At 46.6% G+C, this 72,089-nt stretch overlaps 1 protein-coding gene across 3 annotated transcripts; it reads left to right on the top strand.

Annotated features, from left to right (window-relative positions):
- Window positions 1–15,268: 15,268 nt before the first annotated feature.
- Window positions 15,269–69,785, top strand: acsm3 (acyl-CoA synthetase medium chain family member 3). Of its 3 annotated transcripts, XM_086000565.1 has the most exons (14): window positions 15,534–16,116; window positions 18,922–19,132; window positions 25,266–25,473; window positions 26,535–26,603; window positions 34,060–34,203; window positions 40,653–40,809; window positions 44,660–44,739; window positions 45,510–45,633; window positions 55,769–55,849; window positions 58,789–58,890; window positions 63,831–63,958; window positions 65,710–65,809; window positions 66,201–66,320; window positions 69,632–69,785. In XM_086000565.1, the coding sequence occupies exons 1-14, from the start codon at window positions 15,859–15,861 to the stop codon at window positions 69,716–69,718; spliced, it is 1,869 nt and encodes a 622-aa protein (XP_085856691.1). In that variant the 5' UTR covers window positions 15,534–15,858; the 3' UTR covers window positions 69,719–69,785. The 3 variants fall into 3 exon arrangements, with proteins under 3 accessions (XP_085856693.1, XP_085856691.1, XP_085856692.1); XM_086000566.1 differs by lacking the exon at window positions 26,535–26,603 and having other exon boundaries at window positions 15,539–16,116; XM_086000567.1 differs by lacking the exons at window positions 65,710–65,809; window positions 69,632–69,785 and having other exon boundaries at window positions 15,269–16,116; window positions 66,201–66,289.
- The last annotated feature ends 2,304 nt before the right edge of the window (window positions 69,786–72,089 follow it).

Genomic DNA, 72,089 nt, shown 5'->3' with positions numbered 1-72,089 from the left:
CCGACCAAAAAGTAAATACAAGAGTCCCCTAATGATGAGCTTTCTTTTGATATAACATATGTGTAGGTACGCTCTAGAACTTTTGATTGTATAGCCAGACAGACAGACAGACAGAGAGACAGACAGACAGACAGACAGACAATGAGACACAGGCCTAGAAATTCACTTGGGCGCGGGCAGCTCGCTCGCGCCCAAAAGTTAGCGCTGGGCGGGGAGGCATTAGCGCACGCCGTATATTCGTCTTCTGCACCCCAATTCGGAAGCGGGCATTATACCAGGGTGTGCCCGCCTCCGTTTGGGGCGCTGCAACTGAATATCGGCGCGCTAGTTGCCGCAGCGCCACCCGATGCGGTGCGGCAGGCTGCGGTACTGCAGGCCTCCTCCTTCTCTTAAGGGGGAGGTGCCTGCAACGGCCGGAGCCCCGATCGCGAGTGCCGGCAAAAGAGCCCGGCACAACGGAGAAGTGCCGGGCTCCACGGAAACCAGCCGGCAATGCCGTGGGGGGGGTGGAGGAGGCCGGGGAAGGAGGTGCGGGCAGGCGGCCGCCGAAAAAGCGGCCGGCCGCACCTTCCGCTTTAAAGCACCCCACTATGGCAGCAGGACGGCCCCGTTTTCTGGTCGCTGTTTGCGCCCGCTTTGGAGGAGGCGGCCGCAAATAAATATGGGGATCGGCGCGGTTTCGGGGCGTTACGGGCCACCGCGCACACCGATGACGTCATCGGTCCCAGCGCAGCGCTAACGGCTACCGCCGCCAATACCGCTGCACTCAATTTCCGCGCTACCACCCCTCCGGCGCAAAAGACCTCTTTAGGCGCTAAGTGGGCGCAAGGCCCACTGAATTTCTAGGCCATACTGTTTTATATATATAGATAACAAATCAAAGTCTTTATTAAAAAATAACAAAAACACAAAAAAACAACAATCTTTATTCAGAAATACAAAATAAAAAGATTCAAACAGGTGTATCTCCCGCCACCTTAACATAATGCTCCTTCCAAGTCCTTTGGTTTTGGAATTCTAGTATTTTGCCTTTTCCCTTGCACTGAGTGCACACTAGGTACAATACTATTCCCAGCTGGCAAACCACGAGGATGTGGGAAGCCAGTCTAATCCACGAAGGGACCTCTATGTTTTCAAAAATGTCCCACCAGGGTGGAACTACAATGTCCAATATCTTGGCCCCTATCTCTACTGTCTTCTGCTCCAACGTGTAGAAATGTTTTTGTGAGACGATTACTGCTTTTAGCAACTTGGTCAGATGTTCTGGGAGAGGGGGGATTTCATAGCCGAAATGTGCTACATATTTTTGCAGATTGGTAACATTTTCTGTTACAGTGAGGTGAACAGTGGAGGGTTCAGGAATGGGGACAATCCGTTCCTGGGCCACTTGAACTTCCGCCTCGGGTTTAAAGCAGAAACTGCTGTCACTTACTGGACACCAGTTATGCTGTCCAAGCTGGTAGTGGGGCGCACTGGTGGTGACACAATATAGCCCACCTATATATGCTACCTGTGGGGGAACATGGTCTTATGCCATTACCTCCATGGTACAGTTTATAGGGCATGCGCCAGCAGCTTTAAACCTGCACTGTTGTTTATAATAGGCGTTCAAGTGCTGGGGACACAGTATTATGTGTGCTCCCCGGCTCCGGCACCCCGAGAGGTCAGTACCTGTCATAGCGTGCTCCCACTTTATGACATAAGGTGGGACCGCTGTGAAACGGATGTGTGCACCCCCTTGAATGATCCCAATGTTCTCCACCCTGTATACCGGTGCGGGTCGGGCTGTCCCACCCATGACCGGCATCCTCACTACTATCCCCATGATAGCGTGATTGGAACGTCCACAATCTACCGGGACAGGGTAGGCCTCAGAAGCTAACCGGAGTTGACACGGGCTTAATGCATTCTCAAATGGGTGGAGGGCTGCGAGGTGCTTGTTGCTGATCCAGGAGGGGACTAAACCCTGTTTTAAATCCTCCAGGTTACTGCGGCCCTTGCCCAGCAACCATGCCCCGTACAGTACGCACACCTCGTTCTGTGCAGCCTGATCTGAACCATTCCTGTCCTCTCTTATGAGGGCATTTACAGTTTTTGCGTGTCTTTCCAGCTCAGCAATGATCTCTTTTAAATGGACTGTCATAGCTTGGTCCTCGTGTAACTCTGAGCCTACTACTGTATTTTCATCCGTTAAGATTTTTCGTAATTGTGTTTTTAAACCGTTTATCTGTGTTTGCAATTCTATGTCATCCAGGCTGTTTATAACAGAGGATCCTGTGTTAAACGCTGTGAAAACATCATTCCAGGCTCCCCTTCTTTGTCTCCCCGCATTACCAAAATACTCATGGTGTGTAGTGTACAGTTCTGTCTTGTCTACATTGGCAAAATTGAACTCGTAGAATTTCCGAAACATTTCTTTTAACAGGGCCTGGTATAGCTGTTCTGTCTCTTTGGGGCACCACTCAGGTAAGTGTACCTTGGTAAGGTTCAGGATCACGGAAGCTACCGCATAGTGTACCCCCTGGTATAGCACCTTTTCCGTCGGCACTAGTACCAGCCCATTCCCTGGTCCCTTGGTGGTGGCAGGGCACCCCTCTCTGTGTGTTCTTGCTGCCTGAGTCGTGGGCAGGGGCTTTCGGGCGCGTGCCACTAGTTCAGTGGCTTTGACTGGGGCTGGGTAGCGTGGGACTATGCAAGTGTGTAGGTGGGAATCCCATTCCACCCCCTCCCCCTTATCCTGCCATGATGCGGAGAAGATGATGGATATGCCTGTGGGGCAGGTCCTTTGCGACCCCCACATGCAGACATAAATTCCCTGTTCCGACTCCCACCACTTATCCCAGCATACACTAGTTCCCCCTTGGGTCCCTGTGACCGTCCGGTAGGTGTCGTTCCCCATTCGTTCCCAGTCAGCTGTACGGTCCCCCATGTCTCTGCTCAGCTTTCTGAGCCACCACCACCTTCCCGGGGGAATCTGTCCTCTGCAGGTCAGGCACACGCGTTTCCCCTCAGTGACCCCGACCCGTGAGGCCACAACCTGTATGCTGGGACAGGGGAGGGAGGCCTCCCCGTAGGTGAACCTGGTCTGGCTGGAGTACCGGGTGGAGTTGGATCCCAGCCACCCTGGCCATCTTCCCTCATGGGAATAGATAGCGAGCTCCTCCACGCCTCGTTCGCCGCCCCCAGCAGTCACAACCGGTGCTCTCTCTCCTGAGCACCCATAGATGTGGGAGTCCTCCACGTCACCTCGCTTCCCAGTGCTCATTCCTATCAGGGCGAGTAGGAGTATGCCCCCCTTCATCTCGAAATCCCTTCTGTAAAGAGACACAAGAGCATATAGCCAGGTCCCGAGAAGATTCTCTGGCTTGGGTAAAGCATAGTCGAGTCTTGCGACCTCGACTCAATACAAACATTCTTTAACAATAATACTTAAACTACCAATCACCTTATTTAAAATTAAACTAAACACCCAAACTTAACAATAACTGAAATTACATTACAGAAATGATGTACATCCGCCGCCCGTCTCCAGGCGGCCAGCCTAATCCCTGTTCGGGCTGCAGCACACTACTCCCTTCGGTGTGGCTGCTGTGTCCTGTTCCTTTGGTCCCTCGCAGCCTGTGGCTGCTGGCTGGGAACCTCTGCCCTCAGATTGATCCCTGACTCAAGAGGCTGCCCTTTTAAACTGGGGAGCCGGTGACCACGGTTTCCTTGGCCGTGGCGTTCATGGGGACCTTCTAGGGACTTTGGCTGGTGGGGTTTTTCTGGCTGGTGGTTCTTTAACACGAGCCACTGCCCCCTCCGGTGCGGCCTGTGGGCTTTCCACTACCGCTGGCTGGTGATTTTCATCCTCAGGCTTTACCTCTCCTAAACCTGTGCTAGGGGCAGGTAAGTCTTCGCAGCCTGGTGCTGCAGGCTGAGGGTCCTTGCCCTCAAGTCCCACCTTGTCTAAATCTGGGTCGGGGCAGGGTCTTCGCCCCCACATCCCACCTCATCTAAACCTGGGTTAGGGGCAGGTAACTCTCTGCAGCCTAATGCTGCAGGCTGAGGGTCCTCGCCCCCAGGTCCTACCTCGTCTAAGTCCCAGATGAGTGGGGGAGTGTCCCAAACAGTGGGTGGGATGGCCCCTCCCTTAACACAAGCCACTGCACCTGCCTGTGCAGTCTGTGAACTTGCTCCTGCTGCAGACTGAGGATTTCTATCCTCAGACCTTGCCCCAACTGGCTGTTCCCTTTTCTCGGGCTTAAACAATTTGCATTGGTTAATGTAACTAGCAGCCTGCCTTAAAGTCTCGTCCGCTGCCCTGAACGGGCCTTCTATGGACTCCCCATTCTTTCTCCTTACCGGGACGGCCTTAAGGACGGGATCTTGGGCTTGGACCTGCTTTAGGTCCGGGGCTAAAGCTACCCCCTGTGTGCCTCCCTTGTCCCGGATTGCGGCCACCGAACCTGTCCGATAGGGGTCCCAAGACTCTCCTTCCCTAGCCCTCTGCTTGGCCACCTCGTTGGTCTTTTGGTTACCCTCCCACGTGGTATGGAGGGATCCTAAATCTATGGCCAAAGATTTGGACCTTTCCCCAGCCTGCTCGTTCCCTGTGAATCCCATTAGGCTAAATAGGACCTTGTTAGACCTGGGAGAATTGGTTGGGTCTTCCGAATGGACCACCGTGCTGGAAGCTCCAGTGTCCACCGAATATCTCCCCTGCACCGTCTTCACCCGCGTCTTAACACAGGGCCTGCTCCCCTCATCGTTTTCAAGGGGACACAGGTCGACAGGCTGCACTGGTTGTAGTCAGGGCTGTGGGTTGGATGGGGCGGATGGGGTCAGAGCACCGGTAGTGGCTGCTACCTTCCCTTGGCCAGACAATAGGGACCTCATTGCGTCCAAAAATGACTCAACCGTGGCGGGAAGGATTCCTGTCTCTGTCTTTTAGGCTGGGGCTGAGAAATTATTTCCCTTGATATCCTTCCAAGGATTTCTACACTCCTTCCTCCAGTGTCCATCCTTCCCACACCCGTAGCAGTTAAGCTTTGTGCTAGAAGGGTTATTCCCTTCCTGATGCCACTCTTTCCTACCCTGGCCGGGTTTTATTTCATGCACCTTCCCCTTAGGTGGGTGTGCATCGGTTCCCTTAACATTCCGGTAAGCTACGGTCAATTGTCTGATCACCGTCAGTTCGGTAGTCAGGGAATGCTTTGGGTCAAACCACATTTCTGCCTTGGCCCTGGCCTGTGGCAAGCTGTTTGCCACCAGGCAACGGAGCCAGTGGGCCAGCTGATCCTGGTCCAGGTTAGCCCGGTCAGGTGCCCCAGTATAGGCACTCCTATTCACCGGCCACAACCGGTCCGCGAAAGCCTGCGGGGTTTCCCCTGCGGGCTGCACTGTTTTCTCCACCCGGGAGAAAGGACTTCCCTGATTCATCCCCATGGCCTCAAGAACTTCCTCCTTGAGTTCCCCATACTCGCACTGTCCCTTCTTACACTGGTCAGAGAGGGACTGGAGGAGCTTACTTTCCAGGGAAAATAGCAGCATTTTGGCCTGTTCAGCGTCATCGCACTCGTTGATGCTGTCTGCCTGCTCCACTTCCCTGAAGTGGACCGAGGGGTCCCCTTTTTCTGTGAGCTTTGGTATGTGGCTTACCATAGCTCTAAGCTGTTGGGTGCCATAGGGAACTACGAACTGGTTTTGGAGGGATCCCTCTTCCCCATCACGAGCGGGTGGGCCCAACCTTCGCTGCCGGGCTGGGCACATCGGCCCCGGTTCCAGCCTCTCTTGCGGGGGTTGTTCCATCTCCGCTTCTACCCCTAACTCCACCCCCCCTTGCTGCCAGACCTCGCTAAAACCTGGCGCTACGGGTGGTGGTCGTGGGACCTCCTGTTCCTCAACCGGGTCGTCCCTTGGCACTACCACTGGTGTCTGAACCGTTCTCCCCTTGTTCCCTGTAAAATCTGCCTGGGCTGCCTTCGGGCTTATGAGGCACACCATGCCCTTTGCCTTCCTTAGGGCAAGGCTCAGATTCTCTATCTGTTCCTTGCAGGGGCCATGATCTGCATCTTCAAACCCTTGTTCGCTCGCTAACTTATAGGCTGCCTTTATGTCTTTTACTTTCTCCTCCTGCTCTCTTACTTGTCTCGCTAGGCGGGCATTCTTCTCCCGCAACCTCAGCTCATTGCTCTTGGCCTCGGTGACCTGGCACTGTAGATATTCCAGCCTGGCCGTACGCTCCCCTATTAACTGTACCCTTTCCTGGTTTAGGGCCTGCAATGCTACCAGTAACTTCTCCCCTGCTAGAGTCCTGTCTTGGACATCCAGGGCTGACTCCCGTATCTCGGCTGCCTGTGCTTCAACGAGCCTGTCCAGAAGCTGGATCTGTTTCTTGAAGCACATCAGCCAGACTGCCTTTTCTATGGATTTCCTATGACCCTTCCCTTCTGACCATTTAGCTGCAGCATCTACCGGACGCCCAACCTTTAACAGATTAGTGATCCACTTCTTAGTGATATTCACTTTACTGAATACATAATTAGAAATCGTCTCTTCCATTATGGTTTGCTCTTCCGAATCAGTGTCTACTGTATCGTACCCATGTTGCCGGTGTCCTGCTGCAGTCGCCATTTCTGTAGGGGGTGGCATGTGTGCAGTCAGCTTGCCTCTGACTGGGTTTCTGAGCGGTTCGAATTGCTCCCACACCCCTGGGTTCTATACACCGGACTTAGGTACAGGCGGCGATACAGAATTGGAGTAGACAACTGGTTTGGTGCAAGAAAACCATATTTTATTAAAAGGCACAATAAAATTACAACATTGAAAATTACTGGAACGGTTACAAGCTTACAAAAGTACACTCAATTAGGAATGGGGAACACACGGCACATCGAGGGGAAAAAATCACAGTATTAATCCCCCTACCCTTGTCCCACCCCCAATATCTAACTAATTGTGCTGTGAGGGGCCAGGGATTATGCTCACCAATAAGGGTTTCTGGACAGGTCGAATCCTGTCGATTAAGCCGGTTGCAGTTTTTGGGGTTTGCTCTTTGTGCCCTTTGGGGCCTGCCGTTGTCACGTGGTTCCAGGGCGCGGTGGTGGAGTCATCTGAGTAAAGTACCCTCTTTCCTCCGTTAGAGATAAGGAGTAAAGTCTTTGTTGGGTACTTTACCTTGTAGAGTGGAAAACTTCGGGTTTTGTTCTTCTGGTGGTGGTCTGGTCGTCGAAGTTTTGTTGCGGTTGGGGTTTGGTTGGCGGTCTTCGGTGTTAGCTCGGTCGCGGTGGCCTAGATCACTACCTGTGCAGTGGTAATGATCTGAAGGTATGATTTACCCGGCCCTTTGTTACTGCGGTGCTCGTGGCCGTTCCTCGTGTAAGGCTGCGGTTGCGGCCTAGTTGTCTTCGGTCGGGCCTGCCCCACCGTGTCTATCTGCTTCTTTGAGGTACGAGTGTGCGCCTGCTCGGCCCCAACGCTGCTCCACACTGCCCTTCTCTGCCTGCTTGCTGCACACGTCCGCTTGCCGTTTTTTTCAGTTACCAGTGGCCTACAGTTATATTATTTCGGAGGTTGTTATCTGCACGCCAAATAAGGGTTAGTTCTTTGTCAGATTTTTGGCGGGCTCGTTAAAGTGATTATAGTCGTTCACTTTAACTGCTTTTTGGGTGGTTGCCCCGTTGCTAAATGCTCTTTAATGTCTCTGTGTTTGTTATTCATAATGTGAATCGGAATCTTCCTGGCTCGGTAGCCAGTTTAAACTGGAAGCGATTATTTATGCAAAGGTTTAATGGGTGCAAGATTAAGTCTTTTCTGAGTTGATTGGTTTCAAAATGAAGAATGCGTATTCTGCATTATCTATTGTCTGGCTTCAGCGCTCACAGGCCCAGGCATGTCATTTGACCTGCCATTTTTGCAGGGCCCTGCTTTCCAATCTTGCAGGCCTCTGCCACGAGGTCCAGAAGCCATTTTCTTTAGGGTACCCTTATTAATAACTTTGTCCTTCAGGGTCCCTTTATTACTAACTTTGGGGAATGTGGGAATTTTGAGAACCCTACACCATGGAACTATTTATACTCAGTTTCGCGGGTTTTTTCAGAGGCCCAGTGTCAGGAGCAGCCAGTGAGTATTTATACTCAGCTTCGCTGGTTTTTTCAGAGGCTTACCAATCTCACAGACCGGCAGCGGCGTTCCAGAGCCACGTCACGATTCAAAAAGTGACGCGGGCAAGAGGAAGCAGCTGATTGGGTGAGTACGGCCAGGTGAGTATTTATACTACTCTATAGTTTGACAGTTAAGGTTAATAGTGTATAAGGTTTAGAAGGTCTTAATTTTGTGGTTTATATTTTCTAAGGTCTCTGTTGTGTAGCGGGGAGTGCTAGTAAACAAGGGCCCTTGAGTATATCATTTAATTGTAGTGTAATTAGTGGTATTGAATTGATTTAATTTAATTTGAATTAATTAAAGGGTAAGTCATGGTAGCTCGGCCCCATGGCATTCTCCTCCTGCACTATATGGGAAATCAAGGACACTTTCTGTGTCCCTGACGACCATGTATGCGGGAAGTGTATCCAGCTGTAGCTACTGGCAGACCACATTGCGGCACTGGAGCTGCGAATGGATACATACTGGAGCACTCACGATGCTGAGGACGTCATGGATAGCACATTTAGGGAGTTGGTAACACCGCAGGTAAAGGCTGCACAGGCAGGAAGGGAATGGGTGACCAGAGTAGTAGGTGCAGGCAGGTAGTGCAGGGGTCCCCTGTGGCCAACCCCCTCTCAAACAGATATACCGCTTTGGATATTGTTGGGGGAGATGGCTTATCGGAGGAAGGCAGCAACAGCCAACTTCCTGGCACCGTGGGTGGTTCTGCTGCACAGGATGGGAGGAAAAAGAGCGGGAGAGCTATAGTGATAGGGGATTCTATTGTAAGGGTAATAGATAGGCGTATCTGTGGCCGCAAACGAGGCTCCAGGATGGTATGTTGCCTCCCTGGTGCAAGGGTCAAGGATGTCTCGGAGCGGCTGTAGGGCATTCTGGAGGGGGAGGGTGAGCAGCCAGTTGTCATGGTGCATATAGGTACCAACGATATAGGTAAAAAATGGGATGAGATCCTAAAAGCTGAATATAGGGAGTTAGGAGGTAAATTAAAAAATAGGACCTCAAAGGTAATAATCTCAGGATTGCTACCAGTGCCACGTGCTAGTCAGAGTAGAAATATAAGGATATTTCAGATGAATACGTGGCTAGAGGAATGGTGCAAGGGGGAGGGATTCAAATTCATGGGACATTGGAACCACTTCTGGGGGAGGTGGAACCAGTACAAACTGGACGGTTTGCACCTGGGCAGGACCGGGACCAATGTCCTAGGGGGAGTGTTTGCTAGTGCTGTTGGGGAGGGTTTAAACTAAAATGGTAGGGGGTTGGGAACCTGTGCAGGGAGACAGAGGAAAGGGAAGCAAGGATAGAAGCAAAAGACAGGAAGGAGAAAAGCAAACGTGGAAGGCAGAGAAATCAAGGGTGTAAATCAAACAGGGCCACAGTAAATAATAATTCTAAAAGGACTAAGAGTGTTAAAAAAACAAGCCTGAAGGCTTTGTGCCTGAATGCGAGGAGCATTCGTAATAAGGTGGATGAATTAGCTGCGCAAATAGATGTAAACAGATATGATATAATTGGGATTACAGAGACATGGCTGGGAATTCAACATCCAGGGGTATTCAATATTCAGGAAGGACAGGCAAAAAGGAAAAGGAGGTGGGGTAGCATTGCTGGTTAAAAAGGACATTAACACAATAGTAAGGAAGGATATTAGCTCTGATGATGTGGAATCTGTATGGGTAGAGCTGAGAAATACCAAGGGGCAGAAAACATTAGTGGGAGTTGTATACAGACTCCCAAACAGTAATGCTGAGGTTGGGGATGGAATTAAATGGGAAATTAGAGACGCGTGCAATAAAGGCACAGCAGTTATCATGGGTGACTTTAATCTACATATAGATTGGGCTAACCAAATTACTAACAATACTGTGGAGGAGGAATTCCTAGAGTGTATACGGGATGGTTTCCTGGACCAATATGTCGAGGAACCAACTAGAGATCAGGCCATCTTAGATTGGGTATTATGTAATGAGAAAGGATTAATTAGCAATCTTGTTGTGCGAGGCCCCTTGGGGAGGAGCAATCATAATATGATAGAATTCTTCATTAAGATGGAGAGTGAAGTAGTTGACTCAGAGACTAGGGTCCCGAATTTAAATAAAGGAAACTACGATGGTATGAGGCGCAAGTTGGCTAGGATGGATTGGGGAACATTACTTAAAGGGTTGATGGTGGATAGGCAATGGCAAACATTTAAAGATTGCATAGATGAACTACAGAATTTGTTCATCACTGTCTAGCATAAAAACAGAACAAAAAAGGTGGCTCAACCGTGACTAACAAAGGAAATTAGGGATAGCATAAGATCCAAGCAGAGGACATATAAGTTGGCCACAAAAAGCAGCAAGCCTGAGGATTGGGAGCAGTTTAGGATTCAGCAAAGGAAGACAAAGGGATTAATTAAGAGGGGGAAAATAGAGTATGAGAGTAAGCTTACAAGGAACATAAAAACTGACTGTAAAAGCTTCTATAGATATGTGAAGAGAAAAAGATTGGGGAAGTCAAGCGTAGGTCCCTTGCAGTCAGAATCAGAGGAATTTATAATGGGGAACAAAGAAATGGAAAACCAATTAAATACATACTTTGATTCTGTCTTCACAAAGGAGGACACAAATAACCTCCCAGAGATGTCAGGGAACAGGGTCTAATGAGAGGGAGGAACTGAATGAAATCAGTATTTGTAGGGAAATGGTGTTAGGGAAATTGACGGGATTGAAGGCCGATAAATCCCTAGGGCCTGATAATCTACATCCTAGGGTACTTAAGGAAGTGGCCCTAGAAATAGTAGATGCATTGCTGGTCATCTTCCAAAATTCTACAGACTGTGGAACAGTTCCCATGGATTGGAGGGTAGTTAATGTAACCCCACTATTTAAAAAAGTTGGTAGAGAGAAAATGGGGAATTATAGACCGGTAAGCCTGACATCAGTAGTGGGGAAAATGCTAGAGTCCATTATAAAAGATGTAATAGCAGAGCACTTGGAAAACAGTGACAGGATCGGACAAAGTCAACATGGATTTACAAAAGGTAAATCATGCTTGACTAATCTACTGGAATTTTTTGAGGATGTAACTGGTAGAATAGATAAGGGAGAACCAGTATGTGTATTTGGACTTTCAGAAGGCTTTCGATAAGGTCCCGCTTAAGAGATTAGCATGCAAAGTTAAAGCACATGGGACTGGGGGTAAGGTACTGACTTGGATAGAGAACTGGCTGGCAGACAGGAAGCAAAGAGTTGGAATAAACTGTCTTTTTCCGAGTGGCAGGCAGTGACTAGTGGGGTACTGCAGGGATCGGTGCTAGGACACCAGCTATTCACAATATATATTAATGATCTAGACGAGGGAACTAGATGTAATATCTCCAAGTTTGCAGATGACACAAAGCTGGGTGGGCGTGTGTGCTGTGAGGAGGATGCAGAGAAACTCCAGTATGATTTGGACAGGTTGGGTGATTGGGCAGATGCATGGCAGATGCAGTATAATGTGGATAAGTGCAAGGTTATCCACTTGGGTGACAAAAAACAGGAAGGCAGATTATTATCTGAACGGCAATAGTGCACCAGTCGCTGAAGGTAAGCATGCAGGTGCAGCAGGTGGTTAAGAAGGCAAATGGTATGTGGCCTTCATAGCAAGAGGATTCACGTACAGGAGCAAGTATGTCTTGCTGCAGTTGTACAGGGCCTTGGTGAGACCACACCTTGAGTATTGTGTGCAGTTTTGGTCGCCTTATCTGAGGAAGGATGTTCTTGCCATGGAGGGAATGCAGCAAAGATTCACCAGACTGATACCTGGGATGGCAGGAATGACATATAAAGAGAGATTGGGTCGATTAGGCTTATATTCGCTAGAGTTTAGAAGAATGAAAGGGGATCTCATTGAAACTTATACAATTCTAACAGGACTAGACAGACTAGATGCTGGAAGGATGTTCCCGATGGCAGGGGAGTCCAGAACCAGGGGTCACAGTCTAAGGATAAGGGGTAAGCCATTTAGGACTGAGATGAGGAGGAATTTCTTCACCCAGAGAGTGGCGAACCTGTGGAATTCTCTACCACAGAAGGCAGTTGAGGCCAATTCATTAAATATATTCAAGAAGGAGTTAGATATATTTCTTAAGGCTAAAGTGACCAAGGGATAAGGGGAGAAAGCAGGGACAGGGTACTGAATTTGGATGATCAGCCATGATCTCGTAAATGGAGGCTCGAGGGGCCGAATGGCCTACTCCTCCTATCTTCTATGTTTCTAAGGATCCTCAGAGGCCTCATATTAAGTTTGCATGAATAGTCTCATTAATTTGCATTTATCTCAAACTGCTGATAATAGATTTTGGGGGTCTGATTAAGAGTTATCCAATCAGGCAACAGTGCTAAAACAGCCATTTCCAAATCTCCTGGTCTGCAAAATTCAAACAGGACAAACAAGTACCAGAAGAGCAAATAGAACTGAGTTGTTGGGTTTCGAGGCTTGAGTTACCAATGCATGGGAGCAGCATGTAGCCCTCGGGCTGCATGTTGGACATTCCTGTCCTTTTAGTTGGTACTTCATTGAAGAGCTTGAATTGAATGTCTTTTTATTTTTTAAATTTCAGAAAAGACAGCATTATCTTTAAAAACGGAGTGGATTTTTGTTCATTGTGGGGGATTTATAAACATCCTTGAAACTCCGCTACTGATTATAATTAAGTTTCTGCACGGACCAGAGAATGACATTATAAGGAGATATCTATAAAACTGAGGTTCCACTTTTATTAAATAATTTAACAATGACAGTATAGCACTTAAAGGGGCTTTGTCCACGTGGAAAATGTTTCCTTGGAAGGCAAAACTATGCATCGATTTTTCATGGTGATGTTACAAAAGTCACGCTTAAATCGGTTTCAACAAAATTTACATAATTGGGTTGTGTGTTCTGAAACAGAACAGGCTTGGCTGTGGTGTTTCTCCCCCCCACCAGCACCCCGCCACTGCAGTTGAATAGTCAGCTGACACTCAATCCGAATACCATAATAGCACACATTAGGTCCATTAAAGCAACAATCTTTTTAAAACTGAGAAACCAAGCTGAAGGATCGAAACACCACCTATATTGAAAATCAAATCAAATCAAATCAACTTTTATTGTCATTGTTAGTGCACAAGTGCAGTACAACGAAATGTAGGCTTGCGGCTCCCGAGAGTGTACATTTGGATTAAGACATTTAAACATTCAACATACATTTGGCTTGTAGTATATTAACATAAATATAACCATAATAAAGTGCATTGGCAGATGTGCAGGCTTTAGAGTTTATTTGTGGAGTTCAGTAGGATGACAGCCCTGGGAAAGAAGCTGTTCCTAAATCTGGTCGTACGGGTGCGAATGCATCTGTAGCGTCTCCCAGATGGCAGGAGGGCGAACAGACTGTGGCTGGGGTGGGTAGGGTCTTTGCTGATGGACCGTGACCTCCGTAGACAGCGTTTCTGGTATATGTGCTCTATGGTCGGTAGCCGGGTGCCGGTAATGCGTTGGGCAGTTTTGACTACCCGCTGCAGGGCTTTCCGGTCATAGTAGCTACAGCTGCCATACCATACTGTGATACAGTTTGTCAGGATGCTCTCTATAGTGCAGCGGTAAAAGTTAGAGAGGATCAGGGGTGACAGATTACATCCCTTCAGCCTCCTTAGGAAATATAGGCACTGCTGGGCCTTCTTCACCAGAGAGGAGGTGTTGAGGGACCAGGAGAGGTCTTCCGTGATGTGGACTCCGAGGAACTTAAAGCTGTCCACCCTTTCCACCACAGCCCCATTGATGTGGATGGGGGTGTAACTTCCGCCTTTGGACTTCCTGAAGTCCACAATGATTTCTTTTGTTTTCTTGGTGTTAAGGGCCAGGTTGTTATCGGCGCACCACTTCACGAGATGCTGGACCTCCTCCCTGTAGGCTGACTCATCGTTGTTGGTGATCTGGCCTACTACCGTGGTGTCATCCGCAAACTTGATGATGGTGTTGGAACCCTTAACAGCCACACAGTCGTGTGTAGAAGAGTAGAAGAAAAGATAACACAAATAAAGAAGATATGGTTAGGTGACACCAAGCTTGGATTTTAAAGGCCTGACAATCGTGGGGCGATACAAACATAGTTAGAATGCAGGGAAGAGAAAGGATAGTGCATCTGGAACTTGGGAGGAACAACAGAGGAGGAACAGGAAAGAAGAGGTTCAGAGGAGCACTGACCAGAGTAGTATCAATAAAATGGAGATGTAAGAAATGGAGAGGGGCGGGGTCTGGAGGCAGGTTATCAGATGACAGCGTTTTTAAAATTCATTCTCGGGATGTAGGCGTCGCTGGCAAGGTTGGCATTTATTGCCCTGAGAAGGTGGTGGTTGTCTGCCTTCTTGACCTGCTGCAGTCTATGTCGTGCAGGTGCTCTCTCAAGGTACGTAGGGAGCTGCAGGACTTTGACACAGTGTTGATGAAGGAACGACGATATATGTCCAAGTTAGAATGGTGTGTGACTAGGAGGGGAACTTGGAGGCAGTGATGCTCCCATTCTCCTCCTTGATAGTGTAGTAGACACTGCAGCCATGGTACACCAATGGTGGAGGGTGTGGCTGTTTAGACTAATGGATTAGGTGCCAATCAAGTGAGCTGCTTTGTCTGGATGGTGTTGAGCTTCTTGAGTGTGGTTGCAGCTGCACCCATCTATGTAAGTAAAGATTATTCCATCACGCGTCTGAATTGTGCCTTGTAGATGGTGGAGATGCTTTAGGGAGTTAAGAGTTGAGCCCACTCGCCACAGAATATTCTGCCTTTGATCTGCTCTAGTAGACCCCACTAGAAATGCTTGCACCTTTGGGCAGGAGGGCAAAGGAGACATAACATTTGGAAGAAGCAAGTAAAATTTTAAGTTTGCTGCATATACTCCTGGTGAAAAACTCCCAGCTCAGGTAGTAGAAACCTTAATGAAATAGCACTCTGTTATGGTGAAATTAATACTGCTGGTGTCGGCTTCCTTTGTTTAGCCTGTATAAGGAGTACTGGAATGTTCTTCACAGATCAAGTAGTGCTTCCAGTTACAAAGTTCTTAATCAGTGTACTGACTGAATTGTTTAATTACATTTTCCGAAAGCATTCATTTGAGTTCAGCTGCAGGAAACGGTAGTCTCAGGTTTGCAGTTTAGGTTGTGACAAAGCATATGACAACATATACTGGTTATTTGATCCAATAAGGCTCCACCCCAACACCTCACCCCCTTCCAAGTGTGTCCTAACCTTTTATGTAGATATGCCTTTTGAGACCGCACAAAGCCTAGTCATACATGCATATTTTTTATTGTTATTTTCTGAACACTGCCAAGTTCATGTTCAACTAATCAGAGGCTGCTCAAACAGGATGGTTAGCTTATGTGTCTGTGTTGTTCTTGAAATGCCGAAATTAGACTCTAGTATTCCCTTCCTGATCCTTGCCGCACTCAGTGCTGCGCCTCATCACTTGGCTGAGATAAACAAGTTTGAACCAGGGCACAAATTCCAGTCAAGATTGGATTTTGAATCCGAGTCATCAAGTGTGCAGCACAGTGGTGTAGATCATTAAACCATCTTGATTTCATGGTTAATGTATTTATTTCTGTTCAAAGGTCTCAGTTCTTACACAGAACTTTTATCATTGCTGAATGTTTCTCTTTCTAGTTTCGCTGTTTACATTGGCTGTCCTATTCTGCATGATACAAAATGAATGCCCTAAAGATTCCATTTGGCATGCTGAAGCTACAAGTAAGGAGTGTCAATTCATCTTGCATGGCTGATTGCAGTCGAAGAGCTTTCGGGATATTGAAGACACAATTCAGGTCATTCTTCTCAAATAATAAGACTTGTAACCCTCAGAATTTCACAGACTATGAATCCATCAAACAGCAGTATAAACCGCAAGTGCCAGAATACTTCAATTTTGCAAGTGATGTCCTCGATAAGTGGAGTGAAATAGAAAAGGTACTTTATAATCCTCCTGTATGATAGACACCGTTCATTTTTAGGTGCAAGGAACAGTTTCTGTGATGCCTGGTTTAAAACTTGAATGGTCTATGGATTCATCAAAATGTTTCAATTAGACTGAATGGTTGGTACAGTTAATGCACTCTAGGTAGAAATAGTGGCCTAGAAATTGAGTTTTGGCGCAGCCAGGGCTTTAGCGCCGGAAGTTAGTGCCGGAGCTAAGTCGCGCTGGTCGGGCCCAAAATTCAATAGTTCTGCGCCCAAACGGCTGCCGGCGCTGCTGAGAGCTGTTTGCGCCTGAAAACTGGCGCAACGCGCTGAATTTCGGCGCTATTCCGGCGCTGCGGCGCCCGCTGCGGTGCGGCAGGTTCGGGAAGTGCAGGCCTCCTCCTTCCCTTAAGGAGGAGCTGCCTGCACCCGGCCGCGGCCCGCGAAAATCTTTTTTAAAATGAGCCCGGCACCTCGGACAAGTGCCGGGCTTGCTTCTGTTCCGGGGGGGGGGTGGGGGGGAAGTCCGGGGAGGGAGCTGCGGCCAGGCGGCCGGCGGGAAAGCGGCCGGCCGCCGCGGGGCCTTTAATGCGCCGGCGCAAAAACATGTTGGACTCTGTTGCCAGAGTCTTAGTTGCGGCTGCCACGGGCGAGGTGGCCGCAACTGAATTTCGGCGCTGGGGCCCGTCGGCATGGCAACCGGGACGCTGCGCACACCGATGACGTCATCGGAGCCGGCGCAGCGCTACCGGTCTACCGCGGCGGAAGGGCCCCAGGCAATTTAGGCGCCGGCGCCAATTGCAGCGCTAGGCCCTCTAGCGCCGCAAAATCGGCGCTAAGGGCACTGAATTTCTAGGCCAGTGAGTTTTTCTTAAAGTTTAAACACGGGGAAAAATTCAGTAGGTTAGCGCCTCCCGTTAGCGCCTGCAAAGGGTGGTAATGGGGCGCTGTTGCAGTAGTGCCAGGACGAGGTGAATCCAGTCGCTCACGGCAAATCCGGACCCACCGTTGCTCCGCCGATATGAGGTGCCGCCAGGGACTTCAACGTCAGCCAGAGCGTGACGTGCAGCGCTCACTGGGCGCCCAATCTGCAAAATTCATTCTGGCCAGTTACCTTTGCACCTTGACCAGACAGCGACAGGGTGAGGAGGCACACAGCTGCAGGACACCGGCTCCAGCGACGTTATTTAAAAGCATCCACATTAATCACTCACGGCTGTCAGGACAGGTTAATCACAGCGGCTTGTTGTCAGTTTCAGCTAGTGGATCAGTTTGTATGAGTAATTTCAAGATTCTTTTTTATCAGCAGTCTTCTGGCAAGTGCTAAGTGGCAACATTTATCGTTCAAAGATTCAAACTGCTACACCTGGCAACATTAATGGGGGCTGTACTGGCATGCCACCTCACCTTCCAGGATCTATGATGGAGGGAGCGTAGGCAGCCAGAAATATGGGAACATGTGCGCATAAGGATGAAGAGGGACATCAGGGCTCTCACCAGGAGGCCTTACCCTCCAAGGGTATTCTGACAGTACATCTCCTACCTTCAATTAAGTGAGGAGCAGTGTATTAGATGGCTCCGCATCACCAAGGTGGTGGTCACAGAACTCTGTCACCTTCTCCAAACAGACCTCCAGCCTCACATTAGGATGACTTAAAACCCAGATCTCTTTTGCTCATCACATGCCCATCATACCATCCCTGTGTCATGACATACCACAGCATCCTCCTGGTCACAAAGGTGAAATGAGAGATGCAATATTTGCAAATATTGCAAACTCCATTAATAAATTTATGCATAAATATATCACACATATCACATTCATTCTAATAACTAATGGCCCTTGTGCCTACCATAGTTGAATAGCTGTTATTGTGTGCAAGACGTGAGATGTGGGTGTGAGTGTTAGTAGGTGGAGATTGTTGGTGGGTGTAGTGCTTTGTGTATTGTGTGAAGTTTATGGTACAGGTGGTGGTATGTAGCATTTGTTGAAGCATTCAATCACCCTGACCACCCGACTGAGGTGGATCTGCCATGAGCACACCTGCTTCAGTCCTCCGGCTCCTTCTCCTTGTTGTGCTTCTCCTTGCTGAGGCAGCTGCACATCCACAATGCTGAGAATGAGGTGCTGCAGTATCAATGAACCTCCCCTTTAACTACTGGGAAAAGCCTGTGGCATCACATTTGAGTTGAGATTAGACTGCACCTGATATTGGTCCACCCTTTGAGTGTAACGCCACTGAGCTAAGCCTTTAAGACATGATTTAACACCCCAATCATTTTTTTGCATTGTGAGAATGAATTTTGCACGCAGTCTAAGGCATTAGTGCCTGGCACTAATTCTCAAACTTTTCTAAAGATACCGCCCATTCCTGGGCTATAATGAATTTCTAGCCCTAAGGCTCTTACCAATTATAGCAACTCTAAAATGATATATGCCTTAATATATGATGTTGAGAACTAGCAGAGGAAACAGAGTAATTTTCCTGATTTGACTGATTTTCATAAGTTAAAAAACTACAGGAATATTCCTTTAAATTCAGTTGAAAATTTACACAAGTATTAGAAATAGGGCACATCACGGACAGCATTTCACTGCCCAGAATTTGTGGTGTGAAAAACTGAATAGTTGCAGTGCCAATAATAGGAAGCTAGGGTAGGTTTCTTTGAAGGATGAACACTCTGAATATATTTTTGATAAGTCTTATTCGTTCAAATATGATGTTTTCTACGTAAAAACTTTGAGGTTTGGTGATAATCAGACATTCTTGAGATTTTACTTGTGTGTTAATATTTCCACTGGTACTTCCACAGGCTGGAAGCAGAGGTACAAACCCTGCTTTGTGGTGGTTGAGTGAAAGTGGACAAGAGGTAAAATGGAGCTTCCAGGACCTTGGAGTCCACTCCAAGAAGGTGGCCAACATTCTGTCAGAAGCCTGTGATCTACAATTAAAAGATCGAGTTATTGTTATCCTGCCCAGGATTCCGGAATGGTGGCTTGTGAATGTGGCATGCATGAGAACAGGTAAAGGTGTTGCCCTCAACATTGCTATTGAGATGGATGTTTAACAAAAGACATTTTTGTCTCTTCTGCCTTTAAGAGATTGTCACGAAGCAGCCAATTTAAAAATCAAATCCTTGCAAAGAGTTCTGCTTAACTTATACAAATTTCTCTTACTTGGCAGATTTGGAACAATTTTTGTTTAAGCTGTGCAATTATTGGGGAAATGGGTTAGAGGAGATACTGAGCCCAGTATGATGGAGCTGAATTAATGTCCGTAGCAATAGTTATTAATCCAGGGCGCTTCAGTGATTAATACTGGTAGTGTTTTGGAACCTCTTTCTCGCCAGTAAATCAACTGTGAATTGGAACCTATCAATATACCGTAAAGCCACATCATATGTAAAATATTTATGAAGTAAACACATTGCTCCCGATTTAGAAATATTAGCCATGATGATCAGTCCTGCACTGGCTCCACAGGCTCACTACTCTCTGGGAAAAGAGGAAATGCCTAACATCTAATCTATTCCTACTTTTGCGTATTTTAAACATTTACGTAGCCTGGTCCTCCCCAATCTGTCAAACTGGAACAATCTATCAATAGCCATGCAATCCAGCCCTTTCATTATTTTATAAACCTCAATCAGGTTGCTTCTAAATCTATAATACAAGATATGAACAGAAAATGCTGGAAGTACTCAGCAGGTCAGGCAGCATCTGTGCTTCTAAGTCTACACTGCTCAAGAGTAAATAGACCCAGCCATTTAAGCCTATCTGAGTAATAAGGTTCTTTAAGCTAGGAATCATTCTCATAGCTCTCTTCCGAAGGCCAACACACGAGGGGACCAAATCTGGGCGCAGTACTCCAGATGTGGTCTAACCAACGACCTGTATAATGACAGAATGGCGTCCTTTGATTTGCACTTCATATAAGTGCTGACAGTAGCTAGTGTGGCAGAGCCACCAGAGGATTACGGACAATTGTATATAATTCCTTTTACAGCAATGTAGTACAGCTGGGGGCTGCACCTTTAATGTATCTGTTAACTGTACTAGGGCTTCTTTCCTGTACTCTGCGTGATGACGTCATGCCGTCCGTCACGTGATCTCTCAACGACCAGAAGAACGTGATGACATCATGACGTCAGAGCTCGGAACCTTCTAGCAGTAGAGCTCGGCACCTTCTAGCAGTTGAGCTCGGAACCTGCTAGCAGTTGAGCTCGGAACCTGCTAGCAGTTGAGCTCGGAACCTTCTAGCAGTTTCCAGAGAGGCTTTCAAGCAGACCAGACCTATTTGCATTGTATCCTACAGTTTCCTGTACAGCTTCGTTTGTTCATTAAATTTTATTGTTTTTGATTTTCTGAGTCGATCTCAATTCTTCAGCTAGGAACCCCAGTTCCTACATTGGTGACCCTGATTTCTTCGAACAATTTTCATTGAAGTTACATCATGGACACGAATGCCGTCACCCTCAAACTGCCGCAATTTTGGGAGCAACAACCGGCCGTGTGGTTTTTCCAGGCGGAAGCACAATTTGCAATCCGGGGAGTAGCAGCGGATTCGACCCGTTATTATTACGTGGTCTCCGCCCTCGACAGCGCCACGGCCTCGCGGGTCGTCAGCCTCCTCGAGAGTCCACCGAATGATGGCAAGCACAAAGCTTTAAAAGCACGTTTACTGCAGATTTTCGGTCTGTCCAAGTCGGAGCGCGCTCGCAGACTTATCTCCATGCCCGGCCTCGGGGACTCAAAACCCTCAGAGCTCATGAGCCAAATGCTCACGCTTTTGGGCTCGGAATCGCAATGTTTTCTGTTCCGCGAGCTGTTTCTCTGTCAACTACCAGAGCCAGTACAGACGGCCTTGGCCAATTCCGCGATCACGGATTATGCTGAACTCGCCGCGGAAGTGGATAAAATATTCACCGTCTCACAACAATCTTGTGCAGCCACGAGGCGCCCATCCCCCACAAGAGCGAATCCGACTCCTCCTCCTGCAGGCTGGTGTGCATACCACGCTCGTTTCGGCGCGAAGGCCAGAAATTGCCGTCCGCCCTGCAGTTTCTCACCAAAAAAAAAAACTACCTCAAACCGTAGGGTCCAGTTGAGTTTTGGCGGCCAACGTTTTGTTTGGGAGTTCATCACGGCAAAAGTCTCACAGGCCATCCTGGGGGCAGATTTCTTCTGCGCAAACGGGTTTCTCGTCAACGTCCGACACTGCCGGCTAATCAGTGCCTCCACTTTTCACTCGGTCCCCTGCCACCGAAGCACCGCAATGTCTTGGTCAGTTGCCTGTGCAGTCCCGGGAGTTGTTGGCATTGTTTCTGGCCATCCGCCATTTTGGAAGGACGCCCATTCACGGCTTTTGTAGACCACAAGCCGCTTACTTTTGTGATGGCCAAGACAGTGGAACCATGGTCAGCACGGCAACAACGTCATCTTACGTACATATCTGAATTTACAACCGACATACAACATGTCTCGGGCAAAGACAACCTGGTGGCGGATTGTCTCTCCCGCGCCCAGCTCCACGCAGTACACCTGGGAGTCGACTATGTTGGTTTGGCAAAAGAACAGAAGGCAGACCCTGAAGTGCAGGCATACCGGACCGCACCTTCCAGCTTACAAGTGGCTGATGTCAGTTTCCAGGCCGCAGGGACCACACTCCTGTGTGACATCTCGATGGGCGTCCCACGTCCAATCGTTCCAGCCGAATGGCGCAGGAGAATTTTCGACACTATCCACGGGTTGTCACACCCTGGCATGAGAGCGTCACAATGACTCATGGCAAAGAAATTCGTCTGGAAGGGCATGCATCTCGACGTCCGTGACTGGACCAATACCTGCGTGAGTTGCCAGAAGTCCAAGATACAACGCCATGTTAAGGCCCCAGTCGCCACTTTTCCAGTTCCGGAGCGTCGATTCGACCATGTGCACGTGGACCTGGTTGGTCCTCTCCCTTCCTCTCGCGGGTACACTCACCTCCTCACCATGGTAGACCGCACCACCAGGTGGCCAGAGGCAATTCCTTTGGCTGCCACCACAGCGGCAGACGTCTCCAGAGCCTTCATCTCGTCATGGGTAGCTCGGTTCGGGGTACCGGCTGACATCTCCTCCGACCGGGGGCCTCAATTTACCTCTGAGCTTTGGAACGCTGTAGCTCAAGGTTTGGGCACCAAGCTTCATCGTACCACCGCCTACCATCCACAGGCGAACGGTCTGTGTGAAAGATTCCACAGGTCCCTTAAAGCCGCACTGCGTGCTAGTCTCCGTGGGCTTAGTTGGGTGGACAGGCTCCCTTGGGTGCTGCTAGGTCTTCGCACGGCGCCTAAGGACGACCTGCATTCTTCTTCAGCAGAGCTGGTTTACAGCCAACCACTCAGAGTGCCTGGCGATTTTCTTCCTCCTCACACGGAACCCTGGTCCCCAGCTCAGCAGCTCGTCAGCCACCAGGAAGCAGCTAGGAATTTCATCCCAGTGCCTACGTCGCATCATGACCTGCAGCGCTCCCATGTCCCGGTGGATCTTAAGAGCGCAGAATACGTGTTCATTTGGCAGGATGCTCGCAAAAACCCGCTCAACCCGCCTTACACAGGTCTATTCCGCATCATCTCGTCAGGTGACAAGTCCTTCACAGTCGACGTCGGCGGTAAGCCTGACCACATCTCCATCGACCGGTTGAAACCGGCGCATCTGGATCTGAGCGAACCAGTCGTCACCGCTCAGCCACCTCGTCGTGGTCGTCCACCGTCGACTGCCGGTCCAATACAGCCACAGTCATCTGCCGAGTCGCCAGTGCCCGCCTCACCGGGTCGACCACAGCCGGCCTCTTCTTCTCCTTCACCTGCGGCGTCATCCCAACCACAGCCAACGGCCAGTTCGTCTTCTAGCGCTCCGTTCCAGCTGCCGGGGTATCGCAGTCGGTCGGACAGACTCGTCAGACCCCCTTCTCACCTTACCTTCTCTGTTAAAAGCAATTCTGGGGGGGCGCATGTGGCGGAACCACCAGAGGATTACGGACAATTGTATATAATTCCTTTTACAGCAATGTAGTACAGCTGGGGGCTGCACCTTTAATGTATCTGTTAACTGTACTAGGGCTTCTTTCCTGTACTCCGCGTGATGACGTCATGCCGTCCGTCACGTGATCTCTCAATGGCGGGAAGAACGTGATGACGTCATGACGTCAGAGCTCGGAACCTTCTAGCAGTAGAGCTCGGAACCTTCTAGCAGTTGAGCTCGGAACCTGCTAGCAGTTGAGCTCGGAACCTGCTAGCAGTTGAGCTCGGAACCTTCTAGCAGTTTTCCAGAGAGGCTTTCAAGCAGACCAGACCTATTTGCATTGTATCGTACAGTTTCCTGTACAGCTTCGTTTGTTCATTAAATTTTATTGTTTTTGATTTTCTGAGTCGATCTCAATTCTTCGGCTAGGAACCCCAGTTCCTACACTAGCACTAAATTAACAGTCTCTCTCAAAGAAACTTTTATTAAGATGGCTGGTATGGGGCATGAAAAATACACCTGGTACAGTGGGGAATGATCCTCTGAGGTAGAGTTTAACACATATTGTGGCACAGTATAGGGAGCTCTTCTCTGAATCTAACATGGCATTATTTGATATTGGCACAGTGGAATACCTAGGAAAATGTTTCAGTTCTCCAGCCCTTAGTTTTTTTACTTCAATAAGTGCAAAAACTTCAAGCCGGTGGGAAAGAAGTATCAATTTGAAATAACCAGTGGGAACAATTTTTCACCCACAAAATAACAAAAAATGAACGACCACTAGGGCTGACGACTAATGCTATGACTCACCCAGTCTTTGTTAGATTGTAACGCAGGCATTGTAATGAATAAGACAAGGTATAAACAGAAAATGCTGGAAATACTCAGCCGGTCAGGCAGCATCTGTAGAGAGAGAAACAGAGTTAATGTTTCAGGTCTGTAACCTTTTGTCAGAACTGGAAACATTACAGATGTGACAGGTTTTAAACAAGTACAGGTGCAGGGAAAGGGAGAGGGGAGGAAAGAACAAAAGGGAAAGTCTGTGATAGAGTGCAAGGGAGGAGCGATTTAATGAACAGCAGAATCAATACCAGCACCTACTTTCCGAAAAAATGAATGGGAGCAGTGGGTATGACCTGAAATTGTTGAACTCGGTGTTGAGTCCGGAAGGCAGTGGAGTTTCCGTCACTTCCAGCTAGATGCCACCATCAAACAAATCTTCCCTCCCCTCACTATTAGCATTCCAAAGGGACCGATCCCTTCGCGATACCCTGGTCTACTCTTCCATCAGCCCATCCCTTTCCCACGGCACTTTCCCATGCAAGTGCAGTAGATGCAACACCTGCCCTTTTGCCTCCCCCCTTCCCACTGTCCAGGGCCCCAAACACTCCTTCCAGGTGAAACAGCGATTTTCTTGTACTTCTTTCAATTTAATATACCGTATTCGCTGTTCATGATGCGGTCTCCTCTATATTGGGGAGACCAAATGCAGATTGGGTGATCACTTTGTTGAACACATCTGTCCACAAGCGTGACCCTGAACTTCCGGTTGCTTGCCATTTTAATTCTCTGTCCCACTCTCACTCTGACCTCTCCGTCCTCGGCCTCCTACACTATTCTAATGAAGTTCAATGGAAGCTCGAGGAACAACACCTCATCTTTCGATTAGGCACTTTACAGCCGTCCGGACTCAACATCGAGTTCAACAATTTCAGACCATAACCACTGCTCCCATTTTTTGGACCGCAGGTGCTGTTAATGATTCTGCTCTTCATTTAATCACTCCTACCTTCCACCCTATCACAGACCTTCCCATTTGTTCTTTCCTCCCTTCCCCCTTTCCCTGCATCTGTACTTGCTTAAAACCGGCTATATCTGTAGCGTTTTCCAGTTTTGACAAAAGGTCACAGACCTAAAACATTAACTCTGTTTCTCTCTCTACAGACGCTGCCTGGCCTGCTGAGTATCTCCAGCATTTTCTGTTTATATTTCAGTTTTCCAGCATCCGCAGTATTTTGCCTGATGAATAATACAAGGTTGGGTTTGTTTCTTTAAAACATTTCAAATCTGAATTAATAAATTAGTCCAATTCATTTTAGTAATGAAGTCTCTACAAATATTTAGGCACTGATCTTTTTGTTTGTGCTCTGACTAGGTACTGTGCTGATCCCTGGCACAAGCCAGCTAACAGCGGCAGACATTTTCCACAGGCTGCAGGCCTCCAAAGCAAAATGCATCATTACTGATGACAGCCTGGCGGACGCTGTAGAGTCAGTGGCATCCAAGTGCCTTTCTCTCAAAGCAAAGGTGATTATATCACACAAACATAGAGAGGGATGGATGAACTTCCAGGACCTTTACCGGTTAGTAATAACTGTATTTACATGGAGCCATTTTGAAACAAGTTGTGCTTCGTGATCTCAAAAGAATGCACTTCAAATATATGTATAAATGTTAAAGACATTTTAAGTAAGTTAAGTCAATCAATTTGACACAAAGAATTGCAAACAGGCATCGCCATTAGTAATGAGTCAACTAACTTTAATGAACTAGTATAGTAATGTGCTGGGAGATTCTTAGCACATCAAGAAACTTTCAGCACCTTAGCTTATTAAATCTAATTAATTGACACTGACAATGTCTGGTTAATTCATTAAAAATACATGCCATATTATTTCTAGTTAATTAACTGTAGATTATTATTTGATAAATTGCAGTGATTTTGCTACAAATATTAATCTATCACAGAGAACACCCTTACACGTCAATGTCTATCGTGATATCTGCTTTTAGCTACAAGAACTGCAGAAAATGGGCTACGCTTGCTTTCACAGTTTAGGTTGTCACCTGAGTCTTTCAATAAGATTAATGTTACATTTCCATAATTTTCTGTTCAAGTAAAGTTAAAGTGCAGACTCAAATATTAATTACACACTTATTGTGTGGCAATCTGCTTATATGTATTGAACATACCTCTTGTGTGTCACAATGTACAGGCGGCAGCATGAAAATACAATTGAAAATAGTTTTCCTTTAAATGAGCCTTTGTATTTTACTCCTTGAGAATGTAAATAAATCAATAACTACATTTTAAATGCAACAGTTTGCAAAATTATACTGTAAAGGGGTTTCTGTAATTTAGCTTGTGTTCTTAAAGGTATTAGAGGAACAGCCTTTGGTATAGATAAGCATAGGACTGCGTAACTGTGTCCTGTCACTGAAGGCATTCGGATTTGAAGTATGTTGTTTTGCAATTCAGAACTAAATTTTATAGAAACATTTGTCTTGTAGTTTCAACAGAAAGCCAAATGCATTACTTTAATATAATTCAAGCATATCACAAAATTACTGTGTACACTCAGACATGTTCAGCATTATGTTTCAGCATCACTTCATACTTCTTTCACTCTTTTTGTATTTTCAGGGGCTCACATTCACATACATATTTCAGGAACCTAATGTCTATTATTATTACATGGTGGATAAAGGATGAGTATGTTGATACCTTTTATTCTTGGTTTGGTTGTGCTGTGGTTGAATTTTATCTCACCACCACTGAAACCTTCATCCAAGTTTTTGTCAACTCCAAGGCTTACTTCTCTAATACTGTCCTCCCCAGTCTGTTAAGTTCTTCCCTTTTCACTTCTTCCAGGAGATTACATGGCTGAGGGTTAGGTGGGGAGTGTCTCAGTCATGATGCCCCAGCCATCATGAGTTGTGGGGCAAGCTTGATGGCTCAGCTGGTCTTTTCATGCCCGTCGATTTTGTATGTTTGTACACAAACTCCAATTCATCTAGAACTCAGTCATCCACATCCATGTCCTGCACTGCGTCACACTTTGTTATCATGCCATCCTCCATTAGTGCCCCAAACCCAGGCCATCAAATTCAAAATTGTAGTTTTTGTCAGTAAATCCCGCTTGCTACACACACCTCTGCAGCCTCCTCCAGCCCTAAATCCTAGTTTGCAACCTCCACTCTTTCGACTCTGGCCCTCTCTGCATTCTTCCCTCGACTCAGTGGCATTCTGAAACTCACATTCTTAAAGTCCCCTGAGTTGCCACATCTCTCCCCACTTTGAAAAGCCTCCCTCTCAAAACCCTCTTCAACCTCACCTTCAGTTACCTTGTCTAACCCTTTCCGAAATTTATATTTGGTTTCCAATCCCTCTTCATAAAGGGCTGTATAAATGCAAGTTATGCTGGAACCAGTGAGGGGTAAGTGTTGGAGAAAATCGTTTGTTTAATCCAATGGTGTTTCATTTCTATTTTTGTACACTTTTTCACCCTATACTAGTACGGCATTAACAAAATTGTGTTAGTGACCCAGTGCTGGCAGCCTCTGAGCCCGCTGCTGATACCCGACCTCTGACAGCTGGTCAGCACGACCTCGCTTCTCTCCTTCATTCACCTGCAGCCTACCCATGGCCCCGCCAGCATCATTCAATTATGCGGTGTATGTGAAATCCCATTGAATTCTTTACTCATTCGCAATACTCCTCATTGAAGTTTTAATAGAAAGCTCTGGAGGCAGCAGATTATGAGCACTAAAGCCTGGATAGTGGCAGCAGATTATAAGAGCGCTACTGAGATAATTCACTGCCTGATTTGTCCTTCAGTTTTTGGTGCTTAGTTCAGCTTCTCCCAATGAACTGTTTAAATGCCAATATAAATATATTTGAAAAAACATGCATCTGTTTTTTCATGTGTACTTCACTTGTACAATATCACATGTGAGTAAGCACAGCTGTTTCTGCCTGAAAAAAAGGAGCGCTTAAGATGATATAACCAGCAACTTTGAAATTGACATTAAAGGCTAATGGATATCGCGTTTGACCGATATATGCAACCGTCTGTTTTAAACGTGGACATTTTAAGTGGTGAGGACTCATATGCAATAAAGGGTGAGGAAAGACCGTCAGGTCCATCAGTGCTCACCGTATCCATTGGATGGTGCAATTTTGTACGCCACCCTCCCCAAGAGATAGTAATGCTAAATCCTGGGGAGGCAAAAAGAAACAGAGAAACATCTGTGTCATTTTCAGGAGAAAATCAAGCAAGCTCCAGGGGATCATATCGCATTACCAGACATACTTAAATTAAAACATAAGAACATAAGAACATAAGAAATAGGAGCAGGAGTAGGCCAATCGGCCCCTTGAGCCTGCTCCGCCATTCAATAAGATCATGGCTGATCTGATCCTAACCGCCAATCCACTATCACAGAACCATCTCCTGAATCTAACAGAATTAGACACACAAAATAGGAGCAGGATCAGGCTACACGGCCCCTGGGCCCGCTACCCACAGGGCCATGACCGATCCGAACCTAGACTCATGTCCAAATTCCTGCCCGCTCCCCGTAACCCTTAATTCCCTTTACTTCTAGGAAACTGTCTATTTCTGTTTTAAATTTATGTAATGATGTAGCTTCTACAGCTTTCTGGGGCAGCATATTCCATGGACCTACCACCCTCTGAGTGAAGTAGTTCCTCCTCATCTCAGTTTTGAAAGAGCAGCCCCTTATTCTAAGACTATGCCCCCTAGTTCTAGTTTCACCCATCATCGGGAACATCTTCCCCGCATCCATCCGATCCAACCCCTTCACAATCTTATATGTTTCAATAAGATCACCTCTCATTCTTCTGAACTCCAATGAGTAGAGTCCCAATCTACTCAACCTCTCCTCATATGTCCATCCCCTCATCCCCGGGATTAACCGAGTGAACCTTCTTTGTACTGACTCGAGAGCAAGTATGTCCTTTCTTAAGTATGGACACCAAAATTGTACGCAGTATTCCAGGTGCGGTCTCACCAATACCTTGTACAACTGAAGCAATACCTCCCTATTTTTATATTCTATCCCCCTAGCAATGAAAGCCAACATTCCATTGGCCTTCTTAATCACCTGCTGCACCTGCATACTAACCTTTTGAGTTTCGTGCACCAGGACCCCCAGATCCCTTTGTACTTCAGTACTTTCCAGTTTCTTGCCATTAAGATAATAACTTGCTCTACGATTTTTCCTGCCAAAGTGCATAACCTCACACTTTCCAGTATTGTATTCCATCTGCCAAATCTCTGCCCACTTACTTAGCCTGTCTATGTCCCCTTGCAGGTTTTTTATGTCCTCCTCACTCACTACTTTCCCTCCCATCTTAGTATCATCTGCAAACTTTGATATGTTACACTCGGTCCCCTCCTCCAAATCGTTAATATAGATTGTAAAGAGTTGGGGACCCAGCACTGACCCCTGCGGAACACCACTAGTTACTGATTGCCAGTCTGAGAATGAACCATTTATCCCAACTCTCTGCCTTCTGTTAGATAGCCAATCCTCTATCCATGCCAGAATATTACCCCCAATCCCGTGATTTTTTATCTTAAGCAATAATCTTTTGTGTGGCACCTTGTCAAATGCCTTTTGGAAGTCTAAATACACTACGTCCACTGGTTCCCCTTTATCCACCCTATACGTTACTTCCTCAAAGAACTCCAAGAAAACCATGCTGACTTTGTCCTATTAAATTATGATTATCCAAATGTCCTGTTACTGTCTCCTTAATAATGGACTCCAAAATTTTACCTACCACAGATGTTAGGCTAACCGGTCTATAGTTTCCAGCCTTCTGTCTACTGCCCTTTTTAAATAAGGGTGTTACATTAGCAGTTTTCCAGTCTGCCGGGACCTTTGCCGAGTCCAGGGAGTTTTGGAAAATTATTACCAATGCATCCACAATCCCTACCGCCACTTCCCTCAAGACCCTAGGATGTAAGCCATCAGGTCCAGGTGATTTATCCACCTTGAGTCCCATTATTTTACCGAGTACCACTTCCTTCGTGATTTTGATCGTGTTTAGCTCCTCCCCCCCTTTAGCCCCCTGTTTGTCCAGTGTTGGGATATTTTTAGTGTCCTCTACTGTAAAGACTGATACAAAATATTCATTCAGTGTTTTTGCCATCTCCATATTTCCCACCATTAATTTCCCGGTCTCATCCTCTAAGGGACCAACATTTACTTTAGCCACCCTTTTTCTTTTTCACAGAAATCACAGAAACCTCACAGTACAGATAGAGGCCATTTCGGCCCATCGAGTCTGCACCGACATATCCCACCCGATCCCCGTAACCCCTACATATCCCACCCTATCCCTGTAACCCCACGTATTTAATCCCCCTAACACTAAGGGTCAATTTTTATCATAGCCAATCAACCTAACCTGCACATCTTTGGACTGTGGGAGGAAACCGGAGCACCCGGAGAAAACCCACGCAAACACGGGGAGAATGTGCAAACTCCACACAGACAGTCACCCGAGGCCGGATTCGAACCCGGGCCCCTGGCGCTGTGAGGCAACAGTGCTAACCACTATGCCACCGTGCTGCCCTTATATAACTATAAAAACTCTTACTATCTGTTTTTATATTTTTTGCTAATTTACTTTCATAATCTATCTTCCCTTTCTTAATCAATCTGAGATGTATCTCACGCTGCTGTGTGAGGCAAGGGAGGAGATTGCAGGGGCTCTGACACAAATTTTCAGAACCTCTCTGGCCATAGGGGAGGTGCCAGGGGACTAGAGGACAGCTAACGTAGTACCATTATTCAAGAAGGGTAGTAGGGATAAACCAGGGAATTACAGGCCAGTGAGCCTAACATCAGTGGTAGGGGTATTATTGGAAAAAATTCTGAGGGACTGAATTAGTCTCCACTTGGAGAGGCAATGATTAATCAAGGATAGTCAGCATGGCTTTGTCAGGGGGAGATCATGTCTGACCAATTTGATTAAATTTTTCAAGGGGGTGACTAGGTGTGTGGATGAGGGTAGTGCAGTTGATGTAGTCTACATGGAATTCAGTAAGGCATTTGACAAAGTCCCACATGGGAGACTGGTCAAGAAGGTAAGAGCCCATGGGGTCCAGGGCAATTTGGCACATTGGATCCAAAATTGGCTTAGTGGCAGGAGGCAGAGGGTGATGGTCGAAGGTTGTTTTTGTGACTGGAAGCCTGTGTCCAGTGGTGTACCACAGGGATCGGTGCTGGGTCCTTTGCTGTTTGTAGTGTACATTAATGATTTAGATATGAATGTAGGAGGTATGATCAGTAAGTTCGCAAATGACACGAAAATTGGTGGAGTGGTAAATAGCGAGGAGGGAAGCCTCAGGCTACAGGACGATATAGATGGGTTGGTTAGATGGGAAGAACAGTGGCAAATGGAATTTAACCCTGAAAAATGTGAGGTGATGCATTTTGGGAGGACTAACAATGCAAGGGAATACACAATGAATGGTAGGACCCTAGGAAGGACAGAGGATCAGAGGGACCTTGGTGTGCATGTGCATAGATCCCTGAAGGCAGCAGGACAGGTAGATAAGGTGGTTAAAAAGGCATATGGGATACTTGCCTTCATTAGCCGAGGCACAGAATATAAGAGCAGGGAGGTTATGATGGAGCTGTACAAAACGCTAGTTAGGCCATAGCTGGAATACTGTGTGCAGTTCTGGTCGCCACACTATAAGAAGGATGTAATTGCATTGGAGAGGGTGCAGAGGAGATTCACCAGGATGGTATCTGGGCTGGAACGCTTCAGCTATGAAGAGAGACTGGATAGGCTGGGGTTGTTTTCCTTAGAGCAGAGAAGGCTGAGGGGGGAACCTGATTGAGGTGTACAAAATTATGAGGGGCGTAGATAGAAAGGAACTTTTCCCCTTAGTAGAGGGGTCAATAACCAATAGTTTCAAGATAAGGGACAGGAGGTTTAGAGGGGATTTGAGGAAAAACTTTTTCACCCAGAGGGTGGTTGGAATCTGGAACTCACTGCCTGAAAGGGTGGTAGAGGCAAGAACCCTCACAACATTCAAGCAGCATTTAGATGAGCACTTGAAACGCCATAGCATACCAGGCTATGAACCAAGTGCTGGAAAATGGGATTAGAATAGACAGGGCTTGATGGCCGGCGCGGACACGATGGGCCGAAGGGCCTCTTTCTGTGCTGTATAACTATATGGGCTCGAATTTCCAAGCCCCGTGGAGGCGGGTTTGGAGGCGGGAGTGGTGGGAAAATTGCAGAATCGGGGGGCAGGAACCCATCCCATCCCCAACCCGCCTCTGTGCCAATGTCCCAGGAGGCGGGTATCCGATCTGTGCTGGGAGTCGTCTCCCCGAGGCGGGAAGGGGATTAGTGCCAATTAACTGCCTGTTAACAGGTAGTTCACAGGCAGTTTTTTGCCTAATCCCTATTTTTAGCCCTGTAGTGTGGGCTTCCCGACGGCTCCGAACCACGCCAAGTTAGCGAGGCGTACCGTCGGTCTGAAGGGGTTGGAGGGACCAAGATGTCCGTTGTGCAGGTGATGGGTGCATGTGTGCAGAGGTAAGTGTGTGAGGTAAGTGTAAAGTGTTTTAAGAAGTTTTACTTACCTTTACTTTCTCCTGCAGGTTTCCTTCCTTCAGTTCTCGGAAGTCCCTCAGTTCACCGGCACAGAAAGCAGAATGGCCGCTGAACTGTCAAAAGTTGCAGCATTCTGCTTTCTGGTCTGGAGAGGTCTCTAACTGAGTCTGAGTAGAAGGTCTCAAGTTAGAAAACAGATTGTCAGTGTTTGACAGCTTCACAGAGCTGTCAAATGCTGATTTTCCATCTGTCAAAAGCTCTTGACAGATGAAATGTCAATCACTGACATCACCAGTAACCAGGTGTCCCTTAATTGGCCTGCTGAGCCCACTGGGCGGGCTTAACAAGGTCAATCAATGGAAAATAGCGTGGGTTGGCCACAAGTCGATGGAGGCGGGACTACAAACCAAAAAGTGGGAGTCCTGCCTCCATCACGTCCCCATTGACAAAATCCAGCCCATTATGACTCTATGACCCACCCACAATTTTCCCATATAATTTAGGAATGTAGGAATATACATGATTGGAAATAACAATCTCCATCCATCAAGAGGACGCAGACGTCTTGCCCTATTTCATCTCTGATACCCATCAATAGCTCTATCTGCTAAAAGATGTATCCATCGCCCTCTTAAAATTGCTAAAGTCCTCTGTCTCCCTAGTTAGGCTATCCCACAGGTGCCATTTACAAATCATCCAATCAAAACACACCCACCCACCAGTATGTTCACATATACTAAATTCGGCATCAGATAGCGGGGAGGGGGGTCTGCAGATTGCAGGGAGGGAGGCAGATCGTGGCAGGTTAGCTTGGGGCAAAGCACTTCTGCTCCCCTGGCTCACAAGCAGTGCTGGAAAAGGACTTACCGTTAAATCCAAATGGCTTCTAAAATCTGAGGCACGTAGCCGCATTTAAATATAATAATTATTGACCTGACTCTCGAGAGTAGTTTACTCGCATGCCTCGATTAAACGGGAAGTAGGCACATTTGCGGCAGGTTGGAGATGGGTTTTCCAGTTTTAAGAATTTAACCCCTGCCCCTCTCTCACCCATCCTGGGGTTTAAAATTCCCCCCACATAGTTCGATCAGTACCACTTACCTTGGTGCAGTAATACAAAATGAAGAATATGTCATGCTTCCCCACATCAGTGAGTCATTTTACTTTATTTAAGCAAGTTGAATTCTAATTGTCTTCCGGGATATCTAACTTCAGTCTTGCGAAAAGCCCTCATAGTTTCCTCTTTAAAAAATTTAATTCCAGCCTATGTCGGTGTTTCTGTGTTTTATCTTCCTTCGTTCATGGATCAAAAACCTACCAGTACAATGGACATGAGGTGCTTCTCAATTACCAAGACAAGCTAACAAATTGCTTATTATTTACAGTCTTTAGGCAAAACAACTTCCATTAGCTTAAACCACCTTTCATCTAGATGTCTTTTTTAAATGTATGAGAATACACATTGCTTTAAAAAAAAATTAAAAGTAACTCTTTCTCCAAACCTTTTTTTGGGGAAAAAAAGGTTAACAAATTGACAACGGTCTTAATTTTATCTCTTAAGAAATGCATCAGCTGACCAAAAATGTGCAAGCACCAGGAGTTTGGACCCAATGACCATTTTCTTTACCAGCGGAACCACAGGAGCTCCTAAAATGGTCCTACACACCCACTGCAGTTATGGAATAGGCCATACAATGACTGGAAGGTCAGAGAACCAATTCATGTATAAACGTGGTGTAGATATGATAACTTGGAAATGTAAAGTCTGAAATTTGAGTGCTATTCTGTTAACAACAAAATATGCTGTAGAGTTCTATTAAAACTTAAGCCTAAATTATTAATGAGAAATCTTTTTGCTGTGGCAAATAATGGGTTCACTAATTATTTTTCCTATTACTGTATTTATTGTCTCCCTGGACTACATGCCACCACAGAGAGGCAACCTGCTCACAGACCACTGCTAGTGACATTCTATAACCATCTACAAAGCAGTGAGCCTGAGAATCTGCCAGACAGTAACTTTACAACATGTGTTAACAGAATAGATCGCAACTCCCAAACTGAACAATTGAGGAGTTAAGGGGCTAGAAACACTCGGTGGGGAGAAATTGGTCCTCATTGGGCCCATTTTCTCGGTGGAAAACAGGGTAAAAGGACCAATTTTGCAGGGCAATGTCACGCACGCAAGGACGCCTAAAATGTTATATTGGCCTTGGACGATTGCCAGGTGTCCCGGGTGGCCGCCTTAAACTGGTGTTAGGCCCCTTGCATATGTTAACGAGGGGCCTAGCATCTGTTTAAAGACCAATTGCAGAAATTGGGTGGCCTGCTACACTCAGGTTTTCCAGCCTTTGCTGCAGCCTAACCAGCGGCCGCCAACAAACAGGTAAGGTTATTTTTATATTATCTTGACATCAAGCCAGGAGGAGCAGGAGTGCTCCCCCCAGCTCCACACCACTCCTGAGGGCTGCTGCTAGGCTATACTATCCCCCCTCCCGTTCTCCTCCACCTCCTCCCACAATCTAATTGCGGGCCACTGCCGGTGAATCAGACGCCCCAAGTTGTTCATATTAAAACTGTCTTTGGAGGCATGATGTCGACCGCAGCTCGCTAGTAATATTGAAATGAGGCCCAAGGCCCACTTTCGGCAAGCCTCAGGCTTTCAGCTTCTGGAGTGTAATCGCACCGGCCAGTCTGCGCCCGAAAACAGGCCTAAATTAATATTTAGCACAGAGTGTTTAATTTATGAGCACTGCACCTAATGCCCATATTTATATAGGGGAATTGGAGTGGGAGAGGTAATCCCATATTCTCTGTGTATTTGATGTTGGCTATTTGCATTGAATGTATGTACAGCGCATTGCGGGTCCAAAAATTTGAAGGCAGATCACTATACGTACAGACAAGTCACAGAACAAATATGTAATTGTGAATTGGAAAGCTGAGATTGCATGTGTTCTGTGTCTGTTTGGTATACAGCGGCATAAGGATTTCCAGGTTTTGAACACTAGGAGGTTATATGTGTTCACTGTCAAAATTAAAACATGCTCTATTAGAGCAGACATCTTCTTTAATACCTAATTTTACTTTGGCATCAAGGACTTATTCCTTAATTTGTTGGCATATGTAAGCTCACGATTAATATATCTGCTTTGAAATGAATCACTTTGGCCATCATTCCTGCTGCAATTTTACTCTCACAAAATTGCCTTCCATTTTCTTGTGATGAAATATTCCATTCATCACTGCCTGTGACTGTGGTCGGTTTCAGTTTCATTTCCCTTCCCCCAGTTCCGTTTCCTCACCATTGTATTGTATATTGGAATGTGTTGTGTGTAGGGCTCCGCCCATACCTGGCCCCTATGTAAGCAAGCTCAGTCTGGCCTCATATCCAGTACTGCAGCCCTCCGGATGGAAGATACCTCTCTCCACTACGTGTTACCTTCTAAGTTAATAAAAGCCTTGTTTTGTTTCGCTAACATCGAGTCTCGGAATTATTGAGGCACATCAATTTTATTAACTTATTTTTCAACACAATGGATCAACTCCTGAAACCCGAACGTTTGGATTTGGATCAGCATGCTCCGGACGCATCAGCATGCTTCGGACACTGGTTTATGTGTATGGAATTCTTCCTGGACAATTCCGCAGCCGCCAAAGACGCTACGGACGCTGCGAGTATGAAACTCGGAATTCTGCGGAATTGGGTAAGCCACCGGGTTTACCCCCTCATCCAAGACGCCGACATGTACCTGGCCGCCTGCGACATCTTAAAGGCGCATTACCAGCAGCCTACGAATGAGGTGTATGCTAGGCATCTGCTCGCTACTCGCGCACAGCGACCTGGGGAATCGGTGGAGGAGTTCCTAGGCACCCTGAAAATGCTTGGCAAAGACTGCAAGTGCCGAGATGTAAAAGCCGCAGTGTACACTGACGAGCTTGTTCGCGATGCCTTTATCACAGGCCTCAGCTCCACTTACATCCGGCAAAGACTGCTGGAAAAAACGGGATTGGACCTGAAACAGGCTGCGGACACCGCGCGATCCCTGGATGTGGCCCAGAGAAACTCGGACGCCTACTCTTCAGCCCGCGCCATCCACGCCGCCACGTGTGCACCAAGGGCGCCGCCATCTTGGAAGGCATCTTCCCCGCCCGGCAGCCCGACACCGTCGGGGCCCCGCTCTCCCCCCAGAAGCCCTACGACAGCCGCGGCGCGTCGGGGAACCAACTGCTACTTCTGCGGGCAGCCAAAGCACACCAGAAACCTGTGCCCGGCGAAAGGCACCACCTGCTTTAAGTGCGGTAAGAAGGGGCACTTCGGGAAGGTGTGCAGAGGGAACCCCGCCAGAAAACCAACCGCCGGAAAACCCGCCACCGCCGCGTGCGCGCCGTGGGAGCGGCCATCTTGGACGCCATCTTGTCTCGATCAGGGCCCTACAGTGGCATAGGTCACAGTGGACCAGACCAGGCCGCACCCGCTATCCAAATCAATGGTGGACATCGAGGTAAACGGGTGCAGGGTTAAATGTTTAATTGACAGTGGAAGCACGGAGAGTTTTATCCACCCTGAACTGGCACAACAACTCTCCCTAAAGGTGGTCCCTACTCAGGGTACCATCTCTATGGCTGATAAAACCCAGACATCGACCATTCTGGGTTACTGCACGGTACAATTGTCCGTTAACGGAACTGTATATGATCATTTTAAAGTATTAATCATGAAGAATCTATGTGCGAGCGTGATCTTGGGCCTGGATTTCCAGTGCAACCACCAAAGCATCACGCTCAAGTACGGTGGGTCCCAGCCGCCCCTCACAGTGTGCGGTCTGGCTACCCTGAAGGTAAAGCCGCCTTCGCTATTCGCGAACCTTACCCCTAACTGCCGGCCAATAGCGACCAAAAGCAGGAGGTACAGCTGGGAGGACAGGCGGTTTATCGCGACCGAGGTAGACAGGCTCCTGAAAGAGCGCATTATTGAACGCAGCAACAGCCCGTGGCGCGCCCAAGTGGTAGTGGTAAGGGGTAGCGAGAAGAAATGGATGGTGATCGACTATAGCCAAACGATCAACAGGTACACCCAACTAGACGCCTACCCGCTACCCCGCATATCAGAAATGGTGAACCAAATCGCCCAATACCGGGTGTTCTCCACTATCGACCTTAAGTCAGCGTACCACCAGCTCCCTATCAGACCAGAGGACCGCCCGTACACCGCCTTCGAGGCGAACGGACGCCTCTACCAATTCCTCAGAGTCCCCTTTGGGGTGACGAATGGGGTCTCGGTCTTCCAGAGGGAGATGGACCGCATGGTCGATGACCACCACTTGCAGGCAACCTTCCCCTACCTCGACAACGTCACCATCTGCGGTCACAACCAGCAGGATCACGACTCGAACCTCAAGAGGTTCCCGGAAACCGCACAAAAACTCAACCTCACCTACAACGAGGACAAGTGCGTTTTCAACACCACGCGCCTCTGCATACTAGGCAGCGTGGTGGAGAATGGGGAAATCGGACCAGACCCCGACCGATTGCGCCCCCTACGGGAGCTGCCCCTGCCCAACACTCCCAAAGCCCTGAAAAGGTGCCTGGGGTTATTTTCTTATTATTCCCAATGGGTCCCCAACTACTCCGACAAAGCCCGCCCCCTCTTGAAAGCATCCTCTTTTCCGCTCTCTGCTGAGGCCCACGCCGCCTTCAAAAGCATTAAGCAGGATATTGAGCGGGCCACGCTACAGGCAGTGGACGAGAACACTCCATTTCAAGTGGAAAGTGATGCGCCTGACTTCGCCTTGGCGGCCACCCTCAACCAGGCGGGGCGGCCCGTAGCTTTCTTCTCGAGGACCCTCCAAGGGCCCGAGATCAGACACTCCTCCGTGGAAAAGGAGGCCCAAGCCATCGTGGAGGCAGTGCGCCACTGGCGCCACTACCTAGCCGGCAAACGCTTCACCCTACTTACCGACCAGCGGTCGGTAGCGTTTATGTTCAATAATAAACAGAGGGGGAAGATTAAAAATGATAAGATTCTTAGGTGGCGGATCGAGCTCTCCACCTTCGAGTATGACATCATTTACCGGCCAGGAGCCCTTAACGAATCCCCTGACGCCCTCTCACGAGGGACGTGTGCCAGCGCCACCGGGGATCGGCTACAGACCCTCCACAATGACCTCTGCCACCCAGGGGTCACGCGGCTGTTCCACTTCATAAAGTCCCGTAACTTACCCTACTCGATTGAGGAAGTTCGGTCTCTGACCAGGAACTGCCGCACTTGCGCTGAGTGCAAGCCTCGGTTCTACCGCCCAGATAGAGCCCACTTAATCAAAGCTACACGGCCCTTTGAGCGGCTCAGCTTAGATTTCAAGGGCCCCCTCCCGTCCGTCGACCGCAATGTTTACTTCCTGAACATTGTGGACGAATACTCCCGGTTCCCATTCGCCTTCCCCTGCCCAGACATGACCAGCGCCACGGTCATTAAATGCCTCAACAGCCTGTTCTGCCTGTTCGGTATGCCGAGCTACATCCATACGGATAGGGGGGCGTCCTTCATGAGTGAAGAGCTACGCCAATACATGCTGTCCAGGGGGATCGCCACGAGCCGTACCACCAGCTACAACCCCCGGGGTAATGGCCAAGTGGAGCGAGAGAACGGGACAGTATGGAAAGCAGTCACTCTAGCTCTAAGGACCAAGGGCCTCCCTATCTCCCGCTGGCAGGAAGTCCTCTCGGATGTGCTCCATTCGATACGGTCGCTATTGTGTACTGCCACTAATGCCACGCCTCATGAACGAATGTTTGTCTTTCCCCGGAAATCCACCTCAGGCGTATCCATGCCGTCATGGCTCTCCACCCCAGGTCCGGTATTCGTGCGAAGGCATGTGAGGGGCCACAAGACGGACCCTCTCGTGGAGCCAGTGTACCTACTCCACGCCAACCCCCAATACGCATATGTCCGGCACGCCGACGGAAGGGAGGACACCGTGTCCATAAAAGACGTCGCCCCAGCCGGTAACGACAACAACCACGGCGATAGCAGCGACAACGATCGCAGCAACTCTTACCCACCCACTACTCTTTCATCACCCCCGGAAGAACATCGACCAACGGCACCCCCACCAACTACCCCTTCAACAACCCTGGCGGCACCCCCGGCAGAGACCCAGGAGGCTACCGGGGACACCCAGCCGACACCCGCGGCACCGCAACAGCCACGTCGGTCGCAGAGGACTATCAAACCCCCGAACAGACTAAACCTATGGAAGGGGTGAATGTGATGAAATATTCCATTCATCACTGCCTGTGACTGTGGTCGGTTTCAGTTTCATTTCCCTTCCTCCAGTTCCGTTTCCTCACCATTGTATTGTATATTGGAATGTGTTGTGTGTAGGGCTCCGCCCATACCTGGCCCCTATGTAAGCAAGCTCAGTCTGGCCTCATATCCAGTACTGCAGCCCTCCGGATGGAAGATACCTCTCTCCACTACGTGTTACCTTCTAAGTTAATAAAAGCCTTGTTTTGTTTCGCTAACATCGAGTCTCGGAATTATTGAGGCACATCATTTCTTTCCCACCCTTCCTCTCCACCAGTCATGCTGGGGTGCAGCTCCACAGCCAGTATTAGTACTTTGATACAGTACCCAAGTGACTTTTCTTCTTGGGAGAGTCTAGACAGTGACTGCTGGTGAACTGTTTGATTGTGGAATCCATCACAAGTCAAACCTGACCCTGTCCTCATCTGGCATCCGCATATATATATTTCAGCAGAGGTCAAAGATGCTAATAAGGAGTGGAAACCTTGCATCATTTTTCATTGTACTTTATTCTCTCCTCCCTCTCTTTCTCACTTCACCCACCCATGCAGTGACAACAAAGTCACCTATGTTGGCCTCGCCACTGGTCATCAGCTAACTTATCAAGATCAGGAATTGAATCTGGAATCTTCATGGTCATTATGGCTCAGTGCCATACCACATTTACCCACTGTGCCTTTTGGGTACTATGCTCCCTATATTTCAATTGACATGAATTTTATTATCATAGGGATTTCATTTTGCCTGGATCCAAATGGAAATGAATTGCAGCATTAGCTAGGTTTACAAAAATATGTTTGGTTATAATTCCATGGGCAGAAGGTTGATTATGGTAATGCCTCTACCAGGTACTGGTTGGATCTCACTCCCTCAGATGTGATGTGGAATACCTCAGACACTGGCTGGGCTAAGTCTGCATGGGGAAGCATCTTCTCGCCATGGATTCAAGGATCCTGTGTTTTTGTCCATCAGATGCCACGGTTTGAACCCAAAGCTGTATTGGAAGTAAGCAAACAGTCGCTGTGTGTTTTTTTTGATAAAACATATTTGTAAGTACACTATTGGCCCGGAATTTGCAGTCAGCAGCAAAACGAAGACGTTCGCCGTTGGCCCTGAAGTATGCTTCGCACAAGGATCTCGCGATCCCTGTGTTGAGAACTTCAGGTTTTCCGACGTTCAATTCAAATCAACGAAGTATCGTGTGATGGCAACAGGCTGTCTAAGCAGCCAATCAAAACGCAGAATTCTCACAGATAGCAATCAAGGAAGTGAGTAAGCTCTTAAAAGAAAGATTAGGGCTCTCACATGGGGAAAAGCCAAACCTGAAATAAAGATGGACAAACTTCATAAAAATAAAAATTTTTGAAGTTTCTTAAAAATTTCAATTTTTATCAAAATGGACAAATTTCACACTGCACAAAATTCAAATTGGTTTTCCAGGCCCTTAACATTGCAATCAATCATGAATTCTAAATGCGAGGGATGAAAATGCATTCTGTCACCAGCTTCCTCAACTGCACCCGTCTCTCCGTCCCCCACTTCCAGCTCCTCGCCACCTCCCACGACGTCGTGAACAGCCTCCTCAGCATTTGTTAATGTGGCCAGGGATGGTGTGCCTCCTCCTGTCTTTGTTCTCTCCCTCTTATTGTGGGCTAGCTTTTCCTGCAAGGTGGGACACAAGTGGAGTTTCAGTGAGAGTGATAGAGTGAGTGTGAAGAATCCAAAACCTAGAAGCTTAGAGGGAGGCCAAGATGGAGTGAGGTGGCAAGAAGAAGCTGCCTCCCTGTGCGTTGTTAGTTGTTGTCATTGCATAACAGTGAGAGTGAGTGTGAGGGCTGCATATTGGATGGTGAAGTGATTCATTACAGAGAGAGAGATAGAGAGGTAAAGGTGCAAGGGAAGTAAGGGTAAGGTGGGATGTGGAGGAGCAGGCTGAAAATGCAGACTGCTGGTGATGAGAAGAGAAGGGAAGCAGATTGAAGGTAAGTGTGATGTGATATTCACTTTTGATGTTCGCAGAAGGTCATTGAAGCGTTTTTGGCACTGCAGCCAGGTGCGTGCACATAGTGACCTTGCGCTTACCTCCTCACCAATCTCCAGCCAGGCTGCCTTTGTCTGCTGAGGAGGCTTCCTCCGGCCATCGGGAGGGAACAGAATCTGCCTGCACCCTCTTACTTCCTGCACAGGAGCTTGCAGGGAGCCCTCAGTGAATCGGGGAGCAGCCTTGGCTTTCGCAGCACTCATAGTCACCTTGGCCCATTCAAGCTGCAGCAGCAACGAGAAATGAGGCTACATGGAGCCCTTAAAAACTAGTGCAGCAATGACCTCATCAGTGCAGACCAACAGACCTGCTCCCACGCATTGCAACAGGCAGCGCGCACAATGGGACAAATTGGTCCAATTAAACAAAAATGGGACATCGGGAGCGGCTGAAACCGGCAGCGGGTCCAAAACCTGCCCACCAGGCAACCCAACTCCATCCCGCCTCCTCCATTAAAATCAAGGCCTACATGTTTTCCAATTAGTTATTTCAATCGATCCATTGCAAATTGTAGTCAGATGCAAAAGCATGTTTTGAAAGTCTAATTGCTTCTGTGTAAAATACATATGTTTGGTTCTTTTTACTTTCACTGAATTTCTAATCAATTATTAAGTGGCTGAAGTACTAAAATATGCACATTGGTGCTTTATATTCCGCTTTTCATTGTGAATGTTGGTCTTCATGACCAGTTTCTTCATGTCCCACACAAATCCTACCAACACCTATCACCTCTTAAGGGGTAGTCTATGATAAAATAATTCTATTTTGGGAATAATTTTCACTTTGGATGCGGGTGTAAAACTGGCAGTTATCGATTGGCCAGCAGTGTGTATAATTGACTGCCAATCCACAACCGTCCAGTTTTCCAATCATGCCCAAAGAGAAAGTTACCCTTGTGCACTCTAGATGCAGTGTACTTGATGGGGGCATTTGTTTTTCTCATTGTCAGCTTTATTTTTCTTTCCATCAAATTACTTACCCTTATCCCTTCCGGGATTTTATTTTCAAGATGATTTAGCTTTTTCTTGTGACTGAATTTTAATATCGTTGCGTGCCATGCACCCTCACTCTAACCAACCCCAGTGGCCTACACAAGTCTGTCCTTCTGTCCCTGTATGATGTCGTGGGCATGGAGTTAGGGTGAAGAAGGATGGGAACCAGGGCCTAGAAATTCAGTTGCGTTTGCGCCCAATTAGGGGCGAAAGAGTGGGTTGCGCCGGAAGTTGCGTCGCGCCCGAAATTAGGTGGGCCCTAACATCGGCGTTAGCCGGTAGCGCTGCGCCGGCACCGATGACGTCATCGGTGTGCGCAGTGCCCCGGTACCGCCCGAAACCACGCCGATCCCCATCTTCAGTAGCGGCCGCCTCTTCCGTGGCGGGCGCTAACAACATCGGGAGACCAGGGCCTAGAAATTGAGTGCCCTTAGCGCCGATTTTGCGACGCTAGAGGGCCTAGCGCTGCATTTGGCACCGGCGCCGAAATTGCCTGGGGCCCTTACGCCGCGGTAGACCGGTAGCGCTGCGCCGGCACCGATGACGTCATCGGTGTGCGCAGCGTCCCGGTTGCCATGCCGACGGGCCCCAGCGCCGAAATTCAGTTGCGGCCGCCTCGCCCGTGACAGCCGCAACTAAGACTCTGGCAACAGAGTCTTACGAGTCTTTGCGCCGGCGCATTAAAGGCCCCGCGGCGGCCGGCCGCTTTCCCGCCGGCCGCCTGGCCGCAGCTCCCTCCCCGGACTTCCCCCCCCCCCGGACTTCCCCCCCCCGCCCCCCCCGGAACAGAAGCAAGCCCGGCACTTGTCCGAGGTGCCGGGCTCATTTTTTAAAAGATTTTCGCGGGCCGCGATCGGGTGCAGGCAGCTCCTCCTTAAGGGAAGGAGGAGGCCTGCACTTCCCGAGCCTGCCGCACCGCATCGGGTGCCGCAGCGCCGGAATTGCGGCGCGAAACGGCAGTTAGCGCCGATTTACCGCCGCAAAGACCCTTCAGTAGCGCCGGCAGCCGTTTGGGCGCGGCCCTGCTGAATTTTTGGCGCGCGCAGGGGGACTTAGCGCCGGCACTAACTTCCGGCGCTAAAGCCCTGGCTAAGCCAAAACTCAATTTCTAGGCCCGGGTCCTTACTGCAGCCTTAGCGGCGCAAGTTAAGGTGGAGGTGCGGGGCGGCCGCTTTTTCGGCGGCCGCCTGCCCGCACCTCCTTCCCCGGCCTCCTCCACCCCCCGCGGCATTGCCGGCTGGTTTCCGTGGAGCCCGGCACTTCTCCGTTGTGCCGGGCTCTTTTGCCGGCACTTGCAATCGGGGCTCCGGCCGTTGCAGGCACCTCCCCCTTAAGAGAAGGGGGAGGCCTGCAGTACAGCAGCCTGCCGCACCGCATCGGGTGGCGCAGCGGGACCGGGAGCGCTGAAATTCACTTTCAGCGCCCCAAGCGGGGCGGACACACCCTGTACCAGCGCCCGGTTCCGCTTTGGGGCGCTGAAAGTGAATATGGGGCGGGCACAACTGGCTCCGCAGCGGGCGCAAAATTTTCGCCGCAAACGTGCTGGCGGGGCTATACCCAATTTCTAGGCCCAGGTCTTTCCATATCAAGAATGACAGTTCTGTCAGTAGCAGGAAGATTATAGTGAATTTCATTTGGTACTTTATAAAATGGAAAGGTTTTTTTTAATGTATACAGGCCAGGATAATTGGGCTGGTTATTTGTAGTATCCTGAACAATCCAGCCTGAGGTGCACTATTCTTTGAAGACTGATGTTCTGCAAATGTTTTATTGTTGCTATTGGCTTTGGATGATAGTATATTTTTAAATGTTCTTTTTCTAGGTTTTATCCAGGTATCCAATAACGACCTTCTGTTCTCCACCTACTGTGTATCGTATGCTTGTACAACGTGATGTCGCCAGGTATATAAATTTTCTGGTCATTTTTTGTTTACCACCCATTATGGCTGGTCGTGTATAACAACCATGCAAACACACCTAGATCACCCTGTCGTCTGTGACTATGCACAGGACTCCTTAAGACCATTCACTGCTCCCTCCTGATTTGGCACAGTGCCCTTCTCCCTTTACTAACGACTTTGTTGATAGTTTAGTTTTCTTCAGACAATTATTCACTAAATGATTGTTTGTAGACTGAAACCTTTCCTGCAGTTTGGTAAGAGTAAACATAGAGGTCAGCACACTAGTAAATGACTGACCTACAGCCAGAGCTGTTGGAGACATTTCTAGCACATTCTTTGTGTTTTCACATGCTACTACAGAAGCTTCACCAAACCTGTTTAGTTAAGGAAGTGGGGGCACTCTTATACTGCTAGACACACATATTAGCCCAGCATATCTAAAATAAAGCAAATGCACTGATCTAATTTGAGTCCCTTTTGTAACCTGAATTCCTGCAGTCTGAATTGATTTTCCAGATACATGAATTGTATCCACTTTGGGTTTGGATGTTCAAATATTTATGAAACCTACAACTTGTGTTGCCAAAAACTAAAATATAAATGTAGCCAACCCTGCTAGGGACCTTAACATGTTCATAATATTGTAAAAAAGTCGATGCTTTTCATTCTAGTTCCGATGCATGGTATAGTGAGAACTTATATTAACAGATAATGAGACTGATGCTGAAAACAGCACCACTCGTGGCCTGACATATTTTTCTTTTAATTTAGTTACAGATTCAAAAACCTCCAGCACTGTGTGGCTGGTGGTGAGCCCATGAACCCTGAGGTGATGGAGAAATGGAAAGAACAGACGGGATTAGACATCTATGAAGGATATGGCCAGACAGAGACTGTACGTGCTTTAACCTTGAGTAACAGGTTTTGTTTCTTTAATGAAGAAAGGAAGAAATCAGCCAGCTTTGTAATGAAGGAGAGAGCCCGGTAACCTAGGAAGGTAGTCCTTGAATCATAGGAAACAGCTTGTAACATAGGATCATCCTGGAGAGTAAAGATAACCTCGAGCTTCTTTTCTCCGCTACCAACTATTCCCACCTGCTCCCTCCACCCTCACTTCCAACAGGTGTGAGAAGCTTATGGACTTGTTTGTCATTAAGAGTGAAACCATCTGGTCAGCTATCTCTGCATCCCCCCCACCACCCTTCCCCTTGCCCACCAAGCCAAACTTCCCTACTGCCCTAGCCCTGAACCCACATATAACTCTAGTATCTCTTCCATTCCCCATATGTCCTCTCCACACTCATCTCCATGAGTCTCACCTCATGCTCCCTTGACAACATTCCCATTAAACTGCTCACTAAATTGTCTTCTGGCCTCCATGCTAGCTGGCATTGTAAATGGTTCCCTTTCCTCTGGAACTGTCACCCTCCTTTTCAAAACCGCCATCATCACCTTCTCAAAAAAAACATCCTTGCCCCTTCTGTTCTTGCAAGCTACCACCCCATCTCCAACCTCCATTTCCTTTCCAAAATCCTTGAATGTGCTGTCGCCACCCAAATCCGTGCCCAGCTTTCCCGCAAAACCATGTTTGAATCTCTCCAATCAGGGTTCTTTCCCTGCCACAGCATTGAATCAAAGTCATGAACGATTCTCTGTGACTGTGACCATGGTGCATTATCCCTCCTTGCCCATCTGGACTTCTCTGCAGCCTTTGACATGGTTGACCACACCATCCTTCTGCATCGCCTCTTCTCCATCTTGGTTGATCTACCCTCGCTTGGTTCCACACTTACCTATCAAGTCGTAGCCGAAGCATCTCCAGCATTGGCTTCTTTTTGCTCCCCCTCATCATTACCTCTGGAGTCTCCAAAGATCTATGCTTGGCTTCCTCCTCTTCCTCACTGACATGCTGCCATTGGTGACGTCATCTGCAAACATGGGTTCAAGTTTCACATCCATGCTGATGACACCTAGCTCTACCTCTTCACCAACTTTCAACCTCTCCACTGCATCTGTGTTGTCAGACTCCTTGTCTGACTTCCAGTCTTGGATAAGCCACAATTTCCTCCAGCTAAATATTGGGACGACAGATGCCAATGCCCCATCCTGCACCCCGGACGTTCTCAGGCTAAACCAGGTTGTTTTCAATCTCAGAGTCCTATTCAACCACAAGTTTCCAACTCCACATCCTCTCTATCGCAACCCCTACCTCAGCCTATCTGCTCCTGAAATATTTATTCATGCCCTCGTCACCTCCAGACTTGACAATTTCAATGATCTTCTGGATGGCCTCCCAACCTCCACCCCAGTAAATCTCAGCTCATCCAAAACTCTGTTGCCCATATCTTATCCCACACCATCCCACCAGGCCCCACAAGGAAGGATTAGGCCTCACCTGCTCTGGGCTTCCCTAAACCCACCCACATCACAAAGCCCTCTGGAAACTCCCGCCCCGTGACTCACCTGAGTGCCAAGTACCTTACCTTTGGCCCACGGTGGCAGCCTCTGCTACCTGACACTGAGCTCCTGACCACGTGCCAGCAGCTGCTTCCCACCAGTTTCGGGCGAGAATCTGACTGAGGCTATACAGATGAGGCACGGGAGTTAAATTTCTCGGGCCTCACACTGCCTAGATCAGGAAAGTTTGCTGCCGTCCTCAGCTCCTACCCACCCCGAATTAAAATTAGGGCCACAGAAACCAAATGCAGCTCAGCAGCAGAAGACCCTCTTCTTCCTCCTCCCCCCTCTCCCCCCACAAAAATAACACAGTAAAATAGAGATTGTGAATTATCTGGCAGAGTGCAGATGGAGCATAGGGTGTAATACTCAATACATTTCAAAATGTAATTTTTTTTTTTAATACATTTTGAAAATGTTGAGTAGGTTTGCTCTTTTTGTAACTATCATATGGCTGTAGTTTTGATATTTGAAATTCCCTTAGAACCATTTGTAGGCTGTTTAGCTCTTTTCAGGTTGCTAAGAAACCTGCCATTGAAGTCGGAACCTATCCCAGCTCACTTATCAATTGAATGTAATTTTATTGCATGGCTTATCCAGTCATTCAAGGCTTCATATGATGCTAACAGCCACTGTGCTGCAATGCAAATATAAATTACATTTGCTGTAGAGAAATCATATTTGTTCTTTTCTAATGTTACGAAATTTGAACCCGCTGCCCTTAAAGAAGGAATCAATTCAAACATATTTGCTTCTGATTACACATAGTTGTTACCTGTCTCAGATGGGAGATCGCCTCTCATAACAAAACAACAGACATTGTAGGTAATTCTGTTGCATTTGATGAATCCAACTTAAGATTGCTGATAAAATACAAGTAGCCTCTAATATTTTTAGCATAACTCTTTTGTTGCGCTTCAAACATTTCTTTTAAAACTATTGAAAATTAATGTGTTGCTATGTGGAGTTTCATATTTCCTTTAATTCATGTTCAATGGTTCTCTTTATTTTTAGTGATTTTTTTGCGGGGGTTGAAATACACAGTAGTTGGATAGAATGCAGTCTGGGCTACCAATGTATTATGTAAAACTTGAATCGTTTAATTTGGGTTTTTAAATCTACCTTGTAAGGATTTTTTGTTATATTAGTGAATATGTGATTTGATCACCGCCTGCTAAAAATCTGCTGAATTTTTTAACGAAGTACATATTGGAACAGACTTCTGTTGCTGCAGGAATGACCTATTCTGCTGTGAAAATCCACTATTTTCATGTTTTGTATCAGGCAAAGCTGTTCTTGCCTTTAGAATATAGCCAAGGGGAGAGCAAGAGATGAAATGGTTCCGTAATGGTTATGTGAGTGGAAACATTTTTATTAGTTTACTTCTGAATGGAAAGGATTAAAAATTGTGCAAATCCTTTTCCCCAATGGTCAACAAGGCATCCTGGAAAGAACATGCATGTGTTGGTGCATAGTGGGTAATTTAGGACCAGTGTAGGGTTGCATGGTGATGCGAGTTCACCAGCATTATGTTCATGTAGACATAGCTGTAAATAGTACGATAGCAAAATACTGCAGATGCTGGAAATCCGAAAAAACAACAGAAAATGCTGGAAAAACTCAGCAGGCCAGGCAACATCCGTGGAGAGAGAAATAGAGTCAACGTTTCAGGTCAAAACCCTTTGTCAAGACTGAAAAAGCACACCTATTCAATCTTACACAAGGGAGGCATTCAAGATCTAAGATGTGGTGCAGAGTACAGCTACAAGACTGAACCTCAGAATGAGGGCCAGGTAATGAGGAAGGACTGAAAAACTTAGGCTTTTAGCCTTCCAGGAAGGCAACTGAGAGGAGACTTTATAAAGGTATACAAGATACTCAATGGCATAGAAAAAGTAAATCCAGAACATTACTTCAAATTAAACATCAGCACGGAGGAACACAGGTTCAAACCAGTTAAAGGCAAATTTATGGCTGATGTTCTTTATAAAGTGATTCACGCGTGGAATGGACCTTCAGGTATGGTACAGAGGTCAAAAATCCTGGAGTCCAGTTAAACAGTTGGATGAAAGCACAGTGGGGCTCTTCCTGATAAGCTATGATGGGCTTAATGCCCTTTCTGATCCACATCTATCTTAGTGTTTCTTCAACTAAAGAAGACTGATATGGATGATAGAAGAGAAAGTGAGATCAGAAGGCTATTTGAACTTGTATTACAGACAACAGGTGTCCTTGTGTTCAAGTTTAATCCTCGAGAAAGTAAATATGTAAAGGACTATGTGAGTGCCCTCTGCTGGATAAAAGGAAGACCAACCAATGAGTTCAATTGTTTCCTGCCATATTGAAGCTAACAGAAGTTTACAGACAAAGGTTATTGAAAACTGATCCCTTTTGAATCTGGACAGATGACTTAAATAAATACTTAGAAGTATTACTTTGTATCCGCATAGCTTTTTAGTTAAAAAGAAACAGAACTTTACAGTTAAACATAATTTAAGATGCTGTTTATAAACTTAATACAAATATTATAACATGCTCCAAATGTTTCAGTGGATGATTTGATGTAAATCAGAGTGCAGTAATGGATCATAAGCAAGGATTAGAGACACTTAACTCCTGCTGATATGTTTTATTTTGTTGCCAGATGTGAGAAGTGTATTCTCGAGAGGTTTTATACACTTTTGGAGCAACAATTAACATTTTTCACAAGAAGGAGTGAGTCACCAGCTCTATCCTGCATGTATTGTTCATGTATACCCTTACGCTTGGATGCTGCAAATCATGCCTACCATAGCAGAGCTAATTGGGCTGATTTTCCCCTGGAATCACACTGGCTCCCCAGTGCAGGAAACTTTCGATTTACCGGCACCTAAATAACCGGAAATCTCGGTTAACCGGCAAAATTCAGGAGTAGGTTCAGGTAACTTTTATTACTTGCCTTCCTCCATGTGTTGCTGTGCAAGGGTGTGGCTGCAGCTGTTGCTAAGCTACAGAGACGCTTGCAACTTGTGGCCATTGTTTTGAACCTGTTGCTAAGCAACAGGGCAATATGGAGCTCTCAGTTCCGTATCTTTTCCTATAGCTTTCGGTTATCCGGAATTTTTGATGAACCGGCACCACGTCGGTCCCGTCCATGCCGGATAAAAAAAAGTTTCCTGTATAACGGCAGAGGTTGGGGGTGGAAAGTTGGGTTGGGGAACTTTCCGCTGTTCCCCGCCCTATCACTGCTGGGAGTTCCTGTCAGAATTTACATCAGACAATCATTACACCTGCCCAAATTAAAGTGGACATATTGTAATGAGTGCAAATTATGGGAATATGTCATACAACATATGTGTCATTGCAAAGCTGGAGCATGAGTATGTTGTAGAAGTAGTGTTGCTCCGGTGTGTGAAAGGCGAGACTTAAATTTTAAATGCCCCAGAGGGAGTTGAATCAATTGCAGGGTGATTGATTCAATTCCCCATTCCTTTGAATTAAAAAAAAAATCCTGGCTTCTCTTCAGCTGCCCAGAGGCAGCTAGCCAGGTTATGCTGTAGCAAGTGCCTGTAGTGTTCCACAACAATTTCCCTCCCTCCCCTGAGAATGGCTGGAATCCTGACAGGAGCCTGCCACAATTACTTGAATGAGTCTGACCCCAGAAAATTGGCCAAGACATAGGCAGGCGGAGGTCCCAACCCGCCGATGGTGTACTGCATTCTGCCCAGGAAGAAAATCAGCCCCTTGGTGTTTAGGAGTACAACAAACTATATTTCTGACAGGGTATTTATTTCTCAAACATCGCCGATGCATAGCCTGTTAAATGCCAGGTGTTTATTGGTATTTGTGCAATATGCTTTTGACATGTATACCGATGGGAATTTTACACTGCATTGTTCAGATTCCTTTCATCCAAATTGTATTTGTGAAATAGTGGCCCTAAAATTCTCCTGGTTTCCTGTCGTAATTCCATCTACGCTGTTTTTTGGAGATGGGTTTCTGCTGGTCTCCCACCGGAGTTATGGCGGAGGACCAATAGCATCCCCATGGAATTTCAGACCCAGTGTATTTAAAATCTTGCAGTCGCTCATAACTACATCTTGTCACTCATAACTACATCTTATGCCCATTTGATTCGAAGTTGGTTTGCTCAGCCCTCATATTTATGATGCTAGCAGCTAGTTCAGTGAGAGTATATAGAGCTCTGGAAGTCAATGTTATGTCAGAGTGAAATTTTATACAGAGAAATAGGAGGAACACATTTATTTCTAATGTTAAAAATCATGTCTACAAAGTAAAAAATGTGTTTGAAAGTGATTAACATCAGTGCCATAAATGTGACATGGATATTCTTGTAAAAAAATACATAGTGCGCTAATGGCGCAACTTATTATTGCCCTGCTTCACAGAAGGGAAGTGATGAGATGTTACAGTAGTTTAATTACATCAGCCACATCCTTCTATTAATATTGGAGTTGCAAAGCTGTGTGGGTAACACAAACACATTGGGCTGGATTTTCCTAAGCCCCTGGAGTCGGGTTGGAGGCGTGCGGGCGATAAAAATCAGAGATCCGGGGGTCCCGACCCCATCCCGCCTCCAACCCGCCTCCATGTCAATTTCATAGGAGTCGGGTTGCCGACAAGTGCTGGAACCCGACTCCCAGAGGCGGGAAGGGATTAAAGGCAATTAAACTGCCTGTTAACAGGTAGTTTTTTGCCTATTCGCGATTTTTATTGCTGGTTTGTGGGCTTCCCGACAGCTCCAAACCACGAAAAGTTTTCGAGGCGGGACGTGGGTCTGAGGTCTTGGAGGGGTCGAGATGCCCAGTGTTCAGGTGAGTGAGGGGTGCAGGAGTGCAAAGGTAAGTGTTTTGCAAGTGTTTAAAGTGTTTAAATAAGTTTAACTTACTTTTACAGGAGTCCTGCATTCCGGTGTCGGGAGTCGGCTGCAAGAACCACAGAAGCTCCGATTTTTTTTAAAAAATCAGCTTCTTGGTTTCTGCAGCAAAATGATTTTAAAGTTATCCTGAGAAAGGACTGAGGCTGAATTAGCAGTTTTTCAGTGCTTGACAGCTTCAAACAGCTGTTAAACACTGATATTTCATCTGCCAAAAGCTTTTGACAGATGAAATGTCAATCTCTGACGTCACCTGTTGCCGGGTGGCCCTTAATTGGCCTGCTGAGCCCACAGGGCGGGCTCAACAAGGTCAATCAGAGGAAAATCCAGTGGGTTGGCCACATCTCCATGGAGGCGGGACAACAAGCCCGAATGTGGGTTTCCCACCTCCAACCCGCCCCCGTAGCAAAATCCAGCCCATTTAGTCTACTTAAGTTTGAAGTTGCTTAATTCAAACTACCCAAAAATTATACCCTGTTTTAATTAAATTGATTTAATATGTGTAAGACTGACAGAATTAATAGAAGTAGACTGTAACATGAAGATGTGGAAATGTTATTAGTAGGTGACAAAGCTTTTCAAAGTGAAATGCAGCTAATATCCTACTTACCCATTTATGCAGTTTGTAAGCCTTCGTTGAACCGGCAACCAGACAATTGAAGTTCTGTTACCAGTTGAGTTTGAGTAAGTGTCACTAGAAGAATGCAGATGCACTCATACAAGTCTGAGCACATTTTCAGAAACCTTGCAGCACGGTTTTCAAATTGCAGTCTATAAAACAACACATTACAATGCATTACAGTACGTTGCAAAATTAGTAGGAATTCGCTCCCAACAGGAAGGTAATGCAAGCCAGCTCCCATGTTTTTCTGTGAATGGTATTAGTACCTCTGTATCATAGAAAATATAGATTTTTTTAAATGTATATATTTAATCTTCATCAGAGTGCTATATCTCAATGCTGGAAAATGGGCCACTTTTCCATATTTTGCAGATGCTCCCAAGGCAAGTGAATTTTTCTATTTTTGGGAGCAGTTTAGGATTCAACAAAGGAGGACAAAGGGATTAATTAAGAAGGGGAAAATAGAATATGAAAGTAAGCTTGCAGGGAACATAAAAACTGACTGTAAGAGCTTTTATAGATATGTGAAGAGAAAAAGATTAGTGAAATCAAGTGTAGGTCCCTTGCAGTCAGAAGCAGGGGAAATTATAATGGGGAACAAAGAAATGGCAGACCAATTAAATGCATTTTTTGGTTCTGTCTTCACAAAGGAGGACACAAATAACCTCCCAGAGATGTTGGAGAACATAGGGTCTGATGAGAGGGAGGAACTGAAAGAAATCAGTATTTGTAGGGAAATGGTGTTAGGGAAATTGACGGGATTGAAGGCCGATAAATCCCCAGGGCCTGATAATCTACATCCTAGGGTACTTAAGGAGATGGCCCTAGAAATAGTAGATGCATTGCTGATCATCTTCCAAAATTCGCTGGAATCTGGGACTGTACCCATGAATTGGAGGGTAGCTAATGTTACCCCACTATTCAAAAAGGGTGGTAGAGAGAAAGCAGGGAATTACAGACCGGTAAGCCTGACATCGGTAGTGGGGAAAATGCTAGAGTCCATTATAAAAGATGTAATAACAGAACGCTTGGAAAACAGTGACAGGATCGGACAAAGTCAACATGGATTTACAAAAGGTAAATCGTGCTTGACTAATCCACTGGAATTTTTTGAGGATGTAACTGGGAAAATAGATAAGGGAGAACCAGTAGATGTGGTGTATTTGGACTTTCAAAAGGCTTTCGATAAGGTCCCGCATAAGAGATTAGCGTGTAAAGTTAAGGCACATGGGATTGGGGGCAAGGTATTGACTTGGATAGAGAACTGGTTGGCGGACAGAAAGCAGAGAGTAGGAATTAACGGGTCTTTTTCCGAGTGGCAGGCAGTGACTAGTGGGGTACTGCAGGGATCGGTCCTTGGACCCCAGCTATTCACAATATACATTAATGATCTAGATAAGGGAACTAGATGTAATATCTCCAAGTTTGCAGACGACACAAAGCTGGGTGGGCGTGTGTGCTGTGAGGAGGATACCGAGAAACTCCAGGATGATTTGGACAGATTGGGTGATTGGGCAGAAGCGTGGCAGATGCAATATAACGTGGATAAATGCAAGGTTATCCACTTTGGTGTCAAAAACAGAAAGGCAGACTATTATCTGAATGGCAATAGATTGGGAGAAGGGGAAGTACAACGAGACCTGGGTGTCCTTGTGCACCAGTCGCTGAAAGTAAGCATGCAGGTGCAGCAGGCGGTGAAGAAGGCAAATGGTATGTTGGCCTTCATAGCGAAAGGGTTTGAGTACAGGAGCAAGGATGTCCTGCTGCAGTTGTACAGGGCCTTGGTGAGACCACAACTTGAGTACTGTGTGCAGTTTTAGTCACCTTATCTGAGGAAGGATGTTCTTGCCATGGAAGGAGTTCAGCGAAGATTCACAAGGCTGATCCCTGGGATGGCAGGAATGATGTATGAGGAGAGATTGGGTCGATTGGGCTTATACTCGCTGGAGTTTAGAAAAATGAGAGGTGATCTCATCGAAACTTATAAAATTCTGACAGGTCTGGACAAACTAGATGCAGGTAGAATGTTCCCGATGGTCGGAGTCCAGAACCAGGGGTCATAGTCTAAGGATAAGGGGTAAGCCATTTAGGACAGAGATGAGGAAGAATTTCTTCACCCAGAGAGTGGTGAACCTGTGGAATTCTCTACCACAGAAGGCGGTTGAGGCCAAGTCTTTAAATATATTCAAGAAGGAGTTAGATATATTTCTTAGAGCTAAAGGTATCAAGGGTAGCACGGTGGCATAGTGGTTAGCACTGTTGCCTCACAGCACCAGAGGCCCGGGTTCGAATCCGGCCTCGGGCGACTGTCTGTGTGGAGTTTGCACATTCTCCCCGTGTTTGCGTGGGTTTTCTCCGGGTGCTCCGGTTTCCTCCCACAGTCCAAAGATGTGCGGGTTAGGTTGATTGGCTATGATAAATTGACCCTTAGTGTTAGGGGGATTAAATACGTGGGGTTACAGGGATAGGGTGGGATATGTAGGGGTTACGGGGATCGGGTGGGATATGTCGGTGCAGACTCGATGGGCCGAAATGGCCTCTATCTGCACTGTGGGGTTTCTGTGATTCTGTGATATGGGGAGAAGGCAGGTACGGGGTACTGAGTTTGGATGATCAGCCATGATCTCATCGAATGGCGGAGCAGGCTTGAGGGGCCGAATGGCCTACTCCTGCTACTATCTTCTATGTTTCACACCAGCCACTCTGATGGTTTCTGAGTAAAGCTGACAGTTTAGCATCAATTTATGGGTAGTCCTATTCTGTGGGATTGAGCACACTCATCCAGAGTACACCCAGAGCCTTGTGCTCCATATTTTTATACAAATCCTGAGGTGTGATTGGTGCAGTTGCAGATCTGCTGATATTTATGCCGATGTTTGGAACAAAATCAACAAAGAGAGCAGTTTCATGGGATCTACGACCACCAGTCCTCCACTGACAATTGAAGTCACATTCCTTTGCATCGGTTAACTAAAATATACCTGGAATTTATTTTATTCTTGTATTTTAAGTTGCTTTGGACAGTTAAGCATTGTGATTATAATTGTTTTGCTCTGTTCCATGATTACCATGTAGGTCTTGATCTGTGCTACTTTCAAAGGCATGAAAATTAAATCTGGTTCAATGGGGAAGCCATCGCCGGCATTTAATGTGCAGGTAAGCACTGTCTGTTTGATATCTTTTAAATTACCAAATCCTGAGCTGCAATGTTTTTTTTTCAGATCTCTAACTGGTTTTGAAACATGTTTTTGATAGGCTTTCTTAGTTTAGGTTTTTTTCCTCAAATTTTTCCTTACAACTTTTGTCCCTTTCCTAAAGGCAGCTGATGGGGGTATAGTTCCACCAAGACAATTCAACATAAACAGTGACATCTGCTGGAAGTGTGTGTGTGGTGATGTTGGGTGTGGATAAGACTAGACCTAGCTGTGGTGCCTGAAGCGCCCCCAGTCCCCCACCACCTCCAACCGGTCAGGCACGAAACTTACACATGAAGAATGCAAAAATGCCCCCTGGGTAAAGGAGGAAAATTGGAGGGGACCATTAATCAAAATGCATAATTATACAGAATTAATATTCCTTCATAGAATTAGAAAATGATACAGCACAGAAGGAGGCCATTTGGCCCATCATGCCTGTGCCGGCTCTTTGGTAGAACCATCCAACTAGTGCCACTCCCGTGCCCTTACCCCATAGCCCTGCAAATATTTTCCCTTCAAGTATTTATCCAATTCCTTTTTGAAAGTTACTATTGAATCTGCTACCACCACCCTTTCAGGCAGTGCATTCCAGATCACAGCGCACTGCGTAAAAAAAAAGTTTCCTCAAGTCACCTTAAATCAGCTTAAATCTGTGTCCTCTGGTTACCAACCCTTCTGCCACTGGAAACAGTTTTAACTCAACAGTTTTATGAGATATGCATCTTCCAATCTGTAATAAAAAAAAGCTTACATTTGTATAGTACCTTGCAGATCCTCAGGGCATCCCAAAGCACTTAACAGCCAACAAATTATTTTTTTGTAGTAATTCACTGTAGTTCCTCGGTGTTATGTAGGAAACACAACAGCCAATTTGTGCACAGTAAAATGCCATTAACACCAATGAGTCAAATGATCAATTAATCTGGTTTGGTGGAGGGATAAATGTTGACTATGACACCTCCCCTGAAGTGTCAGCCTAGATTATGTACTCAAATCCTAGAATGGGGCTTAGAACATAAGAACATAACTCTTGACTCCCTTATCTTGCAAAAATGTGTCTATCTCCACCTTAAATGTATTAATGACCCAGCCTCCACAGCTCTTTGGGACAGAGAATTCCACAGATTTACGACCCTCTGAGAGAAGAAATTCCTCCTCATCTCAGTTCTAAAAGGGCGACCCTTTCTTCTGAAACACACAACCTTCTCTTCTTCTTCTTAGGCAGTCCCTCGGAACCGAAGATGACTTGCTTCCACATTAGAAATGAGTTCTCAGGTGACTGATGAGTCCAATGCGGGACCTACAGTCCCTGTCACAGTTGGGGCAGATGGTGGTTGAAGGGGCGGGTAGGTGGGGTGCTTGGGTTGACGTGCACCCCTTCCGCTGTTTGCGCTTGGCTTCCGCTTGCACCTGGCGAAGAGACTCGAGGTATTCGGCGCCTTCCTCCACTTTGTACAGTCTTGGGCCAGGGAGTCCCAGGTGTCGGTGAGGATCTTGCACTTTTTCAAGGAGGCTTTGACGGTGTCCTTGAAGCGTTTCCTCTGCCCACCTGGGGCTCTGTTACCGTGTCGGAGCTTCGAGTAGAGCACTTGTTTTGGGAGTCTCGTATCGAGCATGCGGACAATGTGACCCATCCATCGGAGCTGATCGAGCGTGGTCAAAGCTTTGATGCTGGGGATGTTGGCTTGAGCGAGAACACTGACGTTGGTGCACCTACCCTGCCAATGGATTTGCAGGATCTTGCGGAGGCAGCATTGGTGGTACCTCTCCAGTGCTTTGAGGTGCCTGCTGTACATGGTCCATGTCTCTGAGGCATACAGGAGGGTGGGTATTACTACTGCTCTGTAAACCATGAGCTTGGTGCCGGGTTTGAGATCCTGGTCTTCAAACACTCTCTTCCTCAGGCGACCGAAGGCTGCACTGGCACACTGAAGGCGCTTTTGGACTTCGTCATCGATGTCTGCCCTTGTTGACAGTAGGCTCGTGAGGTATGGAAAGTGGTCAACGTTGTCCAAGGTCTTATCATGGATTTTGATAATCGGGGGGCAGTACTGTGTGGCAGGGGCAAGTTGGTAGAGGACCTTTGTTTACGGATGTTTAGTGTAAAGCCCATGCTTTCATACGCTTCGGTGAAGGTGTTAACGATGGTTTGGAGTTCGACCTCCGAGTGTGCACAGACACAAACGTTGGAGGTCGAACTCCAAACCATCGTTAACACCTTCACCGAAGCGTACGAGAACATGGGCCTTACACTAAACATCCGTAAGACAAAGGTCCTCTACTAACCTGCAGACGACAACCTTCTAATTCAGTGGTGAGACTACTACTGCTGAGCCAAGCTGGCATGAATAATTAAGATTTAAATTCTAAGTACAATGACTTAGGGTCGATTTCACCCCTGCCCACCTGGCGGGAACGGTGCGGACGGAGGGTTATGGTGGCGGGGGGGGGTAACATACCACATTCCTAATGCGTTCCCATCTAGACTTACCTGAGATCGAGCATGGAAGGGCCACCCACCCCAAGCAGGCAGGGGCCTACTTTACATGTAAAAGTCGCAGCCTAATGACGTCATTGGTGCTGCAACCCCAATTTAACTTGAAATCAAAGGAGTCCCGCACAGTGCCAAACCTGCCAGCGGAACCTGACAGGAGGCAGCAGAGTGGCCAGTAGAGGCCAAGGTAAGTTTTATTTTTTTTAATTTCTGTGAGGCTTCCTTCAGAAAACCAAAACACCATTAGTCAATGTATGTGGTAACACTGTCAGGAAAAGCAATGCTTTACAGCAAATCTGAACTAAAGGGCACTCCTATTGAGGGGTAAGACTCGTTGAGAGTCCTAGAAATGGTTATTTCTGCTGCCAGTTGCACCTTTTTAGAATTCTTGTTATTTGTTTCAGATTATTGATGAGAATTGCGATGTGGTTCCTCCTGGAGTGGAAGGTGAAATTGCCATTCAAGTGAAGCCTGTTAGACCCTTCAGCCTCTTTTCTGGATACATTGTACAGTAATCCTGTTTCAAGTACTTAGTTGAAATCTTTCTAAATTGTCCAAATATATAATTATTTTATGTAACATACAATGTGATGTGTTTTTATTTAGTGAGGCACCTTAATTAGTGCTGAATTATGCAGTGGAACTGTGGTGAGATTTACCCAACTCACTTCACTTGGGACCCTTGAACCAACAGATTGGAAGCAATGTTTCCTATCCTTGGCAGGTCTCAATGTGCTAACCTACTTTTTTGACACAGTAGCATATATTTTCCTGTTAGGTCACTGACCAGATAGGAATCAGGTGGTGCGTATTGAGCACATGCCCGACTGTGTGGTAACCTCAGCAGTACTTTTGGCACCAGCCTGATTTAATAATGTGAGCAAACTCCCGGTCTTCTGATTAGGTACTTTTTGTTTATGGGTGAGAAAGTTTAAAGATTGTTGGTATTTTGTAAGCAGGGAGTTGTTAAATACTTGCCAAATGTCTGTAATAAACAGAGTTAGCCCCAGGATGCTCTTCCAGGTGGAGCAAATGCACCAGAGAAAGCAGATCTATTTCAGGACTGACCATCATTAAGTACCCAGATGAACTGTTCAGAATGTATGGAAGGTGACCATGAATGTAAATGCACTCTATTCAGTGGACTTGGACGCAGTGCAACAAAAAGTGCAATGACCTCACCAGGTCAGACATGGTAGAATAACCCACCATCACCATACATTAAAATAGAGTGTTAAGCATGCATGGCAAATCATAGAAATTTACAGCACAGATGGAAGCCATTCGGCCCATCTTGTCCATGCTGACTGACAAAGAGCTATCCACCCTAATCCCACTTTCCAGCACTTGGTCCGTAGCCTTGTAGGTTATGGCACTTCAAGTGCATATCCAAGTACTTTTTTAATGTTCCCAGTCACACTCTTATTAATTGAGACCATGATTTCAGCTGCCTCTGTTGTATCCCCACTCCACCAAGCCAAATCTCCCCCAAGATTTTCCCCTACGCTATGACTGAGCCTGCATGTTTTTCTAATTGATCTCCTATCTCCCCCATGTCCTCTCCAAGTGCATCTTGTCTATGAAGCCCACCTCCTGCTCTCTTGATCCCATTCCCATTAAACTGCTGACCACACAAACTTCCTTCCAAACTGAGAGTTTATTGGACATTTGAACACTTGTGCAGGAAAATACCATTGAAAATTAAAACGACATTTCCAACTAATGCATCACAGTGCCCAAGAGTCACAAAGCAGCTACAACTAATTTTCATAGGCTATAAAAATACTCTCATTAAAATTACTCTTTTTGGGTTGAAAACCTACCATGCATTATAAATAAAATATATGCCCCAGCCAGCCATATGATAACATAAATATCTCCAATAATGAGCTGCCTCAGCTGAGCCGATATATATTCATGGCTGACCATGATATGTGGGGGATGATTTTCCTCTGCCCTGCTGCCAAATAGTGCTAAAAGAAAAGGTGCAATGCAGAGGAAAAGTGGGTGCTAATCCTTTGCTCCCCTTTTGCTACTGAATAGAACCGCACATAAACTTCCTGTACGGCTTCTGCTGTCTACACCTGAAGAGAGCGCAGCATTACAAGTTTCACGCAATTAAGTATCAGAGACCTTTGCACTCAGACTTCCTCTAACAGTAGCAGATGCAGTTCAGGGGCAGAATGCTCTCAGAAAAACCTAGTGCTGCTGATTGCAGAGCTGCTGTTTAGGCGCTGTCTTAAGCACAGTCTGGCATTGTCAGGAAGGGGGCCAAAATTCGGTTGCTTTGCGCCTCCCGTTAGCGCTAACGCTTCCTGCGAAATTTAGTGTCGGCGGTAACCCATAGCGCCGCGCCTCCGGCGATGACGTCATCTCCGTGCGCAAACTCCCAGCTGCAAACTTCGGTAGCGCCCCCGCCTTACTGCCAGATGCTATGTGAGTGTCATAGAGTCATAGAGTTATACAGCACAGAAAGAGGCCCTTCGGCCCATCGCGTCCGCGCCGGCCATCAAGCCCTGTCTAATCTAATCCCATTTTCCAGCATTTGGTCCGTAGCCTTGTATGCTATGGCCTTTCAAGTGCTCATCCAAATGCTTCTTGAATGTTGTGACGGTTCCTGCCTCTACCACCCTTTCAGGCAGTGAGTTCCAGATTCCAACCACCCTCTGGGTGAAAAAAAATTTCCTCAAATCCCCTCTAAACCTCCTGCCCCTTACCTTGAATCTATGCCCCCTTGTTACTGACCCCTCTACTAAGGGGAAAAGTTCCTTTCTATCTACCCTATCTATGCCCCTCATAATTTTGTACACCTCAATCAGGTCCCCCCTCAGCCTTCTCTGCTCCAAGGAAAACAACCCCAGCCTGTCCAGTCTTTCTTCATAGCTGAAGCGCTCCAGCCCAGGTAACATCCTGGTAAATCTCCTCTGCACCCTCTCCAAAGCAATCACATCCTTCCTATAGTGTGGCAACCAGAATTGCACACAGTACTCCAGCTGTGGCCTTACCAGCGTTTTGTACAGCTCCATCATAACCTCCCTGCTCTTATATTCTATGCCTCGGCTAATGAAGGCAAGTATCCCATATGCCTTTTTAACCACCTTATCCACCTGTTCTGCTGCCTTCAGGGATCTATGTACATGCACACCAAGGTCCCTCTGATCCTCTGTCTTTCCTAGGGTCTTACCATTCATTGTGTATTCCCTTGCCTTGTTAGTCCTCCCAAAATGCATCACCTCACACTTTTCAGGGTTAAATTCCATTTGCCACTGTTTCGCCCATCTGATCAACCCATCTATATCGTCCTGTAGCCTGAGGCTTCCCTCCTCGCTATTTACCACCCCACCAATTTTTGTGTCATCTGCGAACTTACTGATCATACCTTTTACATTCACATCCAAATCATTAATGTAGACCACAAACAGCAAGGGACCCAGCACCGATCCTTGTGGTACCCCACTGGTCACAGGCTTCCAGTCACAAAAACAACCTTCCACCATCACCCTCTGCCTTCTGCCACTAAGCCAGTTTTGGATCCAATGTGCCAACGCACCCTGGATCCCATGGGCTCTTACCTTCCTGACCAGTCTCCTATGCGGGACTTTATCAAAAGCCTTACTGAAATCCATGTAAACCACATCCACTGCACTACCCTCATCCACACACCTAGTCACCCCCTCGAAAAATTCAATCAAATTGGTCAGACATGATCTTCCCTTGACAAAGCCATGCTGACTATCCCTAATTAATCCTTGCCTCTCCAAGTGGAGGCTAATTCTGTCCCTCAGAAATTTTTCCAATAATTTCCCTACCACTGATGTTAGGCTCACTGACCTGTAATTCCCTGGTTTATCCCTACTACCCTTCTTGAATAATGGTACTACGTTAGCTGTTCTCCAGTCCTCTGGCACCTCCCCTGTGGCCAGAGAGGTTCTGAAAATTTGTGTCAGAGCCCCTGCAATCTCCTCCTTTGCCTCACATAGTAGCCTGGGATACATCTCATCCGGGCCTGGGGATTTATCCACTTTTAAGCCTGCTAAAACCGCTAGTACCTCCACTTTTGCCGGCACCCTGATCCCTGGTGGCCCAGCTGGGCCCCGGGTCGCGCTGCGCAAGGCCCCTCCCCTTTAATAAGGGGAGGAAGGCCTGCAGTACCGCGGCGTGACGTGCCGCAGCGTCCACGCCACGATATTCAATGGTAGCGCCCCCAAGAGGGAGGGGGAGCGCTTCCAGTAGCGCCCCACCTCCCTCTTGGAGTGGTGCCAGTGAATTTCGGGTGCGGGGCCCCAAAGGGGACGTGACCGAGTTTTTCCCTTATGACTTTTTGATTAAAAGGTGGGTTTGCTATTTCTGTACTTGTTGCAGAATGCAGTTAGTCATTTACACTCACTGTGCCCTCTCTTGTGATGTGGTTTATTTGGAGACAGACGAGGGGAAATAGCCACAAGCCTCCTGGCAGCTGCTGAACTAATTCACCCAGCCATAAGCATCCGTCTCCCTACCACAGAGTAGGCACGCCTCCACCATACAATTGCTCCATGTCATCTGGAATAAAAATATCATCCATAGTCAATCCAGCACCCTCCCCCATTCCTGTAGCATCAATCTACATACCTATACAGGTTTTCCCTGTTCCTCCATCTCTGCTTGGCACAATGGTACCACCTTCTTACCAGCTCCCTCCAAGGCAGATTGTAGGGGCATCTGGACTGCTGCTTGGGGTGGTGCCGTCATTCCAGCCACAGTACAGCAGCATGCACTCATTCACAGAGTACACAATTTTAAAACTGCTGGCATGCAAATCACAGCTTCTGGGACACATGCGTTAATTTTAAAACTTACCATTCCTCATCAGACAGCGTACAGACAATAATCCAACCCCATTAACTACAACAGTAAATAAAATTCTTCTGGCTCTCCCATGGAGTTTGTACAGTGCCTGCACCTATAATGGTGCAGATGTCTTTAAGGCTTAGTATGTGCCCAGACTTCTTCTCTTCCCATGTTTGTGGCCAAAAGTGAACTCACGTGGTGTCTCCTTTATTTAAATGATGAAGCCCGAGAGTACGTTCAGACCTCAGCTCCTGGACAGCAGCAGGAGAGGAAGATCAGCCCAGTTATTATTTACACCCTGTTCTGACCAGTATACCATAACAACAGTATTAAGGACATAGTGGTAAAGGCTAGATTGAAGAAGGTATCCATTGGTCATTAAACTTTGTACAGACCTGACCCCAATATAGATCTTTTGTATTTCAAATGGCTTTCTTAGCACCCTGGTATGTGCCTGGTGTGTGTCTTTTTCCCTAAAATTATAACTATTCTATATAGAAAAAATAAGATTCATATTAAAGGGAATTAATTTTTTTAACCATAAAGCATATGTTGTTTTTTTAGAAATTATGAGATTGCTTTTGAACTTTGAGCTGCTTTATTTATACGTTGCTAGGATGATCCACAAAGAAGTGCCTCAGTCCTACGAGGGGACTATTTTCTGACTGGAGACCGTGGTCAAGTGGATGAGGATGGATACATCTGGTTTCTGGGAAGAGCAGATGATGTAATTTTATCAGCTGGGTAAAGTGAACAAATTATCCACATTGTATTTACTCAATGTTTCACTGTTGTGCTTAGCATGGCAGTTGTATTGTACTTTACAATGCAAAGAGAATCCTTGGGTGTTTGTTAATTTACTAAATGTTACACAAGATTACCATTGACACATCAAGCAGTCAAGTTTCTATAAAGATTAACTGCAGTGACCAAAGCTCTTGGTATTCTGTAGGGAATGACAGCTTCTGTATTTGCAGTGATTAGTTAACAAGGCTGAACAATTTGTAAACAGAAAAACAATCTCAACACTTCAACTTTTAAAACATATTGTCCCGTAATTTCCGCGGATGCCTCCTATCGGAAAAAAATCTACGAACTTACCTGAGGGCTCCCGAGGTCCGGACCCTTCCGCTCCTGGGCCTCTCCACAGTCGAAATGCGCAGGGCCCACGTATCATAGGGGCGCATGTGGGAATTTCCCTTCATACTTTTGACAGATAGACCTGTCAAATATATGAATGGAGATCGCCCCAAAAAGATAATAAAACATTAAATACATTTTTTTAAAACCATCACGTTTTTAAAATGAGTTAAAATTACATTAAATTAAATATTTTAAACAAAAATTTAATTTTTTGAAAAAAATAATTAAAGTTTTTTACAAGGCTAAAAATAAACTTACCTTTTATAAAGCATTTTAAAATTATAAATGAGTGAAAAAACTTTTTTTTCAATTCTTATGGGGATCATCCTGGGCCCAGCACTTACCTGTTGCTGCGACCTCCTTCACCGAGTTCCCTGCACGACTGGAAGCCAGCCTATCAATCAGGCTGACTTCCAGGCGGGAAACCTTCCGGGTTTCCCGCCATCTTACGGTTCCTCCCCGCACCGTGCGGGTGGAACCTGGGAAAATCCAGCCCAATATGTTGTGCCAGAGGAAGGATGTTCTTGCCATGGAAGGAGTTCAGCGAAGATGCACCAGGCTGATACCTGGGATGGCAGGAATGACGTATGAGGAGAGATTGGGACGATTGGGCTTGTACTCGCTGGAGTTTAGAAGAATGAGAGGGGATCTCATTGAAACTTATAAAATTCTGACAGGACTGGACAGACTAGATGCAGGAAGGATGTTCCCGATGGTCGGGGAGTCCAGAACCAGGGGTCACAGTCTAAGGATAAGGGGTAGGCCATTTAGGACAGAAATGAGGAGGAATTTCTTCACCCAGAGAGTGGTGAACCTGTGGAATTCTCTACCACTGAAGGTAGTAGAGGCCAATTCATTAAATATATTCAAGAAGGAGTTGGATATATTTCTTAAGGCTAAAGGGATCAAGGGGTATGGGGAGAAAGCAGGGACCGGGTACTGAAATTGGATGATCAGCCATGATCGCATTGAATGGCGGCGCAGGCTCGAGGGACCGAATGGCCTACTCCTGCTCCTATCTTCTATGTTTCTATGCCAGAGTAGGAGACTAATTTGCGTTAGTATTTCCTCACATTGTAAGTTCCTGAGGATGCCATTCACTACGACCACTCCTGAATACTAACCAGGAGCAGGTTCAAGAGTGGCAGTAGCAGAGAACTGGAAGTGGGTCACCTGCCTAACCTTTCAGTTAGGGGAAGTAATGTCATGCCCAAAGAAATCTTTAAAAAAAAATACTTTTTAATGGCTGGGGAAAAGCTTGAACAAATGTTGCGCATTAAAAATATTTCAAATTAAGTCAGTAATCCAAGATATGTGACTCATTTACCCTAAAAATGTTTTAAAAACCACAGGTACCGCGTTGGACCGTTTGAAGTAGAAAGCGCACTGATAGAGCATCCAGCTGTGGCAGAGTCTGCTGTGGTTAGCAGTCCTGATCCTATCAGAGGAGAGGTATGCTTTGGAACCTACACAGGTTTAATCAAACAATCTCATTTGGAAGCAGATTTTTTTTTGACTCGGTTCTAGTGATCATTAGCAGGATTTGCCTCCTAACAAAACCACATTGAAAATTTAGGGGTTTTGGGCAGGCAGCTCAACTCTTTTATTTTAATTACACGTTTGAGTGAGTACGAAGATCTAAAAATGCACCAGCCTGGCCTTTCCATCTCCTTTAACAAATACAACTCATTTAAAATCTGATATTTTTTTTAATGCTTCAATGGCACAACAGGCTGTTGTACTTTCACGTTTCAAAACATGATGCCCATAGCTATACTAAGCAGGACTGTCACATTTTTAATTATCTTAACTTTCCTATTTAAAGAGCTTTTCTTCTTTTAAGGTTGTGAAGGCATTTATCATTCGAACTCCTGCATATACCTCACATGATCCTGACAAGTTAATTAAAGAATTACAGGAACACGTTAAGAAAACCACAGCACCATATAAATACCCAAGGAAGGTCTGTATTTCACCTGATCTGATTTCCTGGATTAGAATGGCAACTATAAGTAACAGCTTGTCAGTTATCTAGACAGAATGGTGAATGAGTGCAAGTAATTGTAGTGTTTTGTATTTTTACTATAGATCAGCTTTTACCCTACTCACCATTTTGAGGTGTTAATTGATGTGTTAATAACAGCTTGTAAACCAGTTTTAGTCTCCTAAAAAGAGGCAGGTGATTTCTCCCAGTGTGATAGCCTGTGAATTTCTACACATTGAAGCCTGTGAATTACACCATTTTAGGGACTGGCATCAGCTGTCTTTTTTTTATATACAGGTGTCCTTATTTTCAAAATGGTCATTGTATGTACTGTAAAAGAATTTCAGTAGAATGGAGAGTTCTTTACCCAGCATCCGTAGCGGCAGAGAAACCGCTCTATCCCTGGGATAGAGCCGTGCCAGCATTCAATCCCACCGCCACTTCGCCCATCTTCACTTTCAACATCAAATGTGAGAAGCTTATGGATTTCTTAGTCTCAAAGAGGGATCAAATGTTCAGCTGTCTCAATCACTTTCTTCTTCTCTCCACCAGCCCTCCAGCCCCACCGGCCCCTTCCACCTCACCTTTGGACTCTCTCAGCCCCCATACAGTTTCTCCAATACCATGTCATGCCCCAAATCCCCCACCCAGTCACTCACCACTAATTGTTTGCATGGCACCCACCTCCTGCGTCTTCAACCCCTGACCAATCCAACTTTTTAAAAATTTGTTTTTATGGGATGTGGACGTCACTGGCAAGGCCAGCATTTATTGCCCATCCTTAATTGCCCTGGAGAAGGTGGTGGTGAGCCGCCTTCTTGAATCGCTGCAGTCCGTGTGGTGAATGTACCCCCACAGTGCTATTAGGTAGAGAGTTCCAGGATTTTGACCCAGCGACGATGAAGGATCGGCGATATACTTCTAAGTCAGGATGGTGTGTGACTTGAAGGGGAACTTGGAGCTGGTGGTGTTCCCATGCGCCTGCTGCCCTTGTCCTTCTAGGTGGAAGAGGTCGCGGGTTTGGGAGGTGCTGCCGAAGAAGCCTTGGTGAGTTGCTGCTGTGCATCTTGTAGATGGTACACACTGTAGCCATGGTACGTTGGTGGTGGAGGGAGTGAATGTTTAAGGTGGTAGATGGAGTGCCAATCAAGCGGGCTGCTTTTTCCTGGATGGTGTCGAGCTTCTTGAGTGTTGTTGGAGCTGCACTCATCCAGGCAAGTGGAGCGTACTCACACAATTACCACTCTTCGGCCCAATAAACACCGACTATGACTCCTTTTGAACATTTAATTCAAACTCAGAATTGCCTGCAGCTATAAACCACTGGTGGGAGATTGCACACAGACAGTATTAAACATTGTGGCCGCGATTTTGCCAGCCATGGTGAGTCCGGTGAGGCCGGAGCAGACAGCAGCCTCAAACTCTGCACCATCTTCATCCCGCCTCCTCCAAGTGATTTTGCCCTGATTGGGCTTGTTAATCCCGCTTTGCAAGGTTCCCAGCCAATTAAAAGGAAGTGGGTCTGATGACATCATCTGATGACACATCATCAGCCAGTTTCCTTAAAGTGGCCATGTCCACATTGATTTTGACAGTTGTGCTGTCGGTGTTCTACAGCATTGAGGTGCTGCAAACACTGGCAGGCACTGCACAAAGGTGCAGGGCTGCACCAGGCTTTCCCATGACTCCCTCCATATGTTTATGGAGGGAGTCACAGCATGCAGGGAGGTTCTCCTCTATTCCAATAGGCTGAAGACACCTCCCCAGGATACCAACGCAGCCTGGTTGCTCAATGCACAGGAGGACACAAGCAGGGATGTTGTCAGGATTACCAGGCTGCAGTGGCGCAAACCTTTCAATCACGAAACGTAACTGCCAAGCCACACTCAACCTCATCCTGCTGTACCTCTCATCACATCCCCATCACTCTGCCTTCCCTACCCTACTCCTGCACATCTTTACACACACCAACTTACCTCGCACCTCCACCCATCCCTCTCTATCTACATTATCATGTCCCCATCTCACTAGCCAGCCCTCACACCCACCCTCATCCTACTGCAAGCATACCAACGAACAACACACAAGGGTAGGCACTTGGGTGGTTTAGCCAATGTTCATGTGAAGTTTCTGGTAATGTGCCGTCAAACATTGAAATCTTTATTTTGAACACTTTGCGTTCTTGGACAGATTTGTGTGCACCTTTGGAAGTGGCTTAGTGATTTGCAGTGAAATAACGTTCCCCCCCCAATGGTGATGAGTGTGAAAGGAATGGCTTGGACATTGTAGGGATGATTTACGGTGCTGGTGGTGCCAACCTGGTGCATCATGTGGCAGCCAGGGTGTACAGTGTTAAGTGAAGTAAATCTGGACATGGTGAGGCCATTGCTGGCGTCCCGGGCAGCAATGTGCACGGATGATGATGCCCTGTGTCTGGTGCAGCATCAGTTGATTGCGGAGAAGGTTGGTGTGGATGTTGGTGTTGCTGGTGTGCCCGGTGATGCTGGTGTTGGGGCTGATCGTGGTGGGATTCTGAGGACCAAGGTGAGATTTTTTCAAGGGCACCGATGCTGATGGAATAGATGGCAGATGAGGGTGAGATGACAGAAGTAATCTGTCAATGTTGAGATAGGTTGTTCCAAGGAGGTGACAGTGGATAGAGAGATTACTCCAAACACTTCAAAAGTGCAAAAGCTCAAAAGTGGGTTCCAAATCATTAATGCTCCAGCTTCTAAGATTGGGAAGTGAACAGCTGTGAAATGGTAGGTTTTATACCACTTTTGCAGCTTTCACCTATTCACAGCAGTCCACAGTCATTGAGAACCCGACATACTTACCTGACAGGATAGCCACTCTCCGGGAACCTCGTTGAAAACCTTGTAAAATGCTAAGTACATGGGAAAATGGTTCTTAACTACCTTTTTAATAAGCTTTTAACTATTGAAATTGGCTGACCCGCCGCTTGGTGTCGAGTCTGTTCAGGGATGACGGACCCGACACTTGAGAAACTGACAAGGAGGCAGGATTACAGCGGGATACCGACCCGCTGTCTATCTTTGTGATTTGATAGCGGAACGCCTCCAAACCCGTACTCTGAGCGCCGGCAAAATTCAGCCCTGTGTGTGCGCTCTTAGAAAATCTACTGGATCTTGCTTTATTTAAAATTTTACTTTTTTCAGAATAGCCTTATTAATGTTTGCCAGAATTTTAATTTACCAAGTTCTTGGTAAAGAAGTACAGGTGTTTGGAACACACACTAATCATGGACTACCTTTCTGTTTTCCCCACAGATTGAATTTGTGAAGGAACTGCCCAAGACTATTAGTGGGAAAATCAGAAGAATTGAGTTACGAAAGAAAGAATGGGAACAAAACTGAGACTTAAATCATTCTTGTACAATATCGTAAAAAGGAATCATTAATAAAAGCAAAAATTCCAATTGAACTAATGATTTGAAGACAAAATAAATTACATGTTAACAGATTGACTTCTGCCCTGTGCTGGTTGGGAGAGAACTGGTTGGCGGACAGAAAGCAAAGAGTTGGAATAAACGGGTCATTTTCCGAGTGGCAGGCAGTGACTAGTGGGGTACCGCAAGAATCGGTCCTAGGACCCCAGCTGTTCACAATATATATTAATGATCTGGACGAGGGAATTGGATGTAATATCTCCAAATTTGCAGACGACACAAAGCTGGGTGGGAGGGTAAGCTGTGAGGAGGATGTCGTAAAACTCCAGTACGATTTGGACAGGTTGGGTGTGTTATGTTCATTAATAACTAGTCGTTTTTTATTAAGAACAGCTAGCTTTTGCTAGACACTTTATTGAGCACATGTGGACTAGGTACAGTATCTGTAGAGGCATCCATCTTGACTGCTGCCTTGTGGGTAGCCTAGTGCATCATGGGTAGCCCACTCTTATATACATACAGCACCACCTAGTGTACCATTCCAGAATGACAGGTTACTGATCATTACATCCCCCTTTCTTTGAGGTTAAACAAAATTAGTATCAATCAATAAATAACAACATAAACATCTTCAACAGTCAATACATTTTCAATGTAGTTTTCTTTGTACTCAAAGATTAAGTCTATCAGGCTTTTTTACTTCACGTGTGGATCTTCTCAGCACAGGTAAGTCTGATGTGTTTTCATGAGAGCCTGCATGTGTATTTGTGTTAGATTGTTCTGGTGGTGAGTGACAAGATTCAGTTGTGGCATTGTCATCGATTTGCTCTTTGATAGTCTCTTGTGTTTTTAGGAGGGAATGGCGGTTCCTCCTGAGAATCTGTCCTTCCTCAGTTCTAACAGTGTATGACCTTGGTCCTACTTCCTCAAGAACTGTAGCTTTCCTGTTCCATGCATCTGGATCCTCAATCCTGACAACATCATCCCTTGTCAATGGTTTCAGAGTTTTGGATGACTTGTCATAGTGTGATTTCTGTTTCAGCTTTAACAGTTGAAGTCTCTGTCTCAGTTCCTTACTCTGCTTTTCTTTTGCACAGCAGGGTAGCGTGGTACGCAACTTGCGACCCATTAGGAGTTCAGCAGGTGAAGAACCAGAGTCTAAAGGTGAGGCTCGGTAGCTCAGCAGGGCGAGATAAGGATCAGACTTGCTTTCTGTCGCTTTCTTCAGTAGCTGCTTGAGAACTTGAACACCTTTCTCTGCCTTACCATTCGACTGAGCATACAAAGGACTGGATGTGATGTGTTGAAAGTCATAATGTGCTGCAAACTGTTGCCACTCCTTACAGTTGAAGCACGGACCATTGTCGCTAACGGCAATCCTGGGAATTCCATGTCTGGCGAAGATGGATTTCACATGCATTATGACACTGCTTGCTTTGGTGCTTGAGAGCAGCGCCATCTCAGGATAGTTAGAATAGTAGTCAATCACTATTAGGTAGTCTTTACCATTTAAATGAAAAAGGTCCATACCAACCTTTTGCCATGGTGCTGTTGGTATGTCAGCTACTATCATTGGTTCCTTTGCTTGTTTGTTTTGGTGTTTCTGACATGTCTCACATTTGCCTATCATGTTCTCAATGTCCTTATTTATGCCAGGCCAATAAACAGTGTCTCTTGCTCTCCTTTTGCATTTTTCAATTTCGAGGTGTCCCTCATGAATCCTTTTGAGCATGTCTTGACGTAGAGCCTGTGGAATGACTATTCTGTTCTGTTTTAGTAATAGTCCACTTGCGACACTCAATTCTGACCTTATGTGAAAATATTTTGGACAGGAACCTTTTGGCCAACCATGATGAATGTTCTCTATTACTGTTTGTAATACTGTATCTTTTACTGTTTCTTCTGCTATTTGCTTTGATTTTGTGTCTGACACGGGCAGCGCAGCAGTGACCATACTCACATGAACATCCACGTCTTCTTCAGTAGAGCTCACATGACTCATTGTGGGTGCTCGGGATAGTGCATCTGCTAACACTATGTATTTGCCTGGTGTGTAGATCAGTTCAAAGTCATATCTTTGCAGCTTCATCATGAGTCATTGAATCCTTGGAGACATCTCATTCAGGTTCTTTTTTATGATGGCAACCAGTGGGCTGTGGTCTGTCTCAACTGTGAAGGTGGGAAGTCCATATATGTAGCCATGAAACTTTTCTAGTCCAACTACCAAGCCTAGACATTCCTTTTCAATCTGGGCGTATCGACACTCCGTATCAGTCATAGACCTGGAGGCATAGGCAACAGGCTTCCAATCTTCACCATCTGCTTGTAGCAAGACCGCA

This window comes from Somniosus microcephalus, chromosome 11 (genome assembly GCF_052327205.1).
Source record: "Somniosus microcephalus isolate GS21.2 chromosome 11, FLI_Smic_1.0, whole genome shotgun sequence".
Lineage (NCBI taxonomy): Eukaryota > Metazoa > Chordata > Chondrichthyes > Squaliformes > Somniosidae > Somniosus > Somniosus microcephalus.
This window is presented reverse-complemented; position numbering and strand designations above follow the sequence as displayed.

Bases quoted from the DNA above. Each gene is read 5' to 3' on its own strand.
- acsm3 (XM_086000565.1), top strand. From the start codon at position 15,859: ATGAATGCCCTAAAGATTCCATTTGGCATGCTGAAGCTACAAGTAAGG. The intron at 25,474-26,534 runs GTTAGTAATAAC...TTGTATTTTCAG, and splicing joins AACTTCCAGGACCTTTACCG to GGGCTCACATTCACATACAT. The intron at 66,321-69,631 runs GTCTGTATTTCA...TTTTCCCCACAG, and splicing joins CATATAAATACCCAAGGAAG to ATTGAATTTGTGAAGGAACT.